The 72,089-nt window shown below is 38.5% G+C and overlaps 2 protein-coding genes and 1 pseudogene across 5 annotated transcripts; 2 read left to right on the top strand and 1 right to left on the bottom strand.

The window, feature by feature from the left end:
• Positions 1-14,162: 14,162 nt before the first annotated feature.
• ZNF569 (zinc finger protein 569) lies at positions 14,163-38,246 on the bottom strand. Its single transcript, XM_070387843.1, has 6 exons — positions 37,373-38,246; positions 35,476-35,634; positions 32,138-32,195; positions 22,789-22,915; positions 22,387-22,482; positions 14,163-16,133 (listed from the first exon to the last, which is right to left on the bottom strand). Exons 3-6 carry the CDS (start codon positions 32,150-32,152, stop codon positions 14,314-14,316), a joined length of 2,058 nt encoding a protein of 685 aa, XP_070243944.1. The 5' UTR covers positions 32,153-32,195; positions 35,476-35,634; positions 37,373-38,246; the 3' UTR covers positions 14,163-14,313.
• A 3,660-nt stretch (positions 38,247-41,906) lies between these two features.
• On the top strand, positions 41,907-42,379 carry LOC106701466 (small ubiquitin-related modifier 2-like; annotated as a pseudogene).
• A 4,893-nt stretch (positions 42,380-47,272) lies between these two features.
• On the top strand, positions 47,273-71,479 carry LOC138991794 (zinc finger protein 570). 4 transcript variants are annotated; one of them, XM_070387899.1, is made up of 6 exons: positions 47,273-47,712; positions 48,684-48,757; positions 53,162-53,288; positions 53,607-53,702; positions 57,670-57,706; positions 58,567-63,427. In XM_070387899.1, the coding sequence occupies exons 2-6, from the start codon at positions 48,725-48,727 to the stop codon at positions 58,571-58,573; spliced, it is 300 nt and encodes a 99-aa protein (XP_070244000.1). In that variant the 5' UTR covers positions 47,273-47,712; positions 48,684-48,724; the 3' UTR covers positions 58,574-63,427. The 4 variants fall into 4 exon arrangements, with proteins under 4 accessions (XP_070244000.1, XP_070243999.1, XP_070243997.1 ...); XM_070387898.1 differs by lacking the exons at positions 57,670-57,706; positions 58,567-63,427 and adding an exon at positions 65,703-71,479 and having other exon boundaries at positions 47,280-47,712; positions 48,701-48,757; XM_070387896.1 differs by lacking the exons at positions 57,670-57,706; positions 58,567-63,427 and adding an exon at positions 65,703-71,479 and having other exon boundaries at positions 47,281-47,712.
• The last annotated feature ends 610 nt before the right edge of the window (positions 71,480-72,089 follow it).

The following is a 72,089-nucleotide window of genomic DNA, read 5'->3' as shown; positions in this document are numbered from 1 at the left end:
TGTCTGTTCAGGTCTTTTTGTCTTTTTAAAATGAGGTTGTTTTCTTATTTTGATTTTTCAGAGTTTTTTGTATATTTTGGATAACTCCCTTACCAGATATATTTTTTGCAAATATATCTGATGTGCAGCTTGCCTTCTCATTCTCTTGACATATTTTTCCTGTTTTTGAAATAAATCACTTAAAATAAGTAGTATCATTAGGGAAAATATTAGATGACATACACAGCAATAAGTCAGACTACTCCAGAAATTAAATTGTTTTTAAGTAGTATTTATGGAGAAATGTGTGTTTTTGTTGTTCAGTTGCTAAGTTGTGTCCAACTCTTTGTGACCCCGTGAACTGCAGCACACCAAGCTTCTCTGTCCTTCACTGTCTCCCAGAGTTTGCTCAAACTCATGTCCATCGAGTTGGTGATGGCATCCAACCATCTTGTCCTCTGTTGCCCTCCTTCTCCTCCTGCCCTCGGTCTCTTCCCAGCATCAGGAGAAAAGTATAAACATTTTTAAAGATCTTATAAATATGTGTACTGTGAAACATTGTTGCCCACCATCCAGTTCTACCAGGATTAAGTCACTGGCAATTGATTGGAAGAAATTCAGGACAAAAAACAGGGGATAAGATACACCAGCCCTGTAGTCTTTGCAGGGGTTGAGGGGGGTCTTCTCTGGTCCCCACACAGGCCACCAAAATGTTGACCTAAAACAGACTGCCAGATGTTTCCCCAAATGGGTGTATTCAGGATCAGCAGGGAATTGCAGTTTGGGTATGCAATCATCATGAGCCTTATGTAAGAACCCCCCATGGCAATGGAGGGGGAAAGGATGTTGGGAGGGCTGTAGTAAACGAAGCTAGGCAAGAAGAGTCTTGCTTCCTGTTGAGCTCTGTCATTGTGGGGTTGTGGTGTAAGAGCTCCCCCTTCTGATCTCCTGACTCTTTAATCGAGGTTTCTGTTTATCAGTGTTTTACATGTTGAACTGGAGAACACAAGCCCCGCTGGCCATCAGAATCAGGCTATGAAGGGATGTGCCTCTGGGCAACAGCTACAAAAGCTGGGGCATTCAGTGCGTGCACACACTTTTTCTCAGAGATACCTGTCGGGTGGGGCAGAGAAGGGCATAAAGATGGCAGCCATCAGCCTCCATATTAGCTGCAAGCCTCTGTGGTCCCTGGAAAGGACTGCATTTGGCCCCTAGAGGTGTGTTTAATTAGAAGCCTAGCCCTTGGGCCACCGTTATAAAGCTAAGCTCATAGACCTCTTTCACAGAAAGACTGGGCATCTCAGTCAGCTCCGTCTGCACTGTGCCCGGGGAGGGAAGGGGCATGGCTTGTTACAAACTTTTTCTTTTGCTACAGTCCTGTAGAACCTGTGAATGTAAGCCCTGCTGGCTACCAGAGCCAGGGAATCAAGATTTTGGCAGCAGCCACAAAATCTGGGACTCTAGGTCTGTGCACAAGCTCCTTTCTGAGAGATGCCAGCAATGTGGAGTAAGGCAGGGGGCTATTGCAAATGTGGACTGCCAGCCTTTCTGCTCTTTACTTCAGTAGACCTCTGCTACTGCTGCTGCTGCTAAGTCGCTTCAGTTGTGTCCGACTCTGTGCAACCCCATAGATGGCAGCCCACCAGGCTCCCCCATTCTTGGGATTCTCCAGGCAAGAACACTGGAGTGGGTTGCCATTTCCTTCTCCAATGCGTGAAAGTGAAGTCGCTCAGTCGAGTCCGACCCTCAGCGACCCCATGGACTACAGCCTTCCAGGCTTCTCTGTCCATGGTATTTTCTAGGTAAGAGTACTGGAGTGGGGTGCCATCACCTTCTCCATCAGTAGACTTCTAGAGGTGTGTGAAATCAGAAGCCTGCCCCTCAGGCTGAAGCTTTCAGATAAGCAAATAGGCCTCTTTCACCGAAAAACGGGGGTGGATGCCATTCTGCTACCTCTGCTGTTTCTCGTAAGAGTAGCCAGTAACTGTTTCTGTTACCGAAACAAACTTTGGTCCATGTGCCTGTGCGCAGTGAAGCCCATCTTCTGACACTGGCTTGTGGTGAAGTAAACTGCAGCATTTATTGCTGGGCGCCCAGCAAGGAGTACAGGGCAGTTAGTGCTTAAAAGACCTAAACTCTCCAAAGGCTCTCAGGGTAAAGTTTATAAAAACAGGGTGAGGGAGGGGGTTTGTGGGCTGTGTGATCAGCTCATGGACATTCTTCATTGGTTGGTGGTGTGGTAACTGGGAGTCAGCACCATCAGCCTTCTGGTTCCAAATAGTCTAGACTCTACGTGCTTGTGGGCAGTATACAGTTAACTTCTTCCACCTAGTGGGGGTTTCAGTCTCTGCAGACAGCTCAAAGGACATGGCTCAGAATATTATCTATAATCCCTGAGGAAGAACTAAAGATCCTGACTTTGTTTAATGGCTAAAGTATTTTTGTCTTGCTTGACTTTTCCTTTCTTTCTGCATTTTCTCACTTCTTTGATTAAATTTATTATTTGACTAAGCTTGTTCTACAGACAGAAGGCAGGCAGAGGACATAGGTGGAGATCTATCCTGGGAAGGCTTTATAGGGTCTTGCTTGGTTACTTTTCTCTGTTTGTTATAGTCCAATGGGATCAGCAAACTTAAGCCCTGCTGGCCACAAGAGCCAGGTGATCAGGGGGTGTACCCTGCAGCCATCAAGAATCAGGGCACCAAATGTGTGCACAGGTTCCATTCTGGGAGATTCAGGTTACCTGGAGGGAGACTGAGGGAGAGCATAAAGTTAGTGCCTGCCTCCCAGTCTCTGGAGAGGATTACAGTCAGCCCTAATATATGTGTTTAATTAGAAGCTGGGGGAATTCCCTTGGGGGTCCAGTGGTTAGGACTTCGTGCTTTCATTGTGGTGGGACTGGGTTTGGATTTGATCCCTGGTCAGGGAGCTTGGGGCTTCCCTGGTGGCTCAATGGTAAAGAATCTGCCTGCGATGCAGGAGCTACAGGAGACACAGGCTCAATGCCTGGGTCAGGAAGATCCCCTGGAGAAGGGCATGGCAACCCACTCTGGTATTCTTGCCTGGAGAATAGATAGAGGAGCCTTGTGGGCTACAGTCCATGGGGTCACAAAGAGTCGGACATGACTGAAGTGACTTAGCATGCACACAGGGAGCTAAGATCCCACAGGCTGTGTGGTTCAGCAAAACAAAAAACAACTGGGCCCTCAGGCTGCAGCTGTGAAGATAAGCTGCTGCTACTGCTAAGTCACTTCAGTTGTGTCTGACTCTGTGCGACCCCATAGATGGCAGCCCACCAGGCTCCCATCCCTGGGATTCTCCAGGCAAGAATACTGGAGTGGGTTGCCATTTCCCTCTCCAATGCACGAAAGTGAAAAGTGAAAGTGAAGTTGCTCAGTCATGTCCAACTCTTCGCCACCCCATGGACTGTAGCCCACCAGGCTCCTCTGTCCATGGGATTTACCAGGCAAGAGTACTGGAGTGGGGTGCCATTTCCTTCTCCAAAGATAAGCTAACAGGCCTCTTTCACAGAAAGACTGGACATCTCAGTCTGCTACCTCTCCACTGTACCCTGGGGTGGGTAGCTGGTTAAAAAAACCTCTCTGTTTATTACAGCCCTCTGGGACCTAGAAACATAAGCCCTGCTGGTCATTTGGAGAGTATTTTGGTAGGCTTGGTGACATGTTAAATTAAGTACCTGCTCCTCAGCCTTAAGCTTTGCAATTGGCTCCTTTCATTGAAAGTTGGATACTCATTATGTTGTAGGAGGGAAATGTCACCATCCTGGGACCTGCAGGAGTCCTTAGGACAGACTGCCAAGTGAGGGTCCTTGGCTTCATGCAGGAAAGAATTCAAGAGTGAGCCCAGAGTAAAGGGAAAACCAGTTAATTTAGAGAGATACACCTCCCATAGGCAGAATGCAGACTGTCTTAAGTGACAGTGGCCTGGGGCATGGGGTAGTAGGTTTCCCATCCAAGTACTAACCAGGTCTGACCGTGCTTAACTTCCAAGATCAGACAAGATTGGGTGTGTTCAGGGTGATATGGCCATAGACAGGCTGTAGGTTTTTATAGGTTCAGGAATTTCATAGGCTAATGAGTGGGAGGAACATTGTTGTTATTTTGATGTAAGGTGAGGATTTCCCAGGAATTGGACCACTGTGCACTTTTTTGGGCTTTTATGGTCCAACTTAGGGTTTGCTCAAGAGGGAGTAATTTTTAGTATTACAGTGAAGGTATAATGAGGTAAAGGTCAATGACCAGACTGTTCTCAAAGCCACCTTGATTTCGGCCACCTCCAGCCAGTCTTCATTGCATCCAAACAGCTGTGCCCCTTCCTCATTATCTGGAATTTGTGTCCTGCCCCTTTCACTGCTGTCTCAATTAGGCTCCCTCTGTGCTGGGCCCTGGGAGGTAGCAAGGTGGGTCTGCTGGAGCCCCTTAAGAATTGTTTCTCAGTTTGTCCTATCCTGTAGGTCTCATGAATGCAAATCCCATTCATTGACTTTCAAAGCTGAGGGTTTGAGGGCCTCATCTTAGATGCAGGTCTTAAAAGTTGGGATGCCCAATGTGAAGTTCAAATCCTTTGCTCCTCAGGGAGAAGCTCAGAGTTGTGAAGTTTCCTCCCAGTTGTAGGTCGCTGTGCCAAGGGTGGGGTGTATGGTGAAATTGTCTCTCGGCCTCTCCTACCTGTTTTGATGTGGGTTTTTTCCTTGTTTGCCAAATGTGTGGGAGTTCCTCCTCTGGTTTGGGATTTCTTTTAGAGGAAATTGTTCTGTGTGTAGCTGTAGATGCATTGTGTCTGCAGGAGGAGGTCATGAGTTCAGGATTCCTCTATGTTGCCATCTTTAACTAGATCCTCATCTCGTCCTTTTTTTCGAGGGATTACACACGTCCAAGTTTAGATAGCTTGACTGACCTGTCTGTCCTGTGAAATCTTAGAAGTAAAACAGACTTTCTTCATTCTTCCCCATTTTCTGTATTCCCTTTAGTTCCAGCTGGCAGTTTTTCTGTTGTTATAATCCCATCTGATATTGGCTCCAATTGAGATGGCTGATTAAATCCATTGGTAAACTGTTTATAGAGTGTCCAGCTACACTCCTGGTGTTGCCTCCAGAAGTCATTTTCTCTTTTTTTGCAATGTGGATAGACTGAGAATTTTTTAAATGTTCAAGATCTGGTTCTTTCCTGCTCAACAATTCCTTTATCTCCCTGTCCTCTTACATTTTATAATAAACCTTAAGAAGAAACTAGGCTACACCTTCAGCACTTTGTTTAAAAATCTTCTTACCTAATACAAGGTTGTCACTGATTTCCACAAAGCATGAGAGCAGTCCTGCCAAGTTCTTTGTCACTTTCTATTAATTTCCTTTGTTCCAGTTTCTAACAGCATGTTCATAGAACTCACCAGAATCACCTTTAACGACCGTATTTCTACCACATATGCACGCACCCATTTCTACCAACAGTCCCATCAATGCAAACTAGGCTTTTTCATACATGAACCTCAAAACTCTTCCAGCCTCTACCTATCACCCAGTTCCAAAGCTACTTTCACCATTTTTTTAATGACATTTTACTGCAGCACGTCTACTTCATGGTGCCAGAGTCTGTCCACATCAGTCACTTTCCAGCTTAAATTTATTATTATTTCCCTTTATCCACTGGATAAGACCTAACATTTTCTGTACAAAATGCGTCATCATTTGGCCTCTGATTATGTAAAGTTATCTCTGGACTCCATATAATTTTCTTGCAGTCTGCATAAACTCCACTCATTCTGCCACTTCTATGCCACTTCCCTTTACCTCAAATTAAAATATCTGTTACTGTATTCCCAGTTAATATGGGGTTTATTTAATCTATCTATTCAGAGAAGGCTTCATGTCCCCCTCAGAGCTAGGTCAGGTACTTTCGTTTGCTCTCCCAAAGCCATCTATTGTCTTAAAAACATATATCTAACTTTTTCCATTTAAAATAATTTTTTGAAATTATATATGCTGTTTGTAGTATTAAAAAAATACAAAAATGTAATTATTATTATTATTTTAATATAACTTTTACATAACTCCCTTTTATCCTTAACTCGAATCCCTTCACATTCACCATGTCTTTAAGTGTCTCCTTCTAACAAAATAAAATGCAAGTGTTACTGTTTTTTGTTTCTTTTAATTTATGTAAGCAACTTGGCACAGTAGACTTATTAAAACTTTTTTCACTCAGCAAAACCCATGTCTAGTTCTTTTGTTTGTACTGCTCCATAATATTCAACTTATTTTATTTGGCCATTCCCTGAGTGAAGAATACTAGATTGCCTCTAATCCCACCAAAAAACTTCACTCCCCCAACAGGAGTGACATAACGAACATAGAGTGGCAAGAGGAGTGACCATAATGAACAAGACTATGATTACAATTCTTATACATCTCTCTTATGGAAATGTGATATTTTCTCTGGGATGTATACCCCAGAGAACGAGATTACTGTGTCATCAGGTTCACTTGCACTTAATTTGACCAAAAACTCTCCACTAGTAAACTCTCCTGTTAGTAGTGTATGAGTTCTTCTTTCTCCACACTACTACCAACACTTGGCATTATCTGGCTTTCTAATTTTCACAATCTGTGTATAAATTTGTATCTTGTTTAAATTTGATTTATCTGATGATTGAAAAGTTTGAATATCGTTAACTTTGACATAAAATATTTGATTTTTCCTTTCTGCAAAATGACTTCGTATCTTTTTCTTACTTTTTCTTGGGTATCTACTTTTTTCCTTTTGATTTGATTTGTATAGTTTAGTAGCATATTCTAGTTGATAGTGTAGATCAGCAGTCCCCAACCTTTCTGGCACCAGGGACCTGTTTCATGGAAGATAATTTTTCCATGGAGTGGGGTGGGGAGGGCTGGTTTTGGGATGATTCAAGAGCATTAGATTTATTGTGCACTTTATTAGTGTTATTATTACATTGTGATATATAATGAAATAGTTAAACATCTCAGCATAATGTAGAATTCGTGGGAGCCCTGAGCTTGTTTTCCTCCAACTATGCAGTCCCATCTGGGGGTGTTCAGAGTCATTGACACCTGAAGTGTGTTGCTTATGTCCAGTCTACTCTGTAATCTTGTTTTGGTTGCTGTCACTACAGAAAACTCTTGCTTCACAAAGAGGATGTTGGAAATGGAAGCAGGCTTTTCTTTGCTTTTGTGGCAATCTCGGAATATTTTCCCTTGACTTTAATCCATAACATAAGGAGATTTGAAGTTGTCAAAAACATACTTTAAGGCCACCATCATTTGTGACTGCAGGCAGTTGATCCTCTTCTAGCACGGACAGTGTTGATTCACCTGGCTTATTCATAAGTGGGTCATGGATCCATCCCGTCACAGTTCGGGGTCTTTTTTTTGGCTGGGAAGTAATGCTCAAAGTCTTTCAAAAGCTGAGATAGGTGATCATGCACTGACTGGGTGAAGAAGGCTGCTCTTCTTAGTCTCTCTTAAAATCTGTTAATGTTTGAAATGTGTCAAAAATCCCACTATTCACTTGTTGCCTCCATAATTCCAGTTTGATTTTGAATGCAGCCACTTTATCTGCCAACTTGAATGCAGTTGTCTTTCTCTGAAGTGATGGATTGAGTTTGTTGAATATGTTACACAAGCAGGTTTTGCCACCTATTCTATGTCAATGAAATGTGCTGCCAGTGATGGCTGCTTTCTAAAAGAAATCTCTGGAGCAGCTCTTGTAACTCAAGAACTCTGGCTAGCGATCCACTTTTAGAAAGCCATCTCACTTCTGTGTATAAAACATGTGTGCTTTGCATCCATGTCCTCAGAGAGCTGCAAGAACAGATGTGAGTTAAGGGCATGTACTTTAATGTGGTTAATTTTGATCACATCCCATAAAATATTGTTAGGTTCAGGTGACATTTTTTGGCTATTCAGCATTTCTTTATGGGTGACACAGTGCATAGATTCACTTTCAGAAGTGACCTTTTTGGCCCAACCTGTGAAACCAGAAAGCTGTTCAGTCATGGCAGCAGTTCTGTCCATATGCATACCGACACAAAATAACCAGTTCAGTTTTCCTGATATGTAATCATTCAAAGATTCTGTGGCTGGGGTGTTAACTGACAACAAAAGTGCACATAACATATCCTCATGCACTTCCTGGAACCTGGAATGTTAGGTCCATGAATCAAGGTAAATTGGAAGTGGTCAAACAGGAGATAGCAACAGTGAACATTGACATTTTAGAAGAATCAGTGAACTAAAATGGACTGGAATAGGCAAATTTAGTTCAGATGACCATTGCATCTGCTACTGTGGGCAAGAATCCCTTAGAAGAAATGGAGTAGCCCTCATAGTCAACAGAGGAGTCCAAAATGCAGTACTTGGGTGCAGGCTTAAAAATGACAGAATGATCTCTGTTCATTTCCAAGACAAAACATTCAGTATCACAGTAATCCAAGTCTGTGCCCCAACAACTAATGCTGAGGAAGCTGAAGTTGAATGGTTCTATGAAGACCTACAAGACATTCTAGAACTAACACCAAAAAATGATGTCCTTTTCATCATAGGGGACCGGAATGCAGAAGTAGGAAGTCAAGAGATGTCTGGAGTAACAGGAATGTTTGGCCTTGGAGTACAAAATGAAGCAGGGCAAATGCTAACAAAGAGCTTTGGCAAGAGAATGCACTGGTTATAGCAAGCACCCTTTTCCAAAAACACAAGAGACAACTCTACACATGGATATCACCAGATGGTTAATACCAAAATCAGATTGATTATATTCATGTGAAATACTGGGCTGGATGAAGCTCAAGCTGGAATCAAGATTGCCAGGAGAAATATCAATAACCTCAGATATGCAGGTATGCCCTCCTTATGGCAGAAAGCGAAGAGGAACTAAAGAGCTTCTTGATAAAGGTGAAAGAGGAGAGTGAAAAAGCTGGCTTAAAACTCAACATTCAATAAATGAAAATCATGGCATCTGGTCCCATCACTTCATGGCAAATAGATGGGGAAGCAGTGACAGACTTTATTTTCTTGGGCTCCAAAATCACTGCAGATGGTGACTGCAGCCATGAAATTAAAAGACACTTGCTCCTTGGAAGAAAAGCTATGACCAACCTAGATAGCGTATTAAAAAGCAGAGACATCACTTTGCCAACAAAGGTCCATATAGTCAAAGCTATGATTTTTCCAGTAGTCATGTATGGATGTGAGAGTTGGACCATAGAGAAGGCTGAGTGCAGAAGAATCAATGCTTTTGAACTGTGGTATTGTAGAAGACTCTTGAGAGTCCCTTGGACTGCAAGGAAATCAAACCAGTCAATCCTGAATATTCATTGGAAGGACTGATGCTGACGCTGAAGCTCCAATACTTTGGCCACCTGATGCAAAGGGCCAACTCTTTAGAAAAGACCCTGATGCTGGGAAAGATTAAAGGCAGGAGGAGAAGGGGACAACAGGACGAGATGGTTGAATGGCATCACAGACTCAATGGACATGAGTTTGAGCAAGCTCCGGGAGATGGTGAAGTACAGGAAGCCTGGCATGCTGCAGTCCATGGGGTCACAGAGTCAGACACAACTGAGCAACTGAATAACATGACACTTCCTCCTGACAAATATATCTCACAAAAGCAAGTATTTTTGCCTGTTGTCAACATTGGTAGACTAGTCGACCTGAATTGTGTATCACAGTGACTCATTAATCCTAAGAGCTGCACCTCAGTATCCTCTATTTCATCAATTTGTCTAGTTATGGTGTTAGCTGAAAGAAGAACACATGCCACCTTTTGAACTGCAGCATTTAAGTTACCCGACAAATTTAAAACAGCAATCATAGAAATGCTTCAGTGAACAAATTGTGAATACACTTGAAAGAGATGGAAAAAAAAGTAGGAAATCTTAGCAAAGAAAGGGAGAGTATAAAGAACAAAATGAAATATTTTAACTGAAAAATACAGTGGCAGAAATAAAAGACTTAGTGAATATGCTCAAGAACACAGTGGATAGGACAGAGGAATCCGTCGGGGAATTTAAAGATGGAACAAGAGAAATTACCCAATATGAGCAAAAGAGAGGAGAAATATGCTGAGTCTTAGAAGTAAAAGAGAGAGTGTGAGTCTGTAGAGGAATGCAAAGAAATAATGGCAGAAAACTCCTCAAATTTGGCAATAAATGTAAGCCTCCATGTTCAAGAAACTGAGCAAATCCCAAATAGGATAAACCCAAAGAAATCTACAAGACACATGATAATCCAACTTCAGAAAACTAAAAACAAAATTGAAAGCAGTGTTAGAAATGATCTATACCTACAGAAAAACAGTGACTTAAATAACATATTTTTCATCAGAGCACAGGACATCTAGAAGTAGCACATTTTTTAAGTGCTGAAGAAACTGTCAACCCAGAACTCCGTACTGGCAAAAAATATTCATGAATGAAGTGAAGGAAGACATGCTCAGACAACGGAAAACTGAGAATTTTTCTGGAGATCTAAGAAGTTCTTCAATATCAGGAGTGAGGAAAGGACAGAAAGTATACATATGGGTACATTTAATGTTGAGTTCCCAATTATGTTAGATGGTTTAATAAAAAATGGCTACACTATCTTATGTAGTTCTTAAGGTATATAGAGGAAATATTTATGGTAACTATACAATCAAAGGGGAGAAATAAAGTTTTGAACTGGTTCAGTGTTAATGAAAGTAGACTGTGATAAGTCATGTATGTATAAAGTAATACCTAGAAGTTCTAAACTACTAAAAAGTTAATACAAAGAAATGTACTTAGAACTCTGTAGATCAAAGTAGAACAAATTATTGTACCTGCAACAAGTGGAATTGATCTAAAAAGAATTATGTTGAGTGAAAAAAAGCCAACCTTAAAAGGTTACATAGTAATTAGGTAGGTAAATATAAATATTAAAGGTAATACAGTGATTTCACTTATAGAACACTCCTGGTATAGTGAAATTAAGGAGAATAGTGTTTGTCAGGGATTAGGAGTGGGGTACAAGGGGAGGAAAGAAGGTATGACTACAAAGGGATAGAATAAGTGATACTTGTGGTGTTCCAAGTTCTATATTTTGATTGTAGTGGTCATTACAAAAACTTACACTAGGTAAAATTGTAACAAGACACACAAATGCACGCAAAATCAGTGAAATCTGGTAAGGCCTATGAATCTAATTAGTGTCAAATTTGATATATAACTACAGTCATGTAAAATGTTAACATTAGGGGAATGCAGATATAGGGTACACAAACTAAAAGTCCTCTAGAGCAGTGGTCCCCAACCTTTTTTGGCACCAGAGACTAGTTTCACAGAAGACAATTTTTCCATGGGCCAGAGGTGGGGTGGGTGGTGGGGAAAGAAGATGGTTTGGGGATGATTCAAACACATTACACTTATCATGCACTTTATTTCTATTATTATTATTGTATCTTCTCCACCTCAGATCATCAGGTATTACATCCCAAAGGTTGGGGACCCCTGCTTTAGGGTATTATTTCTTCAACTTATATAAATCTGTAATAATTTCTAAATAAAAGTATTTTTGGAAGTTCCAGTAGAAAAAGATAAAATATATGAATGGGCTATTCAGAGAAATTATTTTGGGCTCCAAAATCACTGCAGGTGGTGACTGGAGTCATGAAATTAAAAGCCATGAGATTTCTTCTCTTTGGAAGAAAAGCTATGACCAACCTAGATGGCATATTAAAAAGCAGAGACATTACTCTACCAACAAAGGCCCATCTAGTCAAAGCTGTGGTTTTTCCAGTAGTCATGTATGGATGTGAATTGAACTATAAAGAAAGCTGAGTACCGAAGAATTGATGCTTTTGAACTGTGGTGTTGGAGAAGACTCTTGAGAGTTCCTTGGACTGTAAGGAGATCAAACCAGTCAATCCTAAAGGAAATCAGTCCTGAATATTCATTCGTAGGACTGATGCTGAAGCTCCCAATACTTTGGCCACCTGATGCAAAGAACTGATTCATTGGAAAAGACCCTGATGCTGGGAAAGATTGAAGGCAGGAGAAGGGGATGAGAGAGGATAATATAGTTGGATGGCATCACAGACTCGATGGACATGAGTCTGAGCAAGCTCCGGGAGTTGGTGATGGACAGGGAAGCCTGGTGTGCTGCAGTCCATGGGGTCGCAGAGTTGGACATGACTGAGCGACTGAACTGAACTGATTCAGAGGAAAGAAGTTTCAGTACTATAAATATTTGAGTTCATTTTTGGCAGAAGCCAGCACAATATTGTAAAGCAATTATCCTCCAATAAAAAATTAGAAAAAAATTGAAAGGCATTAATATAAAACAGCTGTGGTATAGGAAGAAGTGAACTTTCATATTCACTGAGCTCTTACCTGACACATAAAAATAACCACTATCTGAATTCCCATTTAAAAATTCAGAAGCCAAAGAAAGATTTGTTTATATACTTTGACACTTCTTCTGTCCCAATATGAGTATCCTTGTCTTGATATGTTACAACATTAACATTTTACATTATGCATGAGTGGTCTTTTCCCCTTAGTTTGAAACCAACCCAAATGCAGGTGATATTTTTTCCTAAATTTGTTTCTTTTCTGGTTTCAAATAGGGAGGAACTCATGTTTAAAATAAAAAATGAAAAATTTTAAAGCTCTCTTCAAGTAGATGCTGTATACTTCTGATTTGTGTATGCTAAGTAACATGAGGTGGTAAGCAAAATATCTTAATTCAGGCTTGGTTTATGTATCATTATTAAAGATAACTTTCTGTAAATGTTATATCTGATCAAAAATAAGAATCCATATAGGTCCAGGTTTTCTCTATCCACTTGATTATTTTAGAGAAACAGGAAAATACAGACAAGAAATAATAACTTTAAAAAACAACATAATTTTGACAACCAGATTCATTACTACTGTCATATTTGCTGTCTTTTATTAAAGAAATATTACAGATAAATATAACAACTGCCTTCACTTCCTAAAAGGCAATGTCATATATGTATCCATGATCAACACACAGTACTGTTCTTTGCATTGTTTTATTAAATTTATAGAAAAGTTTTATTTCATTGTACATTTTGCTTTTTCTGTCAGTATTATGGAGTCTATCCGTGTAATTATGTCAAATTTGTATCTTTAAATATTACGTTCTATCATAGAAATAACCATATTGTATCACTCTATCCCTCTATTAATGGAAATGTATGTATTCTATTTAGAGGAATACAAACCATGATCCAGTTAACACAAAGATATATGTATCTCTGTGACATATGTGGGTGCCTCTGAAGCCAATGCACCAAAATAGAACTGAATGTTCCACATTTATGTATGTTTAAAGTAATCCTATTACTCTAAGGTAGTAAATATAGTCTATTTTATTTTCATCATACAGAATTTTGCTTTCTATGTTCTAGTCTTCAGTCTGTTTGGATTTTATTTTTGTATATGATAAAAACTAGAGAGCTAACATTTTTTGTTAATATGAATCTTCCATTTATTTAATAGGTCATTTTCTCTCCAGTGATCTCAATAGCACTATAATACACAAAATTCCCATATCTCCTTCCTCCAATCTTCAATTTGTTTCCACTGATATACTCCTTAAGAACATTGTGTAAAAACAATGATACCAGCTTTAAATAAATGATATCTAATGGTGTATCTTCTCTCTTGTATTTTTTGCATATTTCACCTATTTGTGGCCATTTACATTCCTATATAAAATTTCAATCAAAAAAAAAATTTCAATAAGTTTGTGAAATTGTTAAAAACATAACTGGTTAAAGAAAACAACTTTGAGTGGAAGTACTTTAGAGATTTGTGAGAAATGTTATGTCTTTTTAGACAATGTTATTTTTCTCAAAATTTCAGGTGTTCTTTTGTGACCTTCAAAATATTTAACTACATATATATGTCTTGTAATTCATTATCATGTTTATTCATAAATATTTTATATCAACATATTTTCTAATTATTATTATTCTAGTATAAAAAGGTTAAGAGTATTTCTTTTTTCTGCAATGGCTAGGAGCTAAAGTATCATGTTGATAACCTGATAGCAAATATCTTGTTTCAGATTTTAGTGAGAATGCTGGATAAATATCATTAGGTAAGATGTCTACTGAAGGTTTTTGATAATCAGCTTTCTCATACATTTTGTCCCCTTGGTAAGAATTCTGTTTCACAAATGTGTGGCTTCTTAAAAAGGCTTTCCCACATTCACAGTTTTCTGCTCTAGATCCCATTATGTAATGTGCAAGGAAATGCAAATTCCTTCTGAAGTCTTTTTCCATATTCACAAGATTCATAAAGTTTCTATTTCTAATAAGTATGAATTCTCTGGTGTCTAACAAGGTGTGACTTTTGGCTGAAGGCTTTACCACACTCATTACAACGATAAGGCTTCTCACCTGTATGTTTCCTCATATGAAGTGTAAGAGATGAGATTTGGGAAAAGGCTTTTCCACATTTACTACAGTCAAAGGGTTTCTCACCTGTATGACCTCGTATATGTATTGTAAGGGAGGAACTTTGGGAGAAGGCTTTTCCACATTTGTTACATTCATAAGGTTTCTCACCTGTATGACCTCTCATGTGTACAATAAGGGAAGTTCTTTGAGAGAAAGCTTTTCCACATTCATTACATACATAGGGTTTCTCACCTGTATGACTTCTCATATGTAAATTAAGCAGTGAGCACTGAGAGAAGGCTTTCCCACATTTATCACATTCATAAGGCTTTTCCCCTGTATGACTTCTCAGATGAAGAGTTAGGGAAGCAATTTGAGAGAAGGCTTTACCACATTCATTACAATCATAAGGTTTCTCTCCAGTGTGAACTTTCTGATGTGTAATAAAGTTTTGCTTTTGGCTGAAGGCTTTCCCACATTCATTACATTCATAGGGTTTCTCTCCAGAATGAATTTTTTCATGAGCAATGAGATTTGATTTCTGGCTAAAGGCTTTGCCACATTCCTTACATATATAGGGTTTTTCTCCAGTGTGAATTCTCTGGTGTCTAACAAGATTTGACATCTGAATGAAAGCTTTCCCACATTCATTACATTCATAAGGTTTCTCTCTAGTATGAATCTTTTGGTGTGTAATGAAGTTCTTCTTGTGGCTGAAGGCTTTTCTACATTCCTTACATTCATAAGGTTTCTCACCAGTATGACTTCTCATATGTACAGTAAGGGCTGAACTTTGAGAGAAAGATTTTCCACACTCATTACATTCATAGGGTTTCTCACCTGTATGAATTCTCACATGTATAATAAGCATGGAAAACTGAGAGAAGGCTTTTCCACATTTATCACATTTATAAGGTTTCTCTCCTGTATGACTTCTCATATGAAGAGCAAGAGATGCTATTCGTGGGAAGGCTTTACCACATTCATTACATGCATAAGGTTTCTCCCCAGTATGAACTTTCTGATGTGCAATGAGGCTTTGCTTCTGGCTGAATGCTTTTCCACACTCATGACATTCGTAAGGTTTCTCTCCAGTATGAATTTTTTCATGATCAATTAGATTTGATTTCTGGCTGAAGGATTTCCCACACTCCTTACATGCATAGGGTTTCTCTCCAGTATGGATTCGTTGATGTCTAATGAGATTTGACATTTTAATGAAAGCTTTCCCACATTCATTACATTCATAAGACTGCTCCCTACTGTGAATTTTATGATGTTTAATCAGTTTTTCCTTGTGACCGAAAGCTTTTCTACATTTTTTACATTCATAGGGTTTCTCTCCAGTATGAATTCTCAAGTGTCTGATGAGGTCCAAAGTTTGATCAAAACCTTTTCCACAATGATTACACTTAAAGGGGGTTACTACAAGATGGGATAAGCTATTGCCAAATGATTTCATAGGCTCCTTATATTCACAGTCTTCTTTTCCTATAAAGATTCTCTCATAATAGTTCAAATTATTATGTTCTAAACATTTTCCAAATAAGTCATATTCATAGACACTGTGACTGGAAGGAAAAAAGTCTGAGTTCAGAGGAAATGCATTTGCAAATTTCTTATGACATTCACTGACTTTTTCATCAGTCAGTGTTTTTGTGAATTTATCTTCAAGTTGTGTCAAAAGTCTGTCCTGAATTTTCAGCTGCTCATCCATCCCCCATATTTCTCCTAAAAGAAATTGCAAATAAATGTCATTTGTAAAATTTTCCAAAATTATACATAATTAAAACCAAAAAAATACATGTATGGGATTCTTAGCTTATAGCCTCATTTCCTATTAAGCAAATACTAGGTTTATATATAGCTCCTATTTCCTAAGCTTCAGTAAATTCCAGGAAAGGAAATATGAGTAGAGGCAGGTATTTATGAAATACAAACAGCTTTGATTGCTTAATGGGATCTGAAATAAAAAATATAAAACTATTGGATAAATAAGAGGGAGAATTCAGAATATACAAATGAAGAAACATCAATAGAGAAAAAGGTAAAACAGGAAGCTAAAAAACCATAAAAGTATTTTATAAGATTCTATGGAAATAAACTTTCATAAATGGCTTGATGGAAATAATTTCTGAAAAATATAAATTACCTAAACTGACTCTATAAGATGTAGAAAACAAAGACCATTTTCCACAAATAAATTTATGAAAAGAAATCCCCCCAAACAAAACAAATAGACAAGGCCCATAGATATTAACATGGGAATTTAAACAACTATCTAAAGGACAGCTGTTAAGCATGTGCTATACAACATATTATAAAAGAAAAAAGAATTCTTTTTTGTATATGAGACAAACATAATACCAATACCGGATAAAGATGACACCCAAAAAGCAAACTATACATCAACTTCATTTTTGAATATCAGTGCAAAAACTATATTCAAAATGACCTAGAAGGAAAAGAAAGTGACTCGGAAGCATATTAAATGTAAGACATACATATGTTGGTTTTTTCCATGAATAGAAGTATGTTTCAATATTAGAGAAATCTATAAGTAAATAGTAGTAATAGTAAATAGGTCAAAAGTGAAAAGTCAAGTAATCATTTCCAAAGATATTAAAAACATATTAAAAATTCAACACGCATTTTTCCATAAAAATAACTTTATAAAATGGAAACATATTTAACTAGAGAAAAATCACAGTACAACTTAAACCTTGGTACCATTCCTAATGGGAAAAATCCCAAAGCAGTCACATTAAAGTCAGGAAAAAGAAAAAGATGAGTACTATAACAACTATTATTATAGTACAGGGTAGAACATTAAATAAGAGAAAGAAATGAGGTATAAAAACTTGGAAAGGGTGACTTTCCTAGCAGTCCAGTGGTTGAGACTGCTCTCCCAATGAAGGGGGCATGGGTTTGATCCCTGGTTGGGGAACTAGGGACCCATGTGTTGCACAGCATGGGTCATCCTCCCACATACATACAAACAACTTAGAAAGGAAAAATTCACATTATTTGTCAATATTAAAACTCTTTCTTTGCAAAATCAAGAGTTACCTGAAAATTTATAGAAAGTTCATTAAATTCACTATAGCAAATTAATACTCAGTTTTAGTAACCTTCATATATACAAATAGCTATTTAGAAAAGATAACAAAAGACTACATTTATAATAAAAATACAAAAAAATTGGGAATATATTTAATTAGAAAGTTCCACAAATTATAAAACTTTACATGCACACACAGATTTGAACACATGAAACAGTATTATGGGTTGAATTGTGTGTCCCACCTTTAAAATATGTTTAAGTCCTAATGCTCAGTACCTCAGAACATGAAGTTATTTGAAAATAAGGTCACTGCAGATGTAATTAGTTAAGATGAGGTCACACTGGAGTAGGGTAAGCCCCTAATCTGACTGGTGTTCTTAAAAGAAGATTGCCACATGAAGAGACAGAAACACAGGGAAACACTATATGACGTTAAAGACACAGATTGGAGTTATGCTGTCACAAGCCAAGGAATATCTGGGGATAAAAGAAGCTGAAAGATGCAAGGAATCTTCTGTGGGTTTCAGTAGGAACATGAGCCCTACTTACACCCTGTATTTGTATTTCTAGCCTCTACTTTGTTACAGCAGCCCTAGGAAACTAAGACAAAAGGCATATCACATTCTTGGAAAAGAACATTCAACAGCAGAGATGATAGTTATTCACAAGTTAACCTATCAACTTAAAGTGGTTTCAATAAAAATGCTTGAAAATACAAATAAGTAATAGCTTAAAGGAAAATGATACTACAGGTTGCCAGCATAGAGGAGGACATGGGTAAGAGAAGAAAATTTAGTTTTCAATATGTATCCTTTTGTACTTTAAAAATCTGTACTGTAAGCACATACTACATATTTTTAAAAAATTCACCTGACCACTACAGTAATTAATAAAATGAGAGCAAACAACAGGAAGGTAAAAATAGGATTAAAGAATCAGAATATAAAAGCAGAAAAGCCTACCTAGCATGACTGAAAAGGGAGTAAGTACTGAGCAAAAGGCGGCTTTCCCAGGTGGCTGAGTGGTAAAGAATCTGCTTGCCAGTGCAAGAGACACAGGTTAGATCCCTGGGTAACGAAGATCCCCTGGAGAAGGAAATGGCAACCCACTCCAGCGTTCTTGCCTGGGAAATCCCATGGACAGGGGAGCCTGGCAGGCTATAGTACATGGGGTTGCAACAGAGTCAGACATGACTTAGTGACTAAACAACAACTGAGCAAAAGGGAAAACAAAGAATGAGAAATTAAATATGGCCTAATTGATATATGAATTTATCTCTGATCCTACCCAAAACCACATGAAAATGAGGCAAAGTATAAAAACGGTATAAACTAATGAAGACAAAGACTACTCTTCCATCCTAGAGAATATGTGAGGTTACTCTCTTGAGAAAGATAAGCAGAATAGCTCTACATCAAGGACACCAGGCAGAGGAATTCAGAGATAAGGAACTGGCTCAAACAGAATAAATGAAAATCTACATACCAAAGGGTAAGACTTCCAGTCCGTAGTGGCTACTTAGCTCAAAAATAGGGAGGAAAAAATAATCTCCATTTTCCTCTCTGCCAGACTGAGAATAAAGGAAATGAAAGATTCTTGTGAAAGCAGGAAGTTAGAGACTTGGTAGAAAATAGTATACTGAGCTTAAGCTTTTGAGTCACCTCAGTTTAGGGAAACAGAAAAGCTCAATTAAACAAAAGAGGTCGAGGGAGAAGGCAAGATCAGGTCTTTAAGGTAGTGTCCAAGTAGAAGTGACAAATTCCAGGAGCAAGATCAAAATACCAAATGTGACAGAAAAGACTCCATGTTTTAAGATGGTAGAATGAAAAACTATCTGATCTCTTTTCCTGTATACAAACAAGAATTGAAACGTCGATGCTTCAGTGATCTTAGGTGGTGGCTATAACCCCAATTATAATGAGTTAATGTTGACAAATACAGTGAAGGGTGGAACAGGGGAAAAAGGATTCTAAGAGACGATAATTGTTCATACCGATTGTGGGCAGAGCAAACAGCTGACACTGTCAAAATGGACACCGTACCTTGAAGGGAAGAATGAACTAACCCATGTTTACAACATGGAAATTTGGGAGTGCAGACTGACTACAAGAGACTTGACATCCCTAACTATGTCAAGGAAACCAGGACTGAGCAAGGAAACACTGTGAAATACTATCTTTTTAGGAAGACGTCTTGGGATGAGAGTATAAGATTCAGAGTTATGAGACTTGTAGCCACAGTTCCTTTTTGGATGAGAAGAAATAAAGCCTAAACATACTTATATTCACACAACCATGCAGAATAACAGGCTTTAGTATGAAGCACAGATGTACTCCTATACATCAAGAGTTGGCAAACTTTCTTAAATAAGGTCAGATTGCAAATATTTTAGGCTTCATGGGTCATATGAGCTTCCCTGGTGGCTCAGATGGTAAAGAGCCTGCCTGCAGTGTGGGAGACTGGGGTTTGATCCCTGGGTCAGGAAGATCCCCTGGAGAAGGAAATGGCAACCCACTTCAGTATTCTTGCCTGGAAAATCCCACAGATGGAGGAGCCTGAAAGCCTACAGTCCATGGTGTTGCCAAGAGTCAGACATGACTAAGCAACTTCACTTTCTTTCTTTCACTTTCATGAGTCATATAGTCTTTGACACAACTATTCAACCTTGCCTCTGTAATAGTAACAGTCAAGATGTAAATGACTTGGTATGAATGTATTCCAATAAAACTTTATTTATAAAAACAAGTGGCTGGCCAACAGGTTTGTGCTCTAAATCTGAGAACTTTCTTCCTCAGAAAAGAAAGTTTGCAGTTTTGTTAGCAGTTTAGTTTGCAGATTTGTGCTCTAGATCTGAGAACTGTTTTTCCTTCCCTAACATTATACTTCTTTAAAAATCAGGTTAAGAAGGAACTATCCTCACTCAAAAATGAGAAGGTATTGAAATCATATCTCTTAAAAAATGTAAGAGAAAAGAAAAAAACATGATATAAAGAAAGCAGACAAAAATTCAAGCTAAAGAAAATTATGACATACAGAATGAAATCTTGACTGAATATTACCATGAATGATAAAACTTAGTGAAAATACCAGGTATAAATCAAGAGCTAGAAATATAGAAAGATATTTATAGAAATACAAATGCATGAGGAAGAAACAATGAGAAAACAAAAAGGGCTAAAACAAGATTAACCAGCAGAACCAAGAAATAAAGAGAAAAATAAAATCACCCAAAACAAAAAACACCATGCAAGTCGGGGGAATAAAAGAGACAGACTACATACGGATTTTTAACATTGAAATTACAATAGGGTAACCTCATTTGCAAAATTAGACAGTGGATAAAGCTGAAATTTTGAAGCACTACTGGGCTTATAGGAAGTAGCCTAAATCTCCAAGAACACTGCAGTATTCTCCAACAACCTGAGCACTATACACACACACAAAGTGAACAAAACAAAATCAAGTATTAGCCAAAACCATGACTAAGAGAGCAGAACTGAAAGTAGCCTGAAGATGGATCTGACTTGAGTACCTATGCAAAGTCTTATTAAGTAAAATATAAGGCTCTTGGGCTATCAATAAAGAAGAAAAGTTCAATTGAAGTTCCTACCAAAAGCCAGGACCTTCAAAGAACTGATCCTTACCTGGAAACGCCTATTGGTGCCCACCAGAAACACATGTAAATCATCTTCAGAAGAAAGCAACTCAATTTAGGACAAGAAGATTATCATAAATTAAGATTTTAAAAAACTCAAATTGCAATCAGCTATCATTGAGCACATGAAGAACCAAAACACACTGAGTCGTCAAAAATAGGACATTTAAACCTGAAGACAATACAAAAGAGCTATGTACAGTATTTTTAAAGAAGCAAAAATTAAAACACAAATCTGAAGAAGCCACAGAAATTATTAGGAAGAATCAGAAAGATGTGAGAATTTTTTGCAAAAACAAAAGGAATTTCTAAAAATACAAAATACTTATACTAAAAGTTTTTTTCAAAGGTGGATGAGTTAAGCTTCTTTGGTGGCTCAGTAGTAAAGAATCCACCTGCCAGTGTGGGAGACATGCATTCAATCCCTGGTCCAGGAAGATCCCACATGCTGCAGAGCAAATAAAGCTGTGTGGCACAATACTAATAAGCGCAAGCTCTAGAGCCCCAGAGCCACAACTACTGAGCCCACGTGCCTCAACTACTTAAGCCTGTGCACTTAGAACCTGTTCTCTGCAACAAGAGAAGCCACTGCAATAAGAAACCTGTGCACCACAATTAGAGTAGCCCCTGCTTGCTGCAAATAGAGAAAGCCCATGTGTAGCAACAAAGAACCAGCAAAGCCAAAAATAAATAATTTTTTTAAAAGGTGGATGAGTTTAAAATAAACACAATTGAAGAGAGAATTAGTAAACTGGAAGATACATTTAAAGTAATTACTGAGAAGACAACAGAGAGCTACAAAGGAAGAAAACAGGAGATTTAAAAATATGGAGGAAAAAATAAAAAGGTCTAGGATCTATCTGAGTTTCAGTGGTAGAGTGTTAAGACAATGAATGAGAGCTAATATTTGATGATGCTGAGAATGCTGTAGAATTAACGGAAGATATAAATAACACAATGAGTAATTTTATACAGATTGTGAAGCATGTGAAGGAAAGTTTCTAAATCTTATGAAACCAGTGTACCACTGACTTCAAAGCTTGACAGAGTTAGGATATTTAAATTCACAACAAAAATGTGAATTTTCAAAAAAAGTTTCAAAAATGACATCTTACATATATAAAAAATTCACACCAACTGTCAGTATGGAATTCTATGGCCTAAAAAAATATACCTTTGGAATATTTCAGAGGGACCAAGAACTTACATATTAGCTATTAAAGGGCCTTGGCCCTTCCTCACCTCTATGGTTCCCTCTCACTAACCTGGACAATGTTTCTTTAACACTTCTTCCTCCATGACCCATGGTTCTTCTTCTTGCTCCAACTTAAAAATCACATCAGGTTTGGTGAATGGACATCCTGTGAAAGGGAAGGGATGTGAGATTTGGGCATAAATAGTAGGAAAAAAGAATCATTCAAGAATTGAGGCTAGCCCAAGGCCTTCTGAAAGATAAGAAAAGCATTGTTTCTAGGGATGCTGCCCCCTGAAACATAACCATAGATGACATTTTGCTTTGAAAGCTGCAGCATGCATGTGCATGTGAACAAAGGCATCTAAAGACCAAACTCAGTCTAACATTTGAAGGCTGGACCCATTTCAGAAACCCTGGGGGAAAAAGGGAACTTTACTCCCAGAATTTGAGTTATATAGGAAACTACCCTTACCCACTGTGATTAAGTTGTTATAGTTTTCTAGCATCACATTCCGGTACAGGTTCCTTTGAGCTGGATCCAATTGCTGCCACTCTTCCTGAGTGAAGTCAATAGCCACATCTTTGAATGTCACCGTGTCCTGTAACAACATACTCCCACTCAATCTGAAGTCATCCACCTTATATGTTGTGGACAAAGCATATTGAAACTTGTTCAGGTAATACACAAAGGTAAGAGACTATAAAATAAATTTTATGTTTTTGTTACTGTCTGAAAGAAAAAAATCATTTTAGCAATATCCTGTCAGTTTGTGTTCATTCATTGATTTAGCAAGCACATATCTTTAATAACTACTGTGGGTTAAAGAGATCTTGGGTACCGATTTATACTGACTGTAAAAACTGGGGGAATATAAAACTTCACTCAAAGTTAACTGGTTTGGGAACTCACTAGATCCCTGTGATTCACTAACACATGAAAATATGATTTGGATAGAAGCAGAAAAGGGGAGAGAATGGTATACAAACTTTGAAACATAGTAGGACATCCAACTGGAGATATTCTTTGATTTAGCAGTTGCACATATTGTTCATTAGGCCAGAAAAAATCTAAATTGAAAATGAAGATTTATTGTTCATAAGCCTATGATATGTGTCTGCAGCCATGAAAACTGCAGAGTTCACATATACTGAAAAAAGAGTGCCACAAACAGAATCCTACAAATATGAAAAGATACAGAAAAAAAGATTTGTTAATGAAGTTTTTTAAAATGGATTTAAATTTTAGAATTTTAAAATTCTAAATCTGAATTACAACCAGAACTATGAAAAAATAGTACAAAGAAAGATTTAAAGTGTCAGAAATGAGGAATGGTGACAAATTTCTTCAAAGCAGTGTGCTTTAGACATAGAAATCAAATGCACTTTTTCTAGTTAAAAACCAAAATATCCCAAAAATATAAACATAAGACAAAGAGCACTGGAATAAAGGGAGCTGTCCATATTTCCTATACTTTCAGGAATTTCTGTGACAGATGGGGTAAGATGAAATCACCAGGAGCAAACTCACAAAAAATGTTTCTGATTATTAATTTCTAGGTCCTAAAAGGACCCTATGAACATGAACATTCACTAAGGTTCAGAGTATGCTGTGAGAATAATGGAAACTCCTCTTTTGGAGCCCTTCCTACTGAAGAGCAAGGACTTGTAAATAATCAGGCTTAAGAAACCAAAGGCAATCATGGCTAAATAAGACATCCCTCATTCAGTCCCCACTGCAAAAATAATAATTTGACATCCATCCATGGACAAAAGTGCCCTTATGGGAACTGCGGGATCCAGCACCATATGCAAGGTACTCAGAAGGAGTCTTGCCTACCCAAATGTTGAAAAATAAGCATAAAGACCACAGTTCTTGCTGTAGACCCCTGAGAGGCATGTGAACTGACTCTAGCCTCTTTTGGCCACTGTTCAGGAGCCCCCAGAAAATGACTGTCTGAGACAAGCACCCAACAAAAGACAGCCTTTGTGAAAGTGCAGGTCTCTAGCAAAGATTTCCAGTGCACCAATGGAGCAAAATATACAAGTTTGGACTCATCATAAAGGGTAAGAGGAACAGTTTGACTTTCACCTACCTCACTCCTCCATCAAGGCAACATAGCTTAGGGCCAAGAGAAATCCTGGCCCATGATTTCACTCGCGAAGGAAAGTAAAAATGTGTGAGTACCCTGTTTTCTCAGCTATATGATATGGTGCCAAAGAGGCTCATTTTTCTCTCATCATATCCAGCATACTGAAATTTGAGCTTCATGACTGAAAAGTCTGAGAGAGCAGCAGATAACATTCTCAGAGGACATTACAGAGAAGCAGATTGTACTAACTGTGCTAAGGACACCATCAAGAAGAAAAAGAGGAGTCTAATAAATAAAATGAAAGAGGGGGCATGTGATATCTGAAAGATACCACAGATATAATGACCATGAGAGACTATTATGAACAGTTATATGGTAACAAAGTGGATAACCTAGAACAAATGGATAAATTCCTAGGAACATACAACCTACCAAGATTGAACCATGAAACAGATCAGAACAGATATAATGAGTAAGGAGCTGAATCAGTAATTAAAATCTTCCAGTAAAGAAAATCCTCCTCTCCCTCCAAAAAAGAAAAGCCAAAAACTACATGGCTTCCCTGATGAGTTTTACCAATCATTTACAGATGAACAGATGCCAATCTTTCTCAAACTTTCACACAAAAAAATAAGTTGAACTGAAAGGAACACTCTGAAGCTCATTTTACAAGACCAACATTACCCTGATACTAAAGGCAGATAGGACACTGCAAAGAAAACTATAGGCCAGTGTCTCTAATGAATGTAGATGCAGAAATTTTCAACAAAATATAGGCAAACTAAATTCAACAGCATGTTAAAACACCATGATCAAGAAGGATTTAATCCTGGGATGCAAAGATAGTTCAACACATGCAAATCTATACATGTGACATATTAATAGAAAGACAGAAATTATTATGTCTGATAATTTCAAGAGAGGCAGAAAAAGCACTTGACAAAATACAATATCCTTTTGTGATAAAAACTCTCAACAAATTGAGTATAGAAGGAATGTAGCTCAACATAAGTCAGGCAATATATGATAAGCCAATAACTAACATCATACCCAATGGTAAAAGGTTGAAAACTTTTCCTTTAAGACCAGAACAAGACCAAGGTACTCTCATCAATCCTATTCAGTATAGTATGAGTAATCCTAACCAGAGCAGTCAGGCAAGGAAAAAAAAGGAGAAAAGTCTTTTTAAGATGATATGATCTTATATACAGAAAATCCTAAAATCACCAGCAAAAAACTGTTAGAACAAATCAAAAAATTCAGTAAAGTTTCAGGATACAAAATCAATAGACAGAAATCAGCTCTGTTTGTATACACTAACAACAAAATATCTGAATAAGAAATAAAAACAATCCCATTCACAATAGTGAAGAGGAGACATAAGAGATGCAAGTTCGATCCCTGGGTCAGGAGGATCCCCTGGAGGAGGAAATGCCAACCCACTCCAGTATTCTTGCCTGGAGAATCCCATGGACAGAGGAGCCTGATAGGCTACAGTCCATGCGGTCGGAAAGAGTCAAACATGACTTGACACGCACACATGCACGCATTCACAAAAGTATCAGAAACAACAAAAATACTTAGCAATACATTTAACCAAGGAGATGAAAGAAACTGAAGAGAATACAAATAAGTGAAAAGATATTCCATGTTCGTGGATCAAAAGAATTAATATTGTTGGGGCTCCCCCAGGTGGCTCCGCCATTAAGACTCCGCCTGCCAATACAGGAGACATGGGTTCCGTCCCTGATCCAGGAAGACCAACATGCCGTGCCTCACAGTAACTAAACCCATGTGCCACAACTATTAAGCCTGCACACTCTAGAGCCTGTGCTCTGCAACAAGAGAAACCACCGCAATGAGAAGCCCACACACTGCAACTAGAGAGTAGCCACCACTTGTCATAACTAGAGAAAAGTTCATGCAGCAATGAAGACCCAGCATAGCCAAAAATTATTTTCAGAAATTATTAAAAAAATAAAAGAACAAATACTTACTACCTCACCTGCCTCCTGAGAAAACTGTATGCAATAGTTAGAATCGGACATGGAACAATGAACTGGTTCAAAATTGGGGAAGGAGTATGTCAAAGCTGTCTATTGTCACCCTGCTTATTTAACTTATATGAAGAGTACCATGTGAAATGCTGGAGTGGATGAAGCTCAAGCTGGAATCAAGATTGCTGGGAGAACTATCAATAACCTCAGATATGCAAATAACACCACCTTTATGGTAGAAAGTGAAGAGGCACTAAAGAGCCTCTTGATGAAAGTGAAAGAGGAGAGTGAAAAAGCTGGCTTAAAACTCAACATTCATAAAATGAAGCTCATGGCATCTGATCCCATCACTACATGCCAAATAGTGGAAACAGTGACAGACTTTATTTTCTTGGGCTCCAAAATCATTGCAGACAGTAACTGCAGCCATGAAATTAAGACACTTGCTACTTGGAAGAAAAGCTATTGACTAGCATAGAGAGTGTATTAAAAAGCAGAGACCAAAAAGCAGATGAACGCATACAGAAGAGGTAATACATACATATACAATGGAATATTACTCTGCCACGAGAAAGATGGGATCCTGCAATTGGCAACCCCATGGATGGGCATGTCAGATGAAGAAAGAAAACACTATGATATCCCTTATAGAAACAGTGGAAACAGTGTCAGACTTTATTTTTGGGGGCTCCAAAATCACTGCAGATGGTGACTGCAGCCATGAAATTAAAAGACGCTTACTCCTTGGAAGGAAAGTTATGACCAACCTAGATAGCATATTCAAAAGCAGAGACATTACTTTGCTAACAAAGGTCCGTCTAGTCAAGGCTATAGTTTTTCCTGTGGTCATGTATGGATGTGAGAGTTGGACTGTGAAGAAGGCTGAGCGCCGAAGAACTGATGCTTTTGAACTGTGGTGTTGGAGAAGATTCTTGAGAGTCCCTTGGACTGCAAGGAGATCCAACCAGTCCATTCTGAAGGAGATCAGCCATGGGATTTCTTTGGAAGGAATGATGCTAAAGCTGAAACTCTAGTACTTTGGCCACCTCATACGAAGAGTTGACTCATTGGAAAAGACTCTGATGCTGGGAGGGATTGGGGGCAGGAGGAGAAGGGGATGACAGAGGATGAGATGGCTGGATGGCATCACCGACTCAATGGACGTGAGTCTGAGTGAACTCTGGGAGTTGGTGATGGACAGGGAGGCCAGGCATGCTGTGATTCATGGGGTCGCAAAGAGTTGGACACGACTGAGCGACTGAACTGAACTGAGCAGAATTCCTACAAAGACAAAATTCTGCCCTGTTTAAGCAATTGTTATGTAAGATTTCTGTCAGAGACAGTCAATAACACTAGGTAAATCTATTAAGACAGATAAATGCTCATGCCAGAAAGAGAACTTTTCAAAGTGCTATTTTTCTGGCAGCCATGAAAATATGCTCCTAGATCCCCTTCAGGAGAACCAGCTATGAGAAGCATCATCGATGAACAATCTCCAGCTTCTGTATCTTTAGTTCTACTACTGCATTCATGCTGAGACCATCCTATTTTCAAGCCACTACTGGCTATTTTTCCAGCTTAAGATTAAGTATGGTTAGGGTATTAGGGCCTGAACCATGATCTTAAATTCTGTCTTTCTTGATCCTAAGTTCCTTATGCTAGTTTTAAAACTTCCATGTGAAAATGTTTTCTTTCTGAAGTTTTATCATTAACTTCCTATGTAATTGCATTGTGGAAAACATAGTTTGTACTTTCAAATTTATTGAATTTGGGCCTAATATATGGTCAGTCTTTTAGTTTTTCCATATCTAAAAAGGGGATATTAGTTGCTTCCAGGCTATAAGCTATGACAATCAATTAGCTCTATCAAATTATTATTGGTAGTTATGTTCATTTTGTTGTCTGTGTCTACCATGAGCTAAGACAGATCAATAAAAGTTTCCTACTGATATGTTTCTTATTTTTCACAGTATTCCTTATAATAAATTTTCTGCAGTTTGATGCAGAAGTAGTCCTAACCATTTATCTTTATTATCTAATGCACTAATCGGCATTTTAAAGTAACATTCTTTTTATTTCTTTAAAGCTTACTGTCTTGGATGAATGGATGGAAGATATGGTACACAGTCAATGGAATACTACTCATCCATAAAAAAGAATAAAATAATGCCACTTGTACCACCATGGATGCAACGAGAGATTATCATACTAAGTCAGAAAGAGAAAGGCAAATACCATATGATGTCACTTAGACATGGAATCTAAAATATGGCACAAATGAATTTATCTACAAAACAGAAACAGACACACGATAGGGAACAGACCTGTGGTTGTCAACGGGTAGCAGGGAAGGAAGAGGGATGGACAAAGAGTTTGGGGATAGCAGATGCAAACTATTACACTTAGAATGGATAAACAGCAAGATCCTACTATATTCAGCACAGGAAACTATATCCAATCTCCTGCGATAAACCATAATGGAAAAGAATATTTAAAAAATAATGTATATGAAGAAACAAATGGCAACCCAATCCAGTATTCTTGTCTGGAAAATTCTGTGGACAGAGGAGCCTGGAGGGCTATCGTGTCGATGGGGTCGCAGACTCAGACACAACTGAGCATGCACACACAGTGTCTCAGGTATGGAGTTTTCATCCAAAGAAAATGATGAGATTCTTTCATGAATACTGGATTTTATGACTGTAAAAATAATCTTTTCTAACAGAAAATTTTGCTTTTCTCATTATCATGTTTATTTACTACTTAGAATCCAGTTAGTAGTTTGCCATCAATAGTTCACTATTTCAGGTAACATATACCTATTCCGTATTAGGTTTGTGAGGAGTAATATAATACTCAGCAGTTTTTGCCATTAACTTTCTTACCTTTCTTAATAACAACACCAACCCTTTTTCCCAGAATGGAACTGTAGCATATATTTTGATTCATAACTCTTCTACAACACCTAGGTACAATGTATCAACAAGTTCATTTGATTCAGTCTCTGCAATACCACTGAAATCTCAGCTCTTCTATTTCTTCTATGTGTTAAAGTAGTAGAACCAGAGAATTAAACAATTGAACCTGTTTTGTTTTTGTTTTTTGATAGCTCAGAGACTATTTGAGGGTCTCATAGTAGTTGAGGTTTTCATTATGAGTATTAACTGCCACTAAAGAGAATGAGAAAATAATTCATATTTGAGCCCTAGAGTTATAGTTTTTTATTCAGCAAGTTACGGAGTTACTAGATATGCCCAGCACTGGTTTAGAGTCCAAGGATATAGCTGGAAGATAGACATAAGTTCTTGTCCTCCTGGAAATTACATACTAGTTGAGGGAAATAAATGAAAACATAAACAAATAGGAAAGAGAGACTCTTTTGAAGACTATATAAGGTAATCCATGTAAAACTTTGATTAACAATAGATATTATTTACAGTTTTTACTGGGCATTTGTTCTTTTTTATTTTTTCAATTGTGGATTTATTTTCATGTATTATATGCAGTTTTCTATTCGATTTTAATTTAGTTTGTAAATATTTAAATACCAGATTTGGTCTGCCATATGTATTACTAAAATTATTGTTAGGTTTTTCAAATTTACTTTATTTATGGTGATTGTATCAACAGGAGAATGTAATTTTTATGTACTCAAACTTAGTTGAGCTTCTGTTTTACTACCTATGAATTTGATATTATACCAAAAAACAAGCTAGTGACCATAGAAAATACACTCAAGATGTTGTTGTCTTGGAATAACTGAGAACTCTCATACACTGTTAAGAGTATAATTTTGGACAACCACTTTGGAAAACTGTTTGGCAGTATTAATAAAAGGTAATCTTACACATAACTTATGACTCAGCAATTCTGCTTTGGTAGAAAGAGATATGCACGTATGTGCAACAAAAATCTAATAGAAAGTTCACAGGAATAATATTTTAATTATTCCCAAATAAAAATTACCTAAATGCCAATCAATGATAGAATGGATATATAAAATTATGGTTTATTCATATAATTGAATAATATACAGTAATAAAGTTGAGTGAACTACAGCTTACATGCAGCAATTCAACATAAATCTGACAAAATATTAAACGAAGTCAGACGCCAAGTACATAGGTTACATAAAGTTTAAAAATATGCAGAAAGAGTCTATAGTGATATACACTAAACAGTGGTTACCCCTGGAGTAGGGGTAATAACTTGGAAAGGTACAGAAGGAGTCCAATGGGTGTTAGGGTAATATTCTATTTCTTTATCCAGTGCTTAATGCTGGCTACGAACGTGTGTTCACTTTGAAAATTAACTGAGGGAAAAACTAGACATACAGAGAAGCTATAAGATAGGGGCACCAGGTCAAAGATAGGTATGTTTCAGTAAAGCAAATCTTTGAGCTGAGAGTGAAAAGGCAGTAAATTGAAATATGTTTAGTAGCTAAGAGTACAGGATAAAATCTGAAAGAGAAAGATTCCAAAGGAACTTTGAAGAAAAAGGATGAAGTTCTGAGGAAATGTCCTTGAAGAGGAAACAGACATTACTTACTCTAAGAGTAAAATGAAGAAATAAGGAACCATGGATTCATTACAACCACATTCACAAAAACCAAGTATACCAAGCACTGTTCTAGGGGCTGTAGATACAGCAGTAAACCAAATAAAACTTTTACTCTGTTCACAGTCTAGTAGACTGAAAGTAAAAGAATTTACCATAAATGATTACTTTAGATTGTGGCCAAGTCACAGCAAACATACATGGAAAAAATAATTATATAGGGTCATTTGAAAGGCACATCCCATCTATTTCTTCAGATAGTCTGCTTTTTATTTTTAAATGAGGTATGACATACATAGAATAATGTGGTAAAATGCACTAATCTTAAATGCACAAACTGAGACATTCTTATATATTTACATATTTGTGTACCCATCACTCAATCAAAATATAGAACATTTTCAGCATACTACAAGATTCCCTCATATCCCGTCCCAGTAAATACCTGCTCAGTAACCACTATTCTCTAACACTGAGACTAGTTTTCTCAGTTTTCAAACTTCATATAAATGGTACCACATGTTTGTGAGATTATCCATATTGTAAGTTGCAGTACTCTGTGTGTTTTGGTTTTGTGTGTGTGTGTGTACACTATCCCACTGCATGAAATACTATCTCTTTTTCTGTTGATGTTGATTTGTGTTATTTCCAATGCTGGGATATTTTAACATATATTCTTTGCTTTATCCCTGATCAAAACAGACCACCTCCCTGGTGGTAGTGGTTAGGATTCAGCACTTTCACTGCTGTGGCCTGGGTTCAATCCCTGGTCAGGGAACTGAGATCCTGCAAGCCATGCAGCACAGCCAAGATTTTTTTTTAAATTATAAAGAAAACCCCGGACTATCAGAAAAGCTGTTTTACCAACTACAGAAAGTCTCCCTATATATGTTATAATATATTCATTGACCTAGGTGCCAATGAAAAACTTACTTAAATATATAATGAATTTCTGCTCGTTTACCTATAGTAATGAAATTCAAAACTGAAGCCCAACTTTAATCTCTCTAAATGAATACATTTCTGCATAATCATATTTTAACTTTCCTGGTTTTAATCTTCCAACTCTGTTTCCTCTGAAAATATGTTTTATCTATATAGGATTTTCCAGTTTAGTGTATGGATTACTACAATTCCCTTAAACTACTCTGGAACAAATATGCTATTTTAAATTTACCTGGAATTCATTCATTTCCTCTTCTTTCTGGGAATGGACTGAGCCTGAGAAGGCAGAGCTGAAAAAGAGAATAAAAGAGAATAAAAACCTTAGACAAGGTTTGCTTTGTGGTTTGAGAAACCTGTACCCACAAGGTAGTTTAAAGGTCACTCTGTAGCAAAATGATACTTGGAGCCATCAGAAAGGCCAAGAATATACATTCCCCAAAGATGCTGATAGCTATAAAGATGACTCCTACATCATGGAGAGCTTAAGCACATTCGGTGAACAAGAATAGGAGTGCATATGTAGGAGATGCCCCATGAACTTATCAATAGCTCTGTATCAGAGAAGGGCTTCCCAGGTGCACTAGTAGTGAAGAACCTGCCTGCCAATCCCAGAGATGTAAGAGACTCAGGTTCAATCCCTGGATCAGGATAGTACCCTGGAGGAGGGCATGGCAACGTACTCCAGTGTTCTTGCCTGGAGAATCTCATGGACAGAGGAGGCTGGCGGCCTATGGTCCATAGGGTTGCAAAGAGTTGGACATGACTGAAGCAACTTAGCAGGCATGCATGCATAGACACACAAGCATACTTTACATCAGCTACTACAATTATTGACTTAAATATTTACACAGAAAACAACAAATTCTTCTAAATGCTAACTGTGTCTTAAACTAATCAGAATTGATGACAGACATTTTTTCCTTAGGAAAATATTCCAACTAGTAAATAAAGAATGACAGGATTTGAATATCACCATTTTGTAATCCCTACTGAAATATAGCTAACAATATTCCACATTTTCTAAAACAAATAGGTGATAAAAAGAAGGATTGTCCTATTTTGAACATTTGGCAACTAAAGGGAAAAATATCCTTGTCTTTCCACCTTACTTCCTCTTGCATTTCAACTCAACCACTTTTCACCACCATCAGGAGCTTCCATTCCTTCATTCTATAGTTTTTCATCTTCCCTCACCCTCTTCCCACCACTTTTCTACTTACCTGGCCTTGAAGCCACGGTCAATTAGTATAATTAATTCTTGCTAACTTAGACTCCCTTGCCCCTTTCTCTCACATCATTCTTTCTTATTTCATGAAACCAACAACTTTGGTTAAATTTTACTCTCCCCTCCCCTATCCGTGGCGACAACCATGCATATGAACAGTACAGGAGGGGAAAAACCAAACAACCACGTGGAATAGGCTCAATTTAAATTCATGAAAACTAACAGCAAGTGGGTCTTCAATGCTGCCTGGAGATCATATTATATTTCTCTATTCTTTGGCCCACTCTCCTAAGTGATTATTTTATTCTTTTCCTTTATCCTCAGACCCTAACGTTTGTTCTTCCATTTAAGGAGGTGTCTATAGCATTTCTCCCCTTTCCTCCTTTATCAAGTTTCTCTCTCTGTTGAATCACTTCACTCAGTATATGAACAGGGTTATTATTTACCTCTTAACTCCACCTACCACTTCATTTCACTCCTTCCATTAAGAGAAAAAACTTAAAGTGTTGTTTATACTTGTTATCACCAATTTATCTTGTCCAGTTTTCTCTATAGGTCCTTATTCTACTGAAACTGCTTTGCAGGGTGACCAACAATTTTCATGTTGCTAAATTCAACATTACTGTCTCAGTCCTCTTTTGCTTGGGCTATCAGCAGCATCTGACACAATTTTCATTAAAACACATTCTTCCCTCGGTTTCCAGGATATCACGAGTCTCTCAATCATTCTAGCTGGTCCCTTTCAGTCTCTTTTGCTGATTCCTCCTCATTTCCCAGACTTTGTCATGTTGAAGTGACCCAAAGATAAGTCCTTTACCTCTATCATTTTCCATCTACCCTACAACGTGATCTCATCCAGTCTGGTTGTAAATATCACCTAAAAGGGGTTCCCAGGTGGTGTAGTGCCTGGGAATCTGCCTGCCAATGCAAGAGCAGCAGGAGTTCAATTCCTGGGTCAGGAATAGCCTCAAAAGTAGGAAATTGCAACCCACTCCAGCATTCTTGCCTGGAAAATTCCATGGACAAAGGAGCCTGGCGGGTTATAGTCCACGGGGTCACAAAGAGTTGGAGATGACTGAGCACACATGCATGCACGTGTGCATCATCTACATGCTAATAACTGCCAAGTGTATGTCTCCAATCTGAGACCTTTCTTTAGAACTGTAGACTTGTATATCCCACTGCCAACTTAATATTTCCACCTAAATACCCAATGGGCACCTCATACTTCACATATAATATTCCAAACTGAAATCTCACTATTTCCCTATGTCCCAGGTTTTTCCTACCCTCTTTCCCTTCTCAGGTAATAACTCCAATCTTCAAGTTGCTCATATTAAAAAATACTGTGTCATCCTGTCGTACTTATACATCACATCAGTTCTATCAGCAAATTGCCATACATGACTACTTCTCACCATTTTTACTACTCTCGTCCAGGTCACCAACATCTCTTCCCTTGATTAATGCAATAGTTTCCTAATTAGTCTTTCCACTTCTTCCCTTGTCCTTGTCTTCTTCCCCTAATCCTCTCATCAGACCAACCAAAGCAATCCTCTTAAATAATAAGCAGATAAAATCACATGTTCAAAACTCTCCCACAGCTTCCCACCTCATTCTGAGTAAAAGTCAAGATCATTAACATGGCCCTCAAGGACCAACCTGATCTGGCCTCCGGCCCTTCAATTACTTTTCTCCTCTCATCTCTCACTGCTGCTACTGCTGCTGCTGCTAAGTTGCATCAGTCGAGTCCAACTCTGTGCGACCCCATAGACGGCAGCCCACCAGGCTCCCCCGTCCCTGGGATTCTCCAGGCAAGAACACTGGAGTGGGTTGCCATTTCCTTCTCCACTACTCTCCCTTTTATCTGCTCTATTTCAGCCACCCTAGCCTCTTGGTACAGAGAAGGCAATGGCAACCCACTCCAGTACTCTTGCCTGGCAAATCCAATGGACAGAGGAGCCTGGTAGGCTGCAGTCCATGGGATCGCTAGGAGTTGGACACGACTGAGCAACTTCACTTTCATGCACTGGAGAAGGAAATGGCAACCCACTCCAGTGTTCTTGCCTGGAGAATCCCAGGGACAGGGGAGCCTAGTGGGCTGCCTCTTGGTAACAGGCATATTTCCACCTGGGCTTTTCTAACTGGTGTTCCCTCTTCCCTTAATTATACGCATGTGCTGTGCATAATTAGCTCCTAATTTCCTTCATATCCTTATTATTACATTTTCAGGATGCATTTCTAGCTACCCCATCTAAAAGTCCTATCCCTGATTCTATATATTCTCCTTCTTTACTTCTTAGAATTTTTCAGTATGTAATGTATGTTATATTAAATTTACTTACCCCCCTTATTATCTGACCCACAACAATTTAAGTACCATGATAGCAGAGTCTGTCTACTTTGTTCAATGCTATATCCCAAGCATGTTTTAACTCCTGTCACATGCAGCATTCAATAAATGGTGAGTGGATGAATGAATAAATCCATAATACCTGAAGAACCTGGAAAAGAAATTTGAAAATAGAACACTGCTTTAGAAAAATAACTTAGAAAACACATAATTCACAAAAAATTATTTTTAAAATGGTTGACTTCAATAGTAATCAAATAACTGCAAATTAAAGGAAATATTTTACATTTATGAGGTTAACAAAGGTTACTAATATTAATGACAACCATTGTTATCAAGGGTGTATAAATATAGGCAATCTAATACTATGCCAATAATACTGTAGATTAGATTGAACTTTACCAGAGAATAATTGGATAGAATTAGGGAGTCTTTCGGAGAAGGCAATGGCACCCCACTCCAGTACTCTTGCCTGGAAAATCCCATGGACGGAGGAGCCTGGTAGGCTGCAGTCCATAGGGTCGCTAGGAGTCGGACACAACTGAGCGACTTCACTTTCACTTTTCACTTTCATGCACTGGAGAAGGAAATGGCAACCCACTCCAGTGTTCTTGCCTGGAGAATCCCAGGGACAGGGGAGCCTGGTGGGCTGCCCGTCTGTGGGGTCGCACAGAGTCGGACACGACTGATGCGACGCAGCAGCAGCAGCAGCAGCAGCAGGGAGTCTTTGCATTTCCCAGGTGTCGCTAGTGGTAAAGAATCCACCAGCCAATGCAGGTAGAGCTAAGAGACACAGGTCCGATCTCCAGGTTGGGAAGACCCGCTGGAGGAGGGCATGGTAACCCACTCCAGTATTCTTGCCTGGAGAATCCATGGAGAGAAGAGCCTGGCAGGCTGCAGTCCAAAGGATTGCACAGAGTCAGGAAATGACTGAAGCGACTTAGCACAAACGCAGGTAGTCTTTAATAAGCACATACACTTCAACTGATCAGTTCCAATTCTAAGAGCCTGCCCCCTGTCCCCCGAAAATTAATAAAGTGCATCATAACATGTGCCAAACAGTTGCTAATAAACACATTCTTTACAATGGCAAGAAGTTGAAAAGAACCAAATTACCCATCAACAAGAGTAAATGCATTAACATGTATACCATAAAAAACCTGTTAAATGATCACATAGATGTGTAATTGTTTAAATGAAAAAATATTAATTGCACATTGTTAAATGCCATACGTAGACTACACAATTGTATGTACAGTGTGATTCCAACTTTCAAGCTACTGATCATATATATATAATATATTCACGGGGAATGCAAAGATGGGAAATAAAATTTGATAGTGGCTGGCAGAAGTATGAATGATTCTTGTTTTCTTGGAGCTTTTCTTTATTTTGTGAATTGGGGCTGGGAGTGGGGGGCAAGGAGCATGAAATTACTAAGCACACAAAATATGGCGAATACACGAAAATACAATTTGAAACAAATACTAAAACAACGTGTTGGGGCTACTGATGTCTAATAGAAAAACATATTTACGATGACCAGAACCAAAGAAACGAAGCACTGGTACAGTCTCACAAATCACACACAGGCTTCGTAGTTTGAAGCCACATTCATATGGAAATAGAAAAGGAAAAAACACATCCACAAAATCTGCCTACACACACGACTCCAGGGCCGTATGAGTCACGGACAAATGTCTGGAAAATAAAGTCCTATCGAGTCACACGCTCAGTTTTTCACCCTCCACTCCCACGGCCTCAGGGAACCCGCCGCCCCTGCCCGGAGTCCTCCTCCAACAACACAGGCACCCAGTGGGCCGCAGGCCCCTGAACCATCCAGCACAAAGAGTCCCGAATTCTGAGCTCGCGGCTTCCCGAAGACTCACCGGCAAGCCCGCAGACACAGGCCACAGTTCCACACCTCAACACCGCCCGAGTGGCACAGCCGGTGCGGCCCGAGGAAGGGTTGCCACTCAGGTCAGCGCCGACTGTGGCGGTAGGCAGCACCAGCCCAGGTCCGTTAGATGCAGCTAACTCTTCCCAGAGGCCCCCGCGGCTCGCGGAGGAGGGACTGGCCCTCCCGCTGTCGGGGTAACCGGAATGACCCACCGCACCGTGGAGGGGCTCTCAGATCGGCCGAGGGACCTCAGCTGAGTTTTGCAGAAGCTGCCTCCCATGAGTCTGGCACTCGGAGCCTGGGAGTGCTACTTGGTGCTAAGGAGAATCTGAAAAGGTCCGCGGTTTTGCTGCCCAGAACTACATTTCCCAGAGGCCTCCTCGGTCCAAATCTATTTTCCGCAAAAAGTCTCTTGCTCCGTGCAGTTGGTGTATCTTCGGGTTCTCGGCGTTACGGTATCTGTTCCGTGAAGGAAGCACCGCTGAGTCGGTTTAGTTCCGTTTGATCCCGGCCCCACCTGGGACTGGACTTCAGTGGGGTCAAGGTGGGAAAAGATCTGGGCACCGTGACGAGGAGATGGGCCAGCCTGACCCTCAAGCTCCGGGCGGCAGTCAGAGAAGGAGGAGTGCCCTTGGGTGATCGAGTGTGAAAGATTTCTGCGGTGGGATTTGTGGTAGGGTGCCTAGCGGGTCGAGAGACTCTGAGGTCCAGTGATTTTGGAGTCGTGCGAATTTGATTCCTGTGACCATGGTCGCGTCGTCTGTTCTAGGGACCTCTTAATTCTGACCCTGCAGTTTTTGAGAGACAGTGTGCTTGTGTTCATTGTGTTACTGTTTTTCTGACGGGCACCTAGTAAAATATCAACACCCCACAGTCACCAAAATATTAAATGGAAAAATATCGTAGTTTTGTGAATGTGTATTGCTGGAAACACCCTTACTTTTTTTTACACTGTGTTATTCCACGTCCATGTGTGTTTTATGGACAAAGGTGATACAGGTAATTTAGAAAGATGTTATTGAAGAAGGCAAAGACATTGAGTCATCAGATGAAAGGACATGTCAATAATTCAAAGTAGCCTCGACATCAGGAGTGAAAAGTGTAGGTGGAAAAGCAGAGAAGTAACCAGGTGCAAAAACCTAAGAATCTAGCAAACCAGACTCTAATGTCACTCCTGTCATAAAGACCTGATTTTTTTCAACATTTCATTCGAGTTCCACTCTGATTTAAGAATTTTAAAAGTTTTCAATGAAAGTTGAAGACTCACTACAATAATTTTGCAGTAGAGACTAAAATGGAGAAAATCTCTATGAAAACACGACGCTTTTATGCAATAGTATGTTGGCAAAGAGAACAGAATACTGCGGACTACAGCATGCTAAATATCAGGAACTTGAAGTTGTTGAAGGTATCAGAGAGGCTTCTAGCTCATAAGCTTACTGTAAAGCTATACAAAGCCACAAAACTAAAGAACTATGTTATCTCTAGGAAGCACAAAAAAATAATCTTCCTTTCACAGGCTTCATTTCACTAGATGATAACCAGCACTGTTTCAGAATAGTGTGAATCTCTTTCTGGATAGGGTGAAGTGAAAGAAAAGTGAAGTCGCTCAGTCGTGTTCGACTCTTTGCGACCCCATGGACTGCAGCCTACCAGGCTCCTCCGTCCATGGGATTCTCCAGGCAAGAGTACTGGAGTGGGTTGCCATTTCCTTCTCCAGGGGATCTTCCCAACCCTGGGATTGAACCCAGGTCTCCCACATTGCAGGCAGACACTTTAACCTCTGAGCCACCAGGGAAGCCCCAGATAGGGTAAAGAGACTCCTAAACACTGCATAGAGAGAACATGTCCTCTAAATAAGTCTTAATTATTTGTCTCAAGTGTGTTTACCAGCAGTACATTTCTTCTGTCACCTGTATGAGTTGTTTTTTGCTAATTATTTTGTTAAAAGATGAGGAGAGAACAGAGCTGGTTCTATGTCCATCCAGCTTCCTGATTTCATTTTTTATACTTGCAGATTTGTCCATTTCTCCTTTTATTTCTGTAAAGCTTTGCTTTATATATTTTAAAGCTCTCTTGTTGATGATACATATTTAGAGTTGTACTAGCTTCCTGTTAAATTGATCCAATAAGAAATTATGTAATTTGTGACTTCCCTGGTGGTCCAGTGGGTAGGATATTGTGCTCCCAATGGAGGGGACCTGGGTTCGATCCCTGGTCAGAGAACTAGCTCCTACATGCCTCAACAAAGATCCAGCATAGCCAAATATAAATACTTTTTAAAAAGAAATTATGAAAAAAAAAGAAATTATGTAATTTACCCTTTATTTATAATATTGGTTTTTGTCTTAGTCTGTTTTGATATTACTATAGCTTCACCATGCTTCTTTTGGCTAGTGCATTATCTTTTTCTATACTTTTTCTTTTAACTGTTTTATTTTTGAAGTATGTCTCATTAAATATTTATTTTTAAAATAAATGGCAGTCTTACTCTTTGACATATTTAGTAAATTTACATTTATAAAGCAGTTGGGTTTTGTTCTACCACCTTAGAATTTGTTTCCTTTTGGCCTAACTTTCTTAAATTTTAACTTTTTGTTTGGAAGTAATTCTGGATTCTCGTGTGTGTGTGTGTGTGTGTGTGTGTGTGTGTGTGTGTGTGCACTCACACTCTCAGTTGTGTCCAGTTCTTTTGTGACCCCATGGACTATAGCCCGCCAGGCTCCTCTCTCCATAGGATTCTTCAGGCAAGAATATTTCCCAGGTGGCGCAGTGGTAAAGAATCCACCTGCCAATGCAAGAGATTGTTAGAGTTAGATCCCTGGGTCAGGAAGATCCCCTGGAGGAGGAAATGGCAACGCACTCCAGTATTCTGGATTCTCATGTAGTTTTAAGAAATAATTCAGGGAGATCCCAGATACCTTTTATCCAATTTCCCCCAGTGGTAACATCTTGCAATACTATACACAGAATCAGAACGTTGACATTGATACTCTCAACACACTTCCATCATCATAAGAATCTTTCATGTTGTCCTTCTATAGCCACACCCACTTCTCTCTTTCCCGAAACCCTCTCCGTAAGACCTGGCAACCCTAATCTGTTCTCCCTTTCTGTAATTTTACCTTTCAAGAATGTTACATAAGTGACATTATACATTATATATTATATAATGTATGAGTGAGTGAGTTGAGTCGCTCAGTCGTGTCCGACTCTTTGCGACCCCATGGACTGTAGTCTACCAGGCTCCTCCCTCCATGGGATTCTCCAGGCAAGAGTACTGGAGTGGGTTGCCATTTCCTTCTCCAGGGGATCTTCCCGACCCAGGGATCGAACCCGGGTCGCCCACATTGCAGGCAGACGCTTTAACCTCTGAGCCACCAGGGAAGCCTGATATAATGTATATATACATTATATATTGTATATACATTATAAAGTATGTAATTGGAGTACTGACTTTTTCACTCAGCATGATTCCCTGGAGATTCATACATGTTGTTATATGTGTAATTCATTCCTTTTTATTGCTGAGTAGAATTCCATGTGAACATACTACAGTTTGTTTAGCCATTCACTCATGGAAGGACATATGGGCTTTTCCAACTTTTGTCTGTTACAACTAAAGCTGCTATATACATTCATACACAATTTTTTTTTTAATTTCAAACACCAAGAAGAGTTTTAGAAGGAATTTGTTCATTCGCTAAAAAATCTATCTGGCATTTTCACTGAGATTATATTCAGTATATAGATAATTTGGGGAGAACTGACATCTTTATAATGGTGAATCTCATAACTATGCAACACAATATGAACATAATATATCTCTTCTTAAATTCCTCTCAGTAATGTTTTGTATTTTTAATGTACAGGTAACAAAATCTTTTGTCAGGTCTACCCCTAAGTATTTCAGAGTTTTTGATGCATTTTAATTGGTATTTTTTCAAATTTCAATTTCCAACTGTATATAAGAAATAAAATTGATTTTTGTAACTTGTAGCTTGATACCTTGCTAAACTCACTTAGTATTTCTACTAGAGTATTTAGAGGTTTCATTGCATTTTCTACGGAGATGATTATGTCACCTATGAAAAAAGACATTGGTGTCTATTCCTATTAAAATTGACAAATACAGAATGGATCCCAACCCCAAATTTGGTTAGGATATTGAGATGGATGAGGCCGCACACAAACACCAAGAAGAAATGAACATTTTCTCACTCACACAATGAAGCTTTCTAGGAAAAGCAAAGCAGGCATCCCAAGAAAGTCTGCAAATGGCTTGTGAAAGCAAGGAAAGGAAACTGGCTTGGAGTGTTTATGGCAGAGGCTTGTGTAGTTTAAATCACCTGCTAGTGTCAAAGGAGAGAGCACCTGAGTTTGCCTAGCTTGGGGATATAAGAAAAATAAGAAGGAGTGAAGCTCAAAGCTACGAGCAGCTTCTGCTGCTGCTCCTGTTGCCGCTTGTGTGTGTGTTTGGTGTGGATCCAGTGAAGCAGCAGCTGAGGAGATTAGTTCTTGGCATGGCTGACAAAAAGGCCAAGTGGGGAGTCAAGGCTGAGAACAATGATCATATTAATTTGAAGGTGGCAGGTGGTGCACTTTAAGAAGCATAGGGACTTCCCTGGTGGTCCAGTGGTTAAGAATCTGCCTTGCAATGGAAAGGATGAAGGTTTGATCCCTGGTTAGGGAACTAAGATCCCATATGCTGTGGAGCAACTAAGCCCGCCAGCCACAACTAAAAAGTTCATTTGCCCACAACTAAATCCTGATGCAGCCAAATAAACAGATAAGTATTTTTTTAAAAGGATTAAGAGGCATACAACCACTTAGTAAACTAATGAAAGTCTATAGTGAATGACTGAGTTTGTCAATAAGGCAGATCAGAATACAATTTGATGGGCAGCCAATCAATGAGACATACTCACCTACACAGTTGGAAATGAAGGATGAAGATATAATTGGTATGTTCCAGCAACAGAGAGGTGTCTACTAAAACAGAATCCTGCCAGTTTACTCCAAAATTCTGTTCCTACCTACCAAGAGGACATTCTCAATTAGAAAAATGCAATTTGGTTCTATATCCTGACTACTGCAGTACAGTTTTCTCTAGTCTTTCACTTTCCTCTTCCGCATTCCTTTATTATATATACAGTAACTGGTGTATGCATAAATATATCACTTTTTAAAAAACGAAATCAGGGCCAATGGTATGTTTTGATTGACACAAAATGGAAATTGCATGGGGGATATTACATTACTCCCCATAGAATACTGGAACCTTTACAATAGTTTATTTCTATTTACTTCTCTTCTGGCCTTTGTGCTATTGTTGTCATACAATTTGCTTCTATATCTGTTAATTTATGTATTAAGAATATATAAAACCGTGACTACACTGTTTTTATTTTTGCTTAAATAGTAATTTGTATTTTGGCAAGAATTAAATAATAAAATACTGGGACTTCTCTGGTAGTCCAGTGGCTAAGACTCTGAGATCCCAATGCAGGGGTGAGGGTTCAATTCCAGGTCAGGGAACTAGATCCCACATGCCATAACAAAAACATGGGGCAGCCTAAATAAATAAATAAATACTAAAAAAGGAAATAGTGTTGTGTGTTAACCCTGTAGTTCCCATCTTTGGTGCTCTTCACTGTTTTGTGTTGATCCAGATATCTGTTTGTTACCTAAATACACATATAATAGGCCTCTTGAATTTGCCCTTCTACTCTGATTTTTTATTTTCCATTTTTAAAGTTAATTTTTCTTCTAGGTCTATCCCAGTACAACGTACAGCAACAGCATCTGGCACACAGTAGGTGCTTTCTAATCATATACCACTGAGCAGAATTCCTTGCACAAACCTACATCCATTAGCCTAGTCCTCACCATTTCTCATGCACTATCATACCACACCCTTCCTCCACTCTCCATCAGTCACTTTCTATTATAGCACATTTGCACAGCATCACAAATGTCACACACAATAACACAATCACACACATGGTCACAGAAATGCACCATGTTTACCCCACACACACACAGTTTTGCATCTTTGTCAACAAAGGTCCGTCTAGTCAAGGCTATGGTTTTTCCAGTAGTCATGTATGGATGTGAGAGCTGGACTATAAAGAAAGCTGAGCGCCAAAGAATTGATGTTTTTGAACTGTGGTGTTGGAGAAGGCTCTTGAGAGTCCCTTGGACTGCAAGGAGATCCAACCAGTCCATCCTAAAGGAGATCAGTCCTGAGTGTTCATTGGAAGGACTGATGTTGAAGCTGAAACTCCAATACTTTGGCCACCTGATGCAAAGAGCTGACTCATTTGAAAAGACCCTGATGCTGGGAAAGATTGAGGGCAGGAGGAGAAGGGGACGACAGAGTATAAGATGGTTGGATGGCATCACTGACTCAGTGGACCTGGGTTTGGGTAGACTTCAGCAGTTGGTGATGAACTGGGAGGCCTGGCGTGCTGTGGTTCATGGGGTCGCAAAGAGCTGGACACGACTGAGCGACTGAACTGACTGAACTGACTGACTCTCACTATGAAACACACGGTGGCAGAACCAAAGGGTAGTGCACCCACAAAGTCACAGTCAGTTGACAGGAAATTAAACAAAAACTTAAAATATAGGGACTTCCCTGGTGGGCCAGTGGTAAAGAATCCACCTTCCAATGAAGGAGCTGCAGGTTGGGTCATCGAAAAAGCCAGAGAGTTCCAGAATAATATCTACTTTTGCTTTATTAACTACGCCAAAGCCTTTGACTTTGTGGATCACAAAAAAATGTGGAAAATTCTTAAAGAGATGGGAATACCAGACTTCGGGGAGCAAGCTCCGCCCGTGGCAAAGGTCATGAGGAAGGAGGCTTGGCATACGCAAAGGCGGGATCAAGCCTCAGGAGTCTCCCTGGAAATTCTCAAGCATCTACCCCCAAAACCAGAGTCTGCCTACTTTCTGCTTTGTGCTTTCACCTACACCTCAGACTTTACAGGGGGCTGTCCCCAACTACCTCTCTCTGAAACAAGAGTTAGCTTACAGCTCCAGTTAATAATTCCTGGGTGTGACAGTGTTTCAACCTACAAACTCCTTTGAAAATCCTCTAGCCTGCCTGAATAGGTTTTTCCGGCCACATATGATTGTTCAGAGCCTCCCAACTGTGAGAGGCATGAGATGTTCTAAACTGTCTAAACACAGATTCCTTTGAGTAGTTAAAAGATTGATTAGAAATTGTATTGGTGAAGGGTTTTTCACTTGTTGGGCCAATGTTTGCTGCTAAGTCTCCATATCCCTTACCTACTGTGTCCTTGGCAGTGTATTGCTTGATATAATGGGTGTATAGAAATGTAAGTAGTAGCCTCAATGTTTGTAACCTTGGACCCTTGAGTTAATTCTTTTCTTGACTGAGCCCACCTCACCTTTGCCCTATAGGAATGCAACTTTATCCAGTGCTTTTTGGAGGCTGGCGCCTGACTTTAGAATAACCACCTTTAGAGAAAAATAAGTTTCTTAAAATGTTAACAGGCCTCCTGGCCAGAAGTTGATGTAAATCACCTAAACTTTTGCATATGATAAATTGAAAGCCTGGCTTCGATAAGGATCAGTAACTGCTGTCCTTGCATGACTCTACCCCTTCCCCCATTATCCTCTATGCACAACTTAAGGTATAAGACTACTTTGGAAAATAAAGTATGTCCTGAAATTTGGTCTCCCCATGTCCTTTATTTCACCTTCTAGCTGAACTTTTCCTCTGAGGCAGGGAAGCTCGTCAAGCCTACTAATTTTGCCTGGGCTTCTAAGATCTGACCAGGGAGGCCTTAGTGTCTCCTCTCCTTCGGGAGAATGGGAGGACGCCTGCGGCCTTCGTAGGTGACATAAATTTCCTGCTTTGGAATTTTATTCAGCCTCTTTTCTTCACTGAATCTCTTCACTGAGCTATCCTTATTTCACCACTCTTTATATCCTTAATAAACGTTTAATTAAGCAGTTGTTTCCTGATCCTCGCCGACGCTGTCCCCGCTTCGAATTCCCTGGATCCACCGGGGCTGGACCCCGGCACCAGACCACCTGACCTACCTCCTAAGAAATCTGTATTAAGGTCAACAGTTAGAACTGGATATGGAACAACAGACAGGTTCCAAATCAGGAAAGGAGTACATCAAGGCTGTATACTGTCACCCTGCTTATTTAATTTATATGCAGAGTACATCATGTAAAATGCCAGGCTGGATGAAGCGCAAGCTGAAATCAAGATTGCCAGGAGAAATATCAATAACCTCAGATATGCAGATGACACGACCCTTATGGCAGAAAGCGAAAAACTAAAGGGCCTCTTGATGAAAGAGGAGAGTGAAAAAGTTGGCTTAAAACTCAACATTCAGAAAACTAAGATCATGGCATCCAGTTCCATCACGTCATGGCAATTAGATGGGGAAACAATGGAAACAACGACAGACTTTATTTTGGGGGGCTCCAAAATCACTGCAGATGGTGACTGTAGCCATGAAATTAAAAGACGCTTGCTCCTTGGAAGAAACTCTTTGACCAACCTAGACACCATATTAAAAAGCAGAGACATTACTTTACCAACAAAGGTCCGTCTAGTCAAAGCTATGGTTTTTCCAGTAGTCATGTATGGATGTGAGAGTTGGACTATAAAGAAAGCTGAGCGCCAAAGAATTGATGCTTTCGAACTGTGGTGCTGGAGAAGACTCTTGGGAGTCCCTTGGATTGCAAGGAGATCCAACCAGTCCATCTTAAAGGAGATCAGTCCTGAATATTCACTGGAAGGACTGACGCTGAAGGTGAAACTCCAATACTTTGGCCACCTGATGGGAAAAACCGACTCATTGGTAAAGACCCTGATGCTGGGAAAGATTGAAGGTGGGAGGAGAAGGGGACGACAGAAGATGAGATAGTTGGATGGCATCACCAACACAATAGACATGAGTTTGAGTAGGCTCAGGGAGTTGGTGATGGACAGGGAGGCCTGCCTTGCTGCAGTCCATGGAGTCGAAAAGAGTAGGACACAACTGAGCAACTGAACTGAACTGAACTGAGGGGAACTGGGATCTCACATCCGTGGGGCACTGGGGCCCCTGCACTGCAGCTGCTGAGCCCTTGCCACAGCAAAGACCTAGCAGGGCAAAAAAAAGTAAAAACCTTAAAATACAAACACTGTTGTTTTAAGCAGGTATAGAGTCAGGTTAAGGAGCCCTGGTGGCTCTGACTGCAATTCTGTAACGAATCCGCCTGCAATGCAGGAGACCTAGGTTCAATCCCTGGGTTGGGAAGATCCCCTGGAAAAGGGAATGGCAACCCACTTCAGTATTCTTGCCTCGAGAATTCCATGGACAGAAGAACTTGGCAGGCTACAGTCCATTTGGTCTCAAAGAATGGGACACGACTGAGCGACTAAACAACAACAACGAAGGAGCCGTGAAGTGTCCGGGGGAGAAGTGTAATCAGCTAAGTCCTCTTGAGAGAACATTTGTATCTGAATGTAGGGGGTAAACAAACTTTGAAGATACCCGACAGAGGAGCCGTTTTAGGAAGAGGGGACACATTCACATCCACTATCACTAAATCACAAACTCAGGAATCATATGCAAAAGATGACACTCTCTATCCTGACCTCTCCCCTCCTGTTTTCAGGGCAAACCATTCCCTGGGAAAGAACGCCCTGGGGAAGGAGGGACTGGATGCAGCCCAACGTACCTGCGCATTCCATTTCCAACTGCCCCATACACACTTTCTTCAGGTCCCCCAGCTCAAACAGAGGAACTCACTTCTCATGCATTTTGTGTAGACGCGCGTGCACTAGAACGCGCCCACTTCGCTCCCCCCGGCCCCGCCCCGGCCCCTGAGGCTAACAAGCGGTTTGTAATTCTCCGACGCGTAGCTAAGGAAGGTGGACCGATCCCTTATGCCTGGGTCCTTCAATCTCGACAGATTAGGGTGACGCTCGACGCAGTCTCTGTGGTGGACCCAGCCTCAGAGCTGAGAGGAATCGATCGAGACGTGCAGGCTCCTCCTGCAAGTCCAGGGAGAGGTCCGCTTGGCAAAAGCTGGGGCAGAGGAGGTGGTGGTACAAACTCCCAGGGCAGTTGAACTCCAGAGCGCCAAGGCTTCTTCTGGTCAGGACTACATTTCCCAGTGGCCCCCGCGAGCACTGGGCCCGTTGCCCCTTTGTGTCCTCCGGAGGCCGAGTCGCCTCTTTCCGGGCTCGCGGAGGCTGGGTTCCATCAGGTTCAGACCAGGAGGTGGGCCCGAGGGGAGGTTACGCGAGCCTTCCGGGCTGGGAGCTGGTCTTCCGGCAGTTCGGTTCTGCAGGTAGGAAGGAAGTGGGTCACCCGGACGTTGGCCCCCTGGCTTTCTGTGTGACTTCGTGTGAGACGGTGGTTGTTACCTTACGGTGTGTGAGCCTGTCACCCGCGGTGCCTGTATACATCATATCTATGTGACTATGTGTGTGCGAGTGAGCGATGGTTGGTGCCACAGAGAGTGAGATTGAGTTGAGGCAGAAGGATAGTTTCTGCCTCTCTTGTTCCTCTGTCCTCGGCCTCCTTGTGACTGGAGTGTGTGAGTGAGACCATCATAGTTTTTGCGACTAAGGGCTATTGGTGAGGGTGACGGTGAAACTGCCGGTACCCATGGCTGCTCTGATCTGTGCAAGATGGTGGTTGGCGCTGTAGTTTTTAAGAATCTGTGAGTGTGTGTGTGTGTGTGTGTGTGTGTGTGTGTTTAGGAGCGGGGGACCGAATGAGACTCTTCTGCCACCAATATCTATTAAAGCCGGCCAGGTGATGCCAGTGTGCCACCAGGTTTCAGAACCCGCTGACCTAGGAATTCCCTGTCGATCCTGTGGTTAGGACTAGGTGCTCTCACTGCCCTGGCCGGGGTTCAGTCCCTGGTCAGGGAACTAAGATCTCCCAAACCGCGCAGTGGTGGGGAGACAGAATCACTTACCTACTGGAGAGGAGAAGGAAAGTGGAGTCAGAAAGACCTTTATTTGATTTTAATGCTGTTATTTATTAGCTGTGTCTTTATGCAAATGGTTGCATCACTTGGAGTTTTTAACTGTAAAATCTGGAACATTTCTTGTTTAAATAATGAATTAGGAAGTTATTTGGGCACAGGTTAAATTGTTTGCAAGCAGATTCCTAGGTCTCCATTATGCTTTCTAGTGGAGGGAAGGGTGCAACAGAGGAAAGAAAAGCAGAAAAATTCTTGGCTGATGATTGTGTATGCTGCAAGGAAAGCCTGGTTTCTCATGTTCTCTTCCCCATCTCACTCATCTAAAGACACTGCCATTCCCCAGGAGAAGAATCAAGGGGAGTAAAGAATGGCTGTTGGACTTCTTAAAGCCATGTACCAGGTGAGTTGGTGTTTTCTTTTTCCTGAAATATTTTCCTCCTTTTTCAAAACAGGCGGACATTAATTTTCCTTCTGCTGAGGCTTTTGGGTAACCAATCACGTCACATTTTAAAACTCTCCAGTGGATTCCCACCTCATTCTGGACAAATGCTGAAGTCTTTGCCTTGACCTGCAAGGCCCTACATAATCTGGTCCCTGGCTATCCCTGTGACCTCATCTAATTTTTCTCATTCTGTCTGTATTACACTCACTCAGTTGCAGCCACGCTAACTTCTTTGCAGTGAACTGAGTACATTCTGGAGTCATGGCGTTGCACTTACTGTTCTCTCTGCCTAAAATGCTGTTCCCCTAGAAACAGAATAACTTCTTCATTCTAGTCTCCATCCAGAAGATCATTCATTCCACAAACTTTTTACTGAGTACCTGTTAACTAAGAGGGCTTAGTCCTTCTTTGCTGCTCTATCTACACTCACTCCTTTGTTGATTGCACCCTGTCTTACGGCTTTATATACCATCTATATGCCAACAACTACCAAACTGTATACAGCCCAGAACTCTCTCCAGAAATCCAGACTCATGTATCCAGCTATCCACTCAGCATCTTCATTAGGTTGTAGAATGGATACCTCAAATTCAGATTTTTCAAACTGAGTGAAATGAGCCATTGGAAGTTCTGGAGCATAGGAATGGCATGATCTGATTCCCATTTAATAGGATCACTCTGGCTGCTATTGAAAAGAAACTGGGACAAGGATAGAAACAGGAAAACCAATTAGAAACTTCTTACATACTTCCCATCTAAGATGTTCAAGCTAAAAGTCTTCCATCAGGAAATTGTTTGTCCTACCTTGAAAGTATATCCAGAACCTGACCTCTTTTTACTATCACCAGTTTCCATTCTGATGTAAACTATCATTCCTCACCTGGATTGTTGCTATGCTCTCTTAACTTGTCCCTCTACTTCCACCCTTACTGTCTTTAGTCTGTTTTCAACAGAGCAGCCACAGTGTTCCTGTTACACATCACATTATGTCATTCCTCTTCAGGACAGGGAGAGAAATAATGAAAAGTAGAGACCACTCTTTCACATAGTTTAGCTGTAAGGAAAGAAGAGAAATAGGTGGTAACTGGAGGAAAAACTATAGTCAAAAAGGTTTTTTAAGGACAGGTATGTGTCTGTGGGCTGATTTAAAGATGCAGCAGAAAGGGAAATTGAAGAGGAGAGAGGAGGGAATTGCTGGAAGGCTGTGCTTGAGTAGCTGAGAGGATTTGAAGCCTAGGATACAAATGGAAGGGTTGACCTTTGCTAGGTAAGTGGGCTGTTCATTTACAGTAATAGGATCCAGTTAGAGTGTGTGGGCCAGGAACTTCCCTGGCAGTCCAGTGGTTAAGACTTTGCCTTCCAATGCAGGGGGTATGGATTCCATCCCTGATTGGGGAGCTAAGATCCCACATGCCTTGCAGCCAGAAAACCAACACATAAAACAGAAGTAGTAACAAATTCAATAAAGATTAAAAAAAGAGAGAGAGATTAAAAAAACAGAGTGTATGGCCCACATGCAAGTAAAAATGTAGATGTTGTGTGAATTTGTGGAAATCCGCTTAAAATGGCTTTTTTTTTTTTTTTCAGTGAAACAAAGGTAGATTTTTAGCTGAGAGTAAGGATGGAGGGATTGAAGATGTGAGGAGAGGGAAGAAAGTATCAAATGGTCATTTGGGAGGGTAGGGGAAATGAATGGACTAGAGAATTGTATCATGTAGGTAGATAGAAATGTATTATTGTGGTTCACTTGAAGTTAGTGATTATGAATTTAAAATGAGACCAGTTAGAATTATTTCTCAAAAAAAAATTAATGTGTGCAGGGTACAGAAACCAAGTATGCTCAGTGATAGCTGTGGCCCAGATGAGTATAGTTAAGTGAAAAGGGGGCAGAGAAGTTGAGAGTGTGTGCCTGGGTGTGATTATAACAAATGGTTGTTCTAGGATGTGAGGGTATGTGGGAATGAAGAGCAGTGAAAATGTAAGATTAATGATTTGTAGGTTCTAGTGGGGTCAAGGGATGATCCTAATTAGGGTATGCATACTAGTCACTTCAGTCCTGTCCTACTCTTTGTGACCCATAGACTATTGCCTACCAGGCTCCTCTGTCCATGGGATTCTCCTGGCAAGAATACTGGAGTGGATTACCATGCCTTCCTCCAGGGGATCTTCCCAACCCAGGGCTTGAACCCATGTCTCATATGTCTCCTGCATTGGTGGGTGGGTCCTTTACCACCAGCGCCACTGGGAAGCCCATCCTAATTAGGGTACCAGGGCGGGGGCGGGGGGTGGGAATTGCAATATAGGTGGTAAAAGTGAGAGTAGGAGAATTGAGATTATGGTGAGGTTGGTACTAACTGATAATGACAAGGTCTAGGGCATGATCATGAAAGTGACTGTACTGCTCAGCTGCTTGATAATAGCCAGGTGAGCCCCGCGATTCCTGCCGGCTGATCTTGTTGATAATCGCCAGCTGAGCTGCATGATTCATGCCTGATCAGCTGCTTGATAATCGCCATTTGAGCTACGTGTTTCCTGCCTGCTCAAAGAAAAAAAAAAAAAGAAAGTGACTGTAGAAATGTGGAGGACAAGCTTATTGGAGAAAGTGGGGTCAGAAAACTGAGAGGCCAGGTTGTTGGAAGGGTTATTTTTATGAATATTGAAGTGACCAAAGGTTATGTATAATGGGAATAGCATTGGAGAAAGTGACAGTAAGACAAGATACTAAAGTGTTCAAGGAATGACAAAGAATTGGTATCTACCAGAAACTGCTGGATAATTAAAAGAAGAAGGGATCATACACAGCTACAGCCTGATTTCATGAGATGGAAAACTAGGTATATTTTAGGGAAGAGGGTGGGACAGTGGTCTGAAAGCAAGTATAAGGAGCTAAGAGGTCACTTACCTCAGCTTCATGTGTTATAGTACAAGGGATGTGAGAAATACATGACAAGGCCTCAGGGGAAGTTGTCTTCTCTGCTGAGAACAATGTGTTTGTAAGGCAAAATGGTCAAGGGAACTGTTTCTTCAGGTGGGTTTGATTATAATTTTGAATGGAGTTTGAAACCAAGTATTTGGTTAGAGGTCAAATATTTTCAGAGGTTCTTTGTTAGAGGTCAGATATTTGAAGGTTAGAATTTAAGCTCCTTGTATTGACACTGTAATTATTTTCATTGACTGTATAAATGAAGGACTCAGTGAAGAATGTGTATATCATATATTTAAAATGTATGTGTTTATTATACATATCTATGTAAGCTAAGGAAAACATTTTTGGAAGCATGTATATTACCAAACCAAACAGGAACATTTCTGCAATATATTAGGGATGTTATTGCTAGGTCAAAGAGGGAGAAATTCACAAACTACTTCATATAATTAAGAAAAATAGTTGCTGAGTGTTGAAAAACACTTTAAGAATACTTAATTTTCTTGCTCAGTCACTAAGTTGTGTCCAACTCTTTGTGACCCCACGGGCTGCAGCACACCAGGCTTCTCTGTCCTTCACTATCTCCCAGAGTTTGCTCAAACTTTATTTTGCAGAGAGAGTTTTTTAAACTATGACAAAATTGAATAAAATGTCCAATAAAATAATCTTCTTGGTTTGACAGATTCACCTCTTCTAATTTTGTAAAAAATAAAAAACCAGAAAATAATTTACATGTGTGTATATATCTCCACACACAAACACATAATGTATATTAGTTTTCATTAGATGGTCACATTATGGAAACCTGGAATCAGCTGAATCATAGCATAACTCCAAGTTTTTAAGAACTTTGCTTAGCCATTATAGGCCAAAATACTATTTTGAATGGAAGACTCATTTCTTCACACAAAATTTTAAATATTCTGGATTAAAGTATTTGCATTTTAATGGAATTGATTATTTGTTTTGCTTGGTATAATACAATTTTGGGAGATACAGTAAGCACTTTATGGTCTTGTTTTACATCCTCTTATAGCTTCTTGACTTTTGCAAAACATTCATTCATTAATTCAGTTTATTCAGCAAATATTTAAATAAGCCTCATGTGTGTCAGATACTTTTCTGTAACTGGGATATAGCAGTGACCAAAACAAAAACATACTTTGCCCTCCTGGACTTTATATTTTAGTGGAGGTGGGGAGCAGACAATAAATAACAGAATAATTAAGTACCATGGAGAAAAATAAGCAGGGTTAGGGGAATAGGGAACTGGGATAAGAACATTGCTGTTTTTATACAGAATGATCTGAGAAGTACAAAAGCCCTGGGGGGGAACATTCTCCACATCTGAAAGTATATCTGGGAGCCCTGTGTGCCTGGGGCAGAATGAATGAGGTGAGTATGGAAAGAGATAAGGTTATTTCATTTCATTTCAGGAGTTGGTGACCTTCAGAGATGTGGCTGTAGACTTCTCCCAAGAGGAGTGGGATTACCTAAATCCTTCTCAAAGGCATCTGTACAGTAATGTGATGTTGGAGAACTACAGGATCTTGGTATCACTGGGTAAGAATGTCTTCTTGCAAAACTGAGCTTCTACTCATAAGGGTATCATTGTGATTTTGGGGGTTAGCATCTGTAGTGTTTGGCGGAATGTCTCCTGCCTGTGCCAAAGTAACAGGTTAATATTTGTGAGTTGGCAGTGAATGGCTCTGTTATTAATCTGTGTTGGAAGTTTCAGCTTCCCTGTCCGTTGTATGCATGTCCTCATCAATTTTTCTCTGGCTTACTGTAAGCCCCCTCTTCCCCAATGATCAAATAATTCAATGTGAGTTCTCAGATATCTACAGCATGACCAAATTTGGTTTCTTTTCATCTATGCAGGACTTTGCTTTTCTAAACCAAGCGTGATATTATTGTTGGAACAAGGGAAGGAGCCCTGGATGGCGAAGAGAGAGATGACAAAAGACTTGTGCTCAGGTGAGTGAAGAGGAAATAGGCACGCGAAAACCTTTGCAGGGTACAGCCCAGCTTGCCTCAAAGGTAGCACCTCTTCACTCTGTTGTTGGCATGTTCCTCTCAAATGTTCTAGGTCTTAGTAGAAACTTGAGTCCTTTGAGGTTGTTCTCCAAAAGCTGATATTCTGAACTGCCTCTCCTTGCCCACTTTACCCCCTCTTCTCTGAGTCTCCTTCCTTTTCTAGTTTCATAAGCATCTTCCAGCCTTTCTGTTCTGTTTTGTTTTAATTTTGGCTGAGCTTGGTCTTTGTTGCAGCACACATGCTTTCTCTAGTTTCGGCTCAAGAGCTTCTCTTGTTGCAGTGCAAAGGCTTCTCATTGCGGTGTGCAGGTTTCTCTTGTTTCAGAGCATGGGCCCTAGATCTTGGGGGCGCAGTAGTTGTGGTGCTTAGTTGCTCGGCAGCCTATGGGATCTTTGCATCCACTGAATTGGAATGCAGATTCTTAACCACTGGACCACAAGGGAAGTCCCCTCTTCCAGCCTTTACCAAGCTCAGGTGCACAAGCCTCCCTCAGCCCTGTGTCTGGCCCTCCATCTTCTGTCTGCATGAAATTTCAAAATAAAGCTTTCAACATCCAAAGGAAAAAAAAAAGAATCTTTTCTTAATCTGATGACCTTTTGAGCTCTATGCACAGCTGTAACACCAAAGTAAAGTTCAAACCCTGACACCTACATGAAGTGAAAATTTGAGCAACTGACTTAATCTCTCCGTGCCTTTGTTTTCTCATCTGTAAACTAGGATAATATTTTTAAAGTGCTTTCAGTAGTTCCTGTCTCATATTATGAGCTCAAAAGCTGATAGCTACTAGTATTATAATAGTAGTAATATATCTCTGAATGCCTCATTTTTCTCTTAATGGTCAGTTCACTCATTCTTTTAATCAAGATTATTGAATTTGTACTTTAAACAGAGTACTTGCAAGATGCTAAGGTGTTATACAAAAATGTAAAAAATCAAATAATTGATAGGCTTGTAGAAGAAATACAATATAGCTGTTAACAGCATATATAAAAAGAAAGCTGACATAAAGGAAGCTCAGAGAGAGGTGAGAGAAGAATCTGGTTAATTGAGAAGATAGGCTTTAACAAAAACACAGGTTAGAAGCTAGAAAACATCTAAGAGAGAAGAGGTTAAGAGTTTAGCTTTGTGGTATAGGAATGATTTTCATACAGACATAGGATGCATTCAGGTAAAATGGAAGACTAAAATTCAGAAGAAAATTAGGGTCTCTGTAAACATCTCTGTCAACACTACTCCCCATCTCATTCCACCCCCATCTCGACTACCTCTCCTCAAACTTTTATGTTCTTGTTCAGATTTCTAAGAAAAATTTTTGATGTGGAACTGTAGTGTCAAAGAAGACATGGCTAAATTTTATTAATTATTATTATTAAATAAATTACACACACATAAGTATATATTAGCCTAAATATGTAGTTTAAGTAATAATATAACAAAAAATGTACCTACTTCTTAACTTAAGAAATAGAAGATTATCAGTGCCATTTTAGGCCTTTGAGGGTTCCTTCTTAGTGATGTATCGCTCCCTACTTTTGGCCCATCCCTACCCCTCACTAGAGTAACCATTATCCTACAACTTTGCTTATCATTTCTTGACTTTTCTTTGTAGTTTTTCCACATATATCCCTAAGCAAAATATTTATATTTGCATATTTTCAATTTTCTTATGAAAATGGAAATACATTGTGCTGGTAATTCTGACTTTTTCAACTCAAAATTATATTCCTCAGATTCATCTATATTGATTTTAGTCACTATTTTTCATTGAAATTTTTTCCTGGTGAAATGTAATATATTCCACTGTGAAAATCATCATTTATCCACTGAAGGGCATTTGAATTGTTTCAGTCTTCTGTTATTATAAATGTTACTGCTATGAACCTTATTACGTGTGACTGATGGTGCACATGTGCTGGAGTTCATGTAGAGAATATAGCCAGGAATTTACTGCATAATGCTATTTTACTTTCCAGATTACTTGTACTAACTTACATTTCTAATAGCTGTGTGTGCGAGTATTCATTGCTCCAGACTGAGAATTAACAAATTTAAAATTTTTTGCAAATCTGACATGTGTGAAATATTTACTTATACTTGTCATCTGAATTTCCTTGATTACTAAAAAATATTTGGGATCTAATTTATAAAAGGCTATTTGATTTCCTCTTCTGTTGAGTGCCTGCTCAGTCCTTTGTTCAGTTTGAGAGAGATGTATATTTTTATGAGGTATTGTTGATATACATATATTTCAGGTATATAACATAGTGATTCAGTATTTTTATAGATTATACTTCATTTAAAGTTATTATAAAATATTGGTTATCCTCCCTGTGCTATACCATATATCCTTGTTGCTTTTATTTATTTATTTATTTATTTGGCCACACTGTGCAACTGGTGGGATCTTAGTTCCCCAGTCAGGGTTCAAACCTGAGCCCATGGCAGTGAAAGCACTAAGTCTTCCACTCCCGGTATGTCATAGCTTTATCCATTCATCTGTTAATGAACAGGCTGTTATAAACAATGCTGCTATGAACACTGAGGTGCCTGTATCTTTTTGAATTGATGTTTTCATTTTCTTTGGATATATACCCAGGAATGGAACTGCTAGATCATACGGTAGTTTTCTGATCATATTTAGTTTTCTGAGGAACCTCTGTACTGTTTTCCACAGTGGCTGTACCAATTTACATCCCTACCTACAGTGTAGGAGGATTCCATTTCCTTCACATTCTCACCATCATTTGTTATTTCTGGTCTTTTTAATGATGACCATTCTGACAGGTATGAGATGATATCTCATTGTAGTTTTGATTTGTGTAGCCTATGATTTTTCATATTTTAAGAAACCTTTCTGCATTCTGAAGTCATATGGGTATTCTCAAACTGTCCTCTATAGATTCTTCTTTACATTTAGTGCCATAGTCCAAAAATTGATTTTTGAGATTGAAGTATTTAATTTCTACTCCTTATGGAAAACCAAGTGTCTTAGCATTTACTGAAGAAGTGAGCTTTCTTTGCTTATTGTCCTGAATGTTACCTCTTAAATATCAGGTTATATTGGGTTGGCCATAATCTTCGTTTGGATTTTTAGTAAGATGCCACAGAAAACCCTAATGAACTTTTCGGCCAACATAATAGTATATTTATTAATCTGATTTTGACCTCTGTTCCATTCCATTGATTCTGTTTCCTTTCGCCAGTACCACACTATCTTTTAAAACATTTTATTTATTTTTAATTGGAGGATAATTGCTTTATAGTATTGTGTTGGTTTCTGCCATATATCAGTGTGAATCAGCCATAGGTATACATATGTCCCCTCTCTCTTGAAAGTACCACATTATCTTAAAAAATTTTTTTAATGTAAAAACTGAATATTTGTTAGAGTAAGTCCCTATACCTTCTTTATGTTCTTCAGAATTTGCCCTTTGGACATCTAACTGAAGTTTTTAGGTCAGCTTGTTAGTTTCCACCAGAAAACAACAAAAAGCTATTGGCTTTTGGTTTAAATTTTATTTATTCTACATACTGATTTTGGATTTTTTTTTCTATTTGTAAACATAGTTTATCTTTCTGTTCATTTAGATTTTTTTAATTCTTTCAATGTGTTTTAGAATTTTCTCTATAAAGGACACACACATCTTCTATTAGATTAATTTCTAGACATTTAAATTTTGTTCCTGTGTTAAACGTTCTCTGTGTTTTCAGTTTGTTGCTCATACACAGAAATAAAATTAACTTTTATACTTTGACCTTATATCTAGCAACATTGGAAAACTTGCACTACTATTAGTAATTTTTAGATCTCCTTTACTTTTTCTGTGGGTGAGTATGTCTGTGAATAATGGCAGTTTCTTCACTTTAAATTCTTAATCCTTAATTTCTTTTTTCTGTTATCCTTAGGTCACCAATACAGTATGAATCAAAATAGTGATGGCAGGTATTTTTATCAATTTCTGGCCTCAATTGAAGTGTTTTGTATATGCTAAGTCACTTCAGTCGTGTCTGACTCTTTGCGACCTTATGAACTGTAAGCCCATGAGGTTCCTCTGTCCATGGGGATTCTCCAGGCAAAAATACTGGAGTAGGTTGCCACGCCGTCCTCCAGGGGATCTTCCCGACCCAGGGACTAAACCCACACGTCTCCTGCATTGGCAGGAAGGTTCTTTACCACTGCGCCACCTAGGAAGTGCTGTAATATTTTGTTATTAATAATTCTGATGTTTAAAGGTTTCTGGTAGATACCCTTTCATTACCATTTGTTAAGAGTTTTGATTGTAGAAAGCTTTTGAATTTCAATAAATGTTTTTCAATATCTGTAGGTGATTAGACGATGTTTTCTTTTTTATGTAGTGAATTATGTTTTTAATGTTAAACCAATCTTGTATTCCTGAGACAGACCTATCTTTATCTTTTCCATTCATAGCTAGTTGCTATGTGCCAATATTTTCTTTAGGTTTTTTGCATCTGTGTCAGTGAGGTTGGCCTTCAATTTTCCTTTTGTGTACTCCTTGTCAGATCTTAGAATCAAAGTTGTCCTAATCTCATAAAATCTTTTTCTTCCTTAGAAGATTTTGGGTAAAATATAAAAAATGTTTGTTTTTGGATGTCTGGTAGAACTTTGTTCATCTTGGCCTGGAATTTTTTATGTATGAAAAGAATTTAATAATTCAATTACTATTATAAGAATCTATTTTTTATTTCTCCTATAGTTGTGGAGTTATGGTATTTTTCTAAAGATTTATACTTCTCATGTAAGTTTTCAAATTTATTAAAGTTATTATTTTCTCTTATCTAAAGTTGGTAGTATATGTAATCATCAGAGAAGGCAATGGCACCCCACTCCAGTACTCTTGCCTGGACAATCCCACGGATGGAGGAGCCTGGTGGGCTGCAGTCCATGGGGTCGCTGAGTCGGACACGACTGAGTGACTTCACTTTCACTTTTCACTTTCATGCCTTGGAGAAGGAAATGGCAACCCATTCCAGTGCCGTCTATGGGGTTGCACAGAGTTGGACATGACTGAAGCGATTCAGCAGCAGCAGCAGCAGTATATGTAATCGTGACCTGTTTTTCCTTCTAAAAAGAGAGAAACAAATCTTTCAACTTATTAATGTTTTCAGACATTTTTTACCTCACTGATTGTCTCTAATTTATCTTTAAATTTTTGTTAGGTAGTTCTCCTTTATTTTATTCCTCCTACATTTTTATGCTATTTTCTCTCTTTTAAAATATTTATAGAAATTTTGTTTATTTTATTTTTGGTTGTGCTTGGCCTTTGTTGCTGCGTGCAGCCTTTTTCTAACTGGGGTGAGTGGGGGCTACTCTTCATTTTTGTGCCTATAGGCTCCTTGTTGTGGTGGCTTCTCGTTGCAGAGCACAGGCTGCAGGCACGCAGGCTCAGTAGTCGGAGTATGTGGGCTCAGTGTTCGGGCTTTTGGGCCTTAGACCACACTGGCTTCAGTAGTTGTGGTGTGTGGGCTCGGTAATTGCAGCTCACAGTCTCTAAAGCACTGGCTCAGTAGTTGTGGCACATAGGCTTAGTTGCTCCGAGGCATGTGGAATCTTTCCAGACCAGGGATCAAACCCATGTCCTCTGTATTGGCAGGCAGATTCAAATCCACTATACTACCAGGGTTGTTTTTTTTTTTTCAGCTTTTAAACTTAGATAATTCAGTGTTTTAGAGGCTTTCTCTTTTCTAAGCATTTAAGACTATGTTAGGAATAGAGTCCACATGTTTTAATATGTAGTCTTTTTGTTATCATGTATATCTTAGCATTTTCTAATTTCCACTGATTTTTTTTTTCTTGACCATGAATTATTTGGAAGCTTTAAGTTCCAAATTTAAGTTTTTGTTTTAACTACATTACAGGTGGAGGATATGGTCTGTTTAATAAGTATGCTTTGAAGTACTTTGAGGCCTATTTTATGCCTAGGGAGTAAATTTTGATAAACTGTGTGTTCTGGAAAATGTCTGCTGCTTGTGTAGTACAGCATTTGATATATGTTCATTGGATTAAGCTCAATAACTGTGCTGGTCAATTCTTCTGAGTCTATTGATTTTTTTAAAAAATCCCCTTGAGCAGTATTATGAAAGTGTTTTATAATATGTTTTGGGGATTATCTTTCTGGTAATCCCAGAAAGATTATCTTTTGGTGAATTCTATTATTATTACTCTTTAGTGATGATTCTTCCCTTAACTATTTAGCTTGATAGAACTTTATAAAGGCCTTCTTTTGTAACTATTTCTTTAGTGTAGTTTTCTTCACTCCTTTACTCTCTTACTTTCTATGTGTTTCTTTTGTGAACAGTATATAACTAAACATTTTTTTGTCCAGTCTAATAATCTAATTGTGTAATTGTTGAGTTTTAGCAGTTCTTTATGTATTCTGAATATTAACCTCTTTTCAGATACATAATTGGCAAATATTTTTTCCCATAATCTCTGTGGGTTGCCTTTCACTCTGTTGATTGTGTCCTTTATGCACAGTAAATCTTTAATTTTCATGAAGTTCAATTTGTCTACTTTGTTCTTTTATTACCTATGCTTTTCGTATCATAACCAATAAATCATTGCTAAATATAATGTCATGAAGATTTTTCCCTATGTTTCCTTCTAAGAGTATTTTAGTTTTAAGTTTTAGGTTAAGTCTTTTATCCATTTTGGGTTAATTTTTATGTGTGGTGTAACAACTTCTTTGTTTTACACGTGGATATTTAATTTTTCTAGCATCATTTATTGAAAAGCCTGTCCTTTTCCCCATGGAAAGGTCTTGGCACACTCGTCAAAAATCATTTGACAATATATATAAGGATTTATTTCTGAGCTCTCTATTTGCTATACACACATGCGCGCGCGCGCACACACACACACACACACACATATGTCTTTATGTCATATCACAGTGTTTTGTGTACTGTAGCTTTGTAATATGTTTTGAAATCAGGAAGTGTGACACCTCCAACTACCTTCTTCCTTTTCAAGATTCTTTTGACTATTCAGAGTCCATTAAGATTACATATGAATTTTAGGATTGATTTTTCTATTTCTGGAGAAGTCACTGGGATTTTGATAGATATTGCATTGAATCTGTAGATAGCTTTGGGTAGTGTGGACATCTTAACAGTATTAACTTCTAATCCATGAACACAGGATGTCTCCATTTATTTACAATTATCTTTTAATTTCTTTCACCAATGTTTTATAGTTTTCATTGTATAAGTCTTTCACCTTGATTAATTCTGAAGTATTTTATTCTTTCTGTTGCTGTGGTAAATGGAGTTGTTTCCTTAATTTTCTTTTCAGATTGTTCATTGTTAATGTATAGAAATGCAATTGATTGGTGTATGTTGACTTTGTATTCTGACTCTGTGCTGAGTTTGTTGTAACAAGTGTTTGTTTTTCTTTTGTGGAGTGTTAAGAATGTCTATGTGTAAGATCACTGTTGTCTACAAACAGAAATGATTTTATTTCCTCTTTTCTAATTTCAGTGCTTTTTATTTGCTTTTCTTGCCTAATTGCTCTGACTGGAGTCATTTCTGACTTCAGTTGAATTGCTCTTTCAGTCTAAAGGTTCATCAGTTTTGTTGATCTTACTGAAAAACAAACTCTTGGTTTAATTGATTCTTTCTATTGCTTTTAAAATTTTCTGTTTGGTTTATCTCTGCTTGAATCTTTATTATTTTTTCTTCTTTCTTCTACATTTGGTTTAGTTTGCTCTTTTTCTAGTTAATATTTATTTGATATTTTTCTTCTTTTGTGATGTAAACCTTCACAGCTATAACAATTTCTGATGCATCCCATAAATTTTGGTATGTTGCACTTTTATTTTCATTTATTGTAAGATATTTTTAAATTCCTCTGTGATTTCTTCTTTGACCCATTGATTGTGTAAATGTGTGCTGTTTAATTTCCATGTATTTGTGGATTTTCCAGTTTTTATGTTGCTATTGATTTATAGTTTCAGTCCATTATGATTAAAAAAGATACTTAGTATGATTTCACTCTTTGAAAATTTATTAAGATTGTTTTATGGGCTAACATATAGTCTATCCTAGATTCATGTATATTTTTTGGTGAACTTTAGAATTAAAAATAAATTTTTTTTTAAGTCACAATATTTTTGTTTTGGCCATACAGTTTGGCTCACAGGATCTTAGTTCCCTGACCAGGGATTGAACCCAGACCCATGGCAGTGAAAGTGTTGAGTGCTAACCTCTGGACCACCAGGGAATTTCTTCAAAAAAAGAAAAAAATTCTTGCAAAGAGTTTGCCAAACTGTAAAATCTGAGAGGACAGCATTCTACAAGGTTGTGCTTATTTCAGACACCAGCTGCAAGTTGGGGCATCCTTGGGGCCATCCTTATTTCTGACCAGCTGGCTGCACATTTGAGAATGCCTACAGTCACCCTCAGGTTTGATAATTCACTAGAATGACTCACAGAACTCAAGCATATTATTATGATTACGCTTTTACTGTAACAAAGACTGCAGATCAGAATTAGCCAAAAGGAGAGGCCCCAAAGGTGGAAGGCCAGAAAAGTTGCAGATGTAAGGTTTCAGTTGTCGTAAGGGCCCATCAGGCATCTCAGTATTCAAAAGAATATTACCAGCCAGGGAAGCTCTCTTGAGCTTCAGTGTCCAGAGTTTTCAGTGTTTTTGGGGAGGCGGGGCAGCAGGAGGAGGTTAAGTTTTGTTTTGTTTCAGTATGTAGACATGACTGAGTGAATCATTACCCAATGTGACTCAATCTCCAAGCCTTTCTTCCTTTCCCAAAAGTCAGACTGATATGGTGGCTCAAAGCTCCAACCCTCTGATCGTATGGTTGGTCTTTCCAACATGGTTTGCCTCCAGCCTGAGTCATCTCCTTAGCAAAAACTACCTAAGGAGTCATCATGAGTCACCTTATTAGTGTTAATATCAGGTGTAGTCCAAGAGGCTCACCATGAATAACCAAAGACCTCCTTCCAGGAGTTCAGATGACTTAGAGGTTACCTCTTGGGAAACAGGGACAAAGGCCTGCCACATTCTTTATTGCATAGTTCTTTTAAGAAATCACAGTAGGCTTTGACTGTAATTGAATGAACATAATAGGTAAATTTGATGAGACTTTGTGGCTTGACCATGTTGGTTCCTCATATAAAAAGCAAGGTGTGCATCTTCTCCATTTATTCAGTTTTTAGGGGGTGGTCCCTTATTAGAATTGTAAAGTTTTTTTCCTTATGCTTTCTTCTATTGCTTTTTAAAATTGATTCTAAAATTGCAAGATAATATTCTTATTTGAAAAAAAGAAGTATAAATAGTATAGTACTTTCCCACATAGCTTCTATGTTCTATTATGTGCCTTTATCTATGTGGTGTTTTGCAAGTACCAATGTATACTTTATATATAAAGAAAGATAATTCTTATTAATGATTACTGTTATTAGCCATTGTTTTATTAATTATGTTCATGACATTTCTTTCATCTTTTTATCTGCTGTGTTTGGTTTCCAAGATTGTAGTTCCCTGACCAGGGATTGAACCTGACCCTCCACAGTGAAAGCATGGAGTCCTAATCTCTGGACAGCCAGAGAATTCCCTTTGTGTCATTTCTTAATAATATATTCCAAACTGTGTATGTTATTGTGAAAGTGTATTTTATTCTTTTTTGGTATAAATCATTGAACAAGTTGATTTCTATTATAACCTTTAATATCATGTGGTATTAATGTTCTCACCTCAGATTTTTTCTTGCTTACATTTGCCCTTCTTAATATCTTTTGGTTTCTCCTCTTTTCCTGAATATCTTTATGTTGGAGTGCTCTGGGGTTTATTCCTTTGCTCCTTTCTCTTCTATATATACTCATTCTCTTGATAATACAGACTTGTGAAATACCATCTATATGCTGGCAACTTCCAATTTAAAAATCTCGAATCCAGACTTCTTTTTATTTTGAGGTACAGTTGATTTAGTGTGGGCTTTCCTGATGGTTCCAGGATAAAGAACCTGCCTGCCAGTGCAAGAGATACAGTATTGATCCCTGGGTTGGGAAGATCCCCTGGAAAAGGAAATGGCAACCCACTCCAGTATTCTTGCCTGGGAAATCCCATGGACACAGGAGCCTAGCAGGCTACAGTTCACGGAGTCGCAAAAAGTTGGACACAACTTAGCAACTGAGCATGCACTCATAGTTGATGATTTAGTGTATTACATTAGTTTAAGATATACAACATAGTGATTCAAAAGTTTTATAAATTATACTTCATTTACAGTAATTATAAAATACTCTCTATATTCTCTGCCCTGTACAGTATATTCTTGTAGCTTATTTTATGCATTGCAGTTGGTACCTCTAAATCCCCTGCCCCTATCTTGCATCCCCCTGTGTCCCTCTCCTTACTAGTTTGTTCTCTGTCAATGTGGGAGGGTTCACTGGCCAATGTTGACAGCTGTTCCATCTTTCCATTCTTCAAACCATAAACTTGGAAGGCATGTTCATCTTATCTCTTTCTGTTACATTCTATATCCAATCTGTAAGGCTATCTTCTTGGCCTTTCCAAGAGAAAAAATTAAATAGAATCTGACTACCTCTTTATATCTTCATTGATATCTCTCTGGTCTAAATAATTATTATTTCTCACATTGATTGCTACAATAGTAGGTCCCTTTTCTTCTCTTCTTGCTCTCCACCTTCCAGTAATTTCACTAAACTGTAACTAGATGTCACTTCTGTACTCATACCACTTCATTGGCTCTTACCACTCATACTACTCATACCACTTCAGTGGCTCTCCATCTCACTCAGAGTAAAAGCCAAGTTCCTTAGGAAGCCTATAAAGCTTAAATAATCTTAATTATCCTTTACCTCTGACTTCATCTCACCCCTCTCTAGCCACATTAACCTTCTTGTTATTCCTCAGACAAACCAAACATGCCTTTGCTTTTAGGCTGTTTCTTCTGTCCAGAATGTTCTTTGTCTGAATATCTAAGTGACTAACTTTTTCACTTCCTTCAATTCTTTGCTTCAGTGTTAACTTATTTATGATTCCCTCCTTTGACTTCACCATCACTCCTGATCTCTCTTACCCTGCTTTTCTTTTTCCATAGCACTTAGTACCTTCTAACATACAATAAAATTTACTTATTTAGCATTTATTTCTGGTCTCCCTAAGAGTGTAAGATGCATGAAGGTAAGGATCTTCATTTCTTTCTGAAATGAAACTGAAAGCATATAGAACAGTACCTGGCACAAGGTTCAATGAATGTTCTTGAAAGAAGTAACCATAAGAGTGGAGATTATTTCAGTTCCTGTATTATTCATACATGCATAAAATTATAACCAGGTCCAACCACCTACACAAATCCTTATTGACCTATGATTTACTGTATTGATTTCCTTATAATTCTAATCATTCCTCCTCGAGTTTGTTGTTGTGGTTCAGCCACTCGGTCGTGTCCAACTCTTTGTGACACCATGGACAACAGCACGTCAGACCTCCCTGTCCATCGTCGTCTCCTGGAATTTGCTCAAACTCATGTCCATTGAGTCAGTGATGCCATCTAACCATCTCATCCTCTGTTGCCCCCTTCTCCTCATGCCCTCAATCTTTCCCAGTATCAGGGTCTTTTCCAGTGAGTCAGCTCTCACATCAGATGGCCAAAGTATTGGAGCTTCGGTATTAGTTTTCCAATGAATATTCAGGGTTGATTTCCTTTAGGACTGACTGGTTTGACCTCCTTGCAGTCCAAGGGACTTTCAGGAGTCTTCTCCACTCTTTTCCTCCAGTTACTCCATGACTTATTTTCAGTTATTGTTTTTGTACTCTTCAGAACTACAAAAACCAGTGTTCTTATGTGCCGTTAAATTCACACACTTTATAGATGCACTTTTATAAATGTACCTTCTGGTACTTAATAGAGGAGTATTTTTTTATTATTCTTATTTTTCAGACTGGGAATCTATGTGTGAGACTGAAGAATTAACCCCAAAGCAGGACATTTATGAACCACAATCATCTCAGAAGGTAATAGAAAAACTTACAAGCTATGGCCTTGAGTACTCCAGTTTGAAAGAAGAATGGAAATGTGAGGGCCATCTTGAAGGACAACCAATGAATAAGAAAGCATGTTTCAAGGAAGAGACAATCACTCATGAAGAAGCCCCTGTTAATGAAAGAGGACAAGAATATAACAAAACTTGGAGAAGTTTCCATCCCAACACACTACTTCATACACAACAGATAATCCCCAAAGAGGAGAAAGTACATAAACATAACACACATAAAAGCTTAAAAAAAAAATTAATTGCCATTAAGCCCAAGAGTATCTATACAGAGAAGAAACTTCTGAAATGTAATGACTGTGAAAAAGTCTTCAGCCAGAGCTCATCCCTTACTCTTCATCAAAGAATTCATACTGGAGAGAAACCCTATAAATGTGTAGAATGTGGGAAAGCATTCAGCCAGAGATCAAATCTTGTTCAACATCAGAGGATTCATACTGGAGAAAAACCTTATGAGTGTAAGGAATGTAGGAAAGCCTTCAGTCAGAATGCACACCTTGTTCAACACCTGAGAGTTCATACTGGAGAAAAACCTTATGAATGCAAGGTGTGTAGGAAAGCCTTCAGCCAGTTTGCTTACCTTGCTCAACATCAGAGAGTCCATACTGGAGAGAAACCCTATGAATGTATTGAATGTGGGAAAGCATTTAGCAATAGATCATCTATTGCTCAACACCAGAGAGTTCATACTGGTGAGAAACCTTATGAATGTAATGTCTGCGGGAAAGCATTTAGCCTTCGTGCATACCTTACTGTACATCAAAGAATACATACTGGAGAGAGACCCTATGAATGTAAGGAATGTGGGAAGGCTTTCAGCCAGAATTCACACCTTGCTCAACATCAGAGAATTCATACTGGAGAAAAACCTTACAAATGTCAGCAATGTAGGAAAGCATTCAGCCAGATTGCCTACCTTGCTCAACATCAGAGAGTTCATACTGGAGAGAAACCCTATGAATGTATTAAGTGTGGGAAGGCTTTTAGCAATGATTCATCCCTTACTCAACATCAGAGAGTTCATACTGGAGAGAAGCCTTATGAATGTAATGTTTGTGGAAAGGCTTTTAGTTACTGTGGATCCCTTGCCCAACACCAGAGAATTCATACTGGAGAGAGACCCTATGAATGTAAGGAATGCAAGAAAACTTTCAGGCAGCATGCCCACCTTGCTCATCATCAGAGAATCCATCTTGGGGAGTCACTCTCACCACCCAATCCAGTCAGTCACCAAGTCCTTTAGACTATTTCATAAATACTTTTGGAATTTATACTCTTTTCTCTAATATTGCCATCCCAGTTTAAGACTCACCTCACATGGATCACTCTATAGCTCTCTTTTTAAAAAAATTTTTTAATTATCAAAGTATGACAACACATTTAAAGGAGACTTGGAAAATACAAAACAAAGTTATATAGTTCCACTATATATTACAATTATTTTTTTAAGTAGATAAATTAAGACTTTTAGTTGGAGTTTCAATATCAAACTCTCAAAAATTAATAGAGTGAATAGGCAGAAAAGTAGAAGGATATAGAATAGAAAAGAACTATTTATGAACCAATTCAACATAATTAAGATTTATATAATTTTCACACAACAGTAGGATATAAGTTCTATTGAAGTTCCCATAGACTATAAACCAAGAGACTCTGTAACATATCCAGGGATGTAAAATGAGGTGCAAATGTTTCATGGTCTAAAAGTATTTAAATCATAAAGAGTCTGTTCTCTTTTATCACTGTGGAATTATGTTAGGAATCAGTATGAAAAGATATTTGAAAATAAGCTACATATTTTCAAGTGCAATGTGACATTTACCAAGAGAGATCTTTGACTTAGCCATCAAAAGCTTCAATGAAGTTAAAAGACTGGAAAAGCACAGAGGGTGAGTGCACAGAAGAAAGCATGTAAATGAGAAATTAATATCAAAATTAGAAATTAATATCAAGGATACTTTAAAAACCCATGTATTTGGAAATTAAATGTCCACTTTTAAATGATGGGTATATCTAAGAAACCATAACAAGGAAAATTAGAAAATATTTGTAACAATAAAAATGAAAAGAGAATTTATCAGAATTTGTTTCATGCCCAATGCAACTAAATACAGTGTGGAATCTTGAGTAAGATATGAAGACTAATAATGGACTCTAGCATAAAATTTTGTGAAATTTGAACCAAGTCTATAGTTACTGTATCACGTGTTAATTTCTTGTTTGTTTTTTTAACAACATAGTATTTCTTTATATTCTCGGAATTGAAGTTTCAAGCATCATTCAAAAAAAATTTTTTTAAATCACTAAAATAATAAGCTTTCTAGACTTTTACCAGTAATACTAGATGCCAGAATAAGTGGGACTATATCAAAGTTTTGAGTGAATATAAATTAGAAATCTAGCATTCTATTCATACTTAGTCAAACAAGTGGAGCCAAAATGTCATAAATTTTTTGCTAAGCAAAAATTCATATTTTAAAAATACATATATTATAATATTATATATGTATGTATGTATACAAAAAGCTTTTCTACTACACTTGATAAAGGCTTGAGAACAATGAAAAATGAGACAGAGATTGGAAAACCAAGTAAATGAAATGGGAGAACTGAATATGAAATAGAAAAAGTGAAACTAGATAAAAGTAAAAGATCATCATATAGTCCAGTTGTTTTTAAACATGGCTGCTTATTAGAATCACATCTGGAGTTTTGGGGGGAAAAGTAATACCTGGGCATTTGTGTATTAGCATCCAAGCTAATTCTAATCTAATTAGCATCCAAGCTATTTCTAATGTGCATCTGGATTTTCAAAAGTGATTACTAAATGGTAGTTTCAGCTATAGAATTCTATTAGTTTCTGTTGACCAATCATGAGGATCACTCTATAGCTTTCTAACAGATCTTCCTGTATCAATTTTTGGTCCCCTTAAATTCATTTCCCACCATGCACCCAAAATGAACATTTTCAAGTATAATAGTACATCACTGCCTTGCTGTTGTTCTTTAACATCTACAGTCTTTAAAACTGTCTATGAGGAACTTCATTATCTAGTTCTTATAATATACCTTTCAGCCTTATTTTATTTGTTTCTCTCTCAGATCTAGGCACTAGATCTAGCACTTACCAGGACTAAGAGCTTAGATTCTGGAAAATCATAGCTCTCCTACTATTCTGGCATTGTGTGAATTTGACTTGTGACATTGTGACAATTTGCTTGACTTGTCTGAAACTCAGGGTTTTCTTTAATTCTTAAAATAGGGATAATAAAGGACACTGTAGTGTAGAAATGTGAATATTAAATGAAATAGTGTCTATTGTAGATTGGTGCATATTAAGTAAGAAATTTGCATGCAAAGTACTTCACCTAGTGCATCAAATATAGCAGATCTTCAATTAAATAATAATAGCTAACATGTATTGAGTGCCTACTATGCACCAGGCACTATTCTACATAACATATATTAACTCATTTAATCCTTACAGCTAAAACAAGATTCCTTAGTAGACAAAGAAGAACATCCATGGAAAGCAGCAGGTCACAACTGGGACAACCTAAAAACTTTAGGATGTATGTAGGAGAGTTTTTACTATAGGCAAGTAATAGAAGTAGAACTATATAACACAGCTGGTTTTAGGTTTCTAAAGAGATAAAGTAATTAAAGAAAATGAGAAAAATACAGAACTTCTATTTAGATCAAGCACAGAGAGTATTGCAGTTAACTCTAAAACCTCAAGAATTCATACTGCAGCATAAAAAGACATCAGTCCGAAGTAACAGTATGGGTTAATCTAGGTGATTTCATCTAAACTGTTTGATACTACAGAAAAAAAGACAAAGTTTATAAATTTTTATCAGGTGATTATAAAACTGAAATCAAAACGGGATTGAGAAGAAAATTACAAACCACACACACACACACATATATATACAGTTTCATTCATTCAGTGAATATTGAGTAGCTGCTGTTTGCCACACACTGATTTAGACAGGAGACAACATGATCAATACAAAGACCAGATCCTCAAGGAGTTAATAGATTTTCTAGGTCCAGAAAACTGAAGAAGAATAAAATAAATCAAAGGGTATTATGTAGCCTAGGCTGAAGAGACTCAAGATAATAAAGTTATCCATTATTTCTGATTAACAAATTCACTGCAATTCCAACAAAATTCCTCAATAGGCCTTTTTGCCCTTTAATTTCACATAAAATCTTAAAACTTTAATTTTAATTAGTCTATGAAGTGTGATTTCTAAAGAACAGCAATAAAATTATTGAACCAAATCTATTTGTAGAAAATTTGCATATGATAAAGATGGTTTAAATACCAGTAGAGAAAGAATGGATTTGGGAGTAGTAAAAGAATTGACGATATACATCATGGCAGTGAGGGAAACAAAATCACAATGAACTATTTCAAAAGCATCACAGTACTAATTACTGGAAAGATGTGGAGCAAGAGAAATAATCATACAATGCAGTTGAAAATACAGTAAGTCCGCTACATACAAACCTTCAAGTTGCAAGCTTTCAAAGATGTGTATGTGCATTTACATGTCCAGTCATGTAAGTTAGTTTACATGTCTGGCGTACCTCGTGACACGCGTCCATCCTCTACAAGTAGCTGTGCTTTTGTGTACTTCACAGTATAGAGCACAGTAGTACAGTATCTTTGTTTCAAGTCCAGGATGTCCAGAAGCAAGTGTAAAAGCAGGCAGTGATGTAGCTGATATCTTCTATTGCTGACAATCCAGTTCTACCATATCCTATTTCCCTCCTTCAGTCAGTAAGTCTTGCCTGTTCCCTTGATGCCAGGCCCTGTATGCCAGCTGTTTTACTGTACTACTGTACTTTTCAAGGTACTGTACTATAAGATTAAAAATGTGTTCTTTATTTTTTGCTTTTTATGTATTATTTGTGTGAATAGTCCACAGAATTCTCAAGGCAAGAATACTGGAGTGGGTTGCCATTCATTCCCTTCTCCAGGGAAAGCTATTTCAGTAGAGTTCTATATAGCCAATTGTCAGTTGGGTACCCAGGCTAACAGTTGGACTTGGAAAAATTGGACTTACAAACATTCTCTTGGAACAGAACTCATTCCTGTGTAGGGGACTTACTGTAGTTTTTTAAAAAGAATTTGTCAATATCTAGTAAAGTTGAAGATATGGATACTCTTTGACCCAGAAATTCCACTTAAACCTCTACAGAGCCTCTTGGGTTCAGGGAGATGTACATGAAGACCCATTTCAGTGTTTGTAGAAATGAAAAGTTTTAGGGAATCAAAAAAATTATTGGGGTTTAAATGTTAGACTTTAGATGAAGGAACTAGAGATATTTCTGTCAACATGGATACATCTGAGAAACAATACTGAAATTGAACTAGGGGGTATTTTGTATGATATGGTTCTACTTATTTATATAAAGTTTGAAAACATGCAAATCAAAATTATGTATTTTTTCATGGCTGAATACCATATGAAAATACTGTAATAACATTTATGGAAATAATCATCAAATTGTGATGACCTCTGGAGAGGGAGAAAAATGAGAAATCATTTGTTGAAAAAATACCAATTCTTCTAAAATAATAAAGCTGGTTGTGGGGTTTTATTCTCTATATCTTTCTGTATATTTAAACTATTTCATAATAAAAAAAACATTTAATGTTTGCTTTTGTCAGTTATTTCTTCACTGTACCTCAGACACGCCATATTCACCATTCATTCAACCCATAGTCACCATTTTCTTCAGAAAGAAGTTTGTATACAATCGACTTCCAAATGCAATCACTGTTAATCTGGTGACTTTTCCTCTAGGGATCAGTGTTTTGAGCATGACTGTATTTTTATGCTGAGAGTTTTATAGCCTACTTACTACACAATTTTTTCCCCATCGTTCTTTTTTCCCCCAGCTTTACTGAGGTATGACTGAAACAATTATATATATTTAAAATGTACAATGTAATGTTTTGGTATATTTAGAGAGAAAAAGAAAAGAAACTAAAGTCACTCAGTCGTGTTGAACTCTTTATGACCCCATGGACTGTAGCCTACCAGGCTTCTCCGTCCATGGGATTTTCCAGGCAAGGGTACTGGAGTGGGTTGCTATTTCCTTCTTCAGGGGATCCTCCCGACCCAGGAATCGAACCTGGGTCTCCCGCATTGCAGGCAGACGCTTTACCCTCTGAGCCACCAGAGAAGCCCACTTGGTATATTTATACACTATGAAATGATTACCTCCCAAAGGCTGCACCTTCCAGTTGTGGGTTAGGA

This window comes from Bos mutus, chromosome 18, assembly GCF_027580195.1.
Source record: "Bos mutus isolate GX-2022 chromosome 18, NWIPB_WYAK_1.1, whole genome shotgun sequence".
NCBI lineage: Eukaryota > Metazoa > Chordata > Mammalia > Artiodactyla > Bovidae > Bos > Bos mutus.
The sequence above is the reverse complement of the archived record's forward strand: the minus strand, read 5'-3'. Positions and strand labels throughout refer to the sequence as shown.

Coding starts and splice junctions, on each gene's coding strand:
- ZNF569 (XM_070387843.1), bottom strand. Junction 22,483..22,788: donor TAACAACTTAATCACAGTGG/GTAAGGGTAGTT, acceptor TCCCTTTCACAG/GATGTCCATTCACCAAACCT. Junction 16,134..22,386: donor GTTAAAGAAACATTGTCCAG/GTTAGTGAGAGG, acceptor AATTTCTTTTAG/GAGAAATATGGGGGATGGAT.
- LOC138991794 (XM_070387898.1), top strand. CDS start 48,725: ATGGCTGTTGGACTTCTTAAAGCCATGTACCAG. Junction 48,758..53,161: donor TTCTTAAAGCCATGTACCAG/GTGAGTTGGTGT, acceptor ATTTCATTTCAG/GAGTTGGTGACCTTCAGAGA. Junction 53,289..53,606: donor CAGGATCTTGGTATCACTGG/GTAAGAATGTCT, acceptor TCATCTATGCAG/GACTTTGCTTTTCTAAACCA.